Genomic DNA, 72,089 nt, shown 5'->3' on the forward strand with positions numbered 1-72,089 from the left:
ACAATATAGTAACGTTTAAGGAACTTTATCACTAATTAATACATACAATATAGTAACGTTTAAGGAACTTTATCACTAATTAATACATACAATATAGTAACGTTTAAGGAACTTTATCACTAATTAATACATACAGTATAGTAACGTTTAAGGAACTTTATCACTAATTAATACATACAGTATAGTAACGTTTAAGGAACTTTATCACTAATTAATACATACAGTATAGTAACGTTTAAGGAACTTTATCACTAATTAATACATACAGTATAGTAACGTTTAAGGAACTTTATCACTAATTAATACATACAGTATAGTAACGTTTAAGGAACTTTATCACTAATTAATACATACAGTATAGTAACGTTTAAGGAACTTTATCACTAATTAATACATACAGTATAGTAACGTTTAAGGAACTTTATCACTAATTAATACATACAGTATAGTAACGTTTAAGGAACTTTATCACTAATTAATACATACAGTATAGTAACGTTTAAGGAACTTTATCACTAATTAATACATACAGTATAGTAACGTTTAAGGAACTTTATCACTAATTAATACATACAGTATAGTAACGTTTAAGGAACTTTATCACTAATTAATACATACAGTATAGTAACGTTTAAGGAACTTTATCACTAATTAATACATACAATATAGTAACGTTTAAGGAACTTTATCACTAATTAATACATACAATATAGTAACGTTTAAGGAACTTTATCACTAATTAATACATACAATATAGTAACGTTTAAGGAACTTTATCACTAATTAATACATACAATATAGTAACGTTTAAGGAACTTTATCACTAATTAATACATACAATATAGTAACGTTTAAGGAACTTTATCACTAATTAATACATACAGTATAGTAACGTTTAAGGAACTTTATCACTAATTAATACATACAGTATAGTAACGTTTAAGGAACTTTATCACTAATTAATACATACAGTATAGTAACGTTTAAGGAACTTTATCACTAATTAATACATACAATATAGTAACGTTTAAGGAACTTTATCACTAATTAATACATACAGTATAGTAACGTTTAAGGAACTTTATCACTAATTAATACATACAGTATAGTAACGTTTAAGGAACTTTATCACTAATTAATACATACAGTATATAAGTAACGTTTAAGAACTTTATCACTAATTAATACATACAATATAGTAACGTTTAAGGAACTTTATCACTAATTAATACATACAGTATAGTAACGTTTAAGGAACTTTATCACTAATTAATACATACAGTATAGTAACGTTTAAGGAACTTTATCACTAATTAATACATACAGTATAGTAACGTTTAAGGAACTTTATCACTAATTAATACATACAGTATAGTAACGTTTAAGGAACTTTATCACTAATTAATACATACAGTATAGTAACGTTTAAGGAACTTTATCACTAATTAATACATACAGTATAGTAACGTTTAAGGAACTTTATCACTAATTAATACATACAATATAGTAACGTTTAAGGAACTTTATCACTAATTAATACATACAATATAGTAACGTTTAAGGAACTTTATCACTAATTAATACATACAATATAGTAACGTTTAAGGAACTTTATCACTAATTAATACATACAATATAGTAACGTTTAAGGAACTTTATCACTAATTAATACATACAATATAGTAACGTTTAAGGAACTTTATCACTAATTAATACATACAATATAGTAACGTTTAAGGAACTTTATCACTAATTAATACATACAATATAGTAACGTTTAAGGAACTTTATCACTAATTAATACATACAGTATAGTAACGTTTAAGGAACTTTATCACTAATTAATACATACAGTATAGTAACGTTTAAGGAACTTTATCACTAATTAATACATACAGTATAGTAACGTTTAAGGAACTTTATCACTAATTAATACATACAGTATAGTAACGTTTAAGGAACTTTATCACTAATTAATACATACAGTATAGTAACGTTTAAGGAACTTTATCACTAATTAATACATACAGTATAGTAACGTTTAAGGAACTTTATCACTAATTAATACATACAGTATAGTAACGTTTAAGGAACTTTATCACTAATTAATACATACAGTATAGTAACGTTTAAGGAACTTTATCACTAATTAATACATACAGTATAGTAACGTTTAAGGAACTTTATCACTAATTAATACATACAGTATAGTAACGTTTAAGGAACTTTATCACTAATTAATACATACAGTATAGTAACGTTTAAGGAACTTTATCACTAATTAATACATACAATATAGTAACGTTTAAGGAACTTTATCACTAATTAATACATACAATATAGTAACGTTTAAGGAACTTTATCACTAATTAATACATACAGTATAGTAACGTTTAAGGAACTTTATCACTAATTAATACATACAATATAGTAACGTTTAAGGAACTTTATCACTAATTAATACATACAGTATAGTAACGTTTAAGGAACTTTATCACTAATTAATACATACAGTATAGTAACGTTTAAGGAACTTTATCACTAATTAATACATACAATATAGTAACGTTTAAGGAACTTTATCACTAATTAATACATACAATATAGTAACGTTTAAGGAACTTTATCACTAATTAATACATACAATATAGTAACGTTTAAGGAACTTTATCACTAATTAATACATACAATATAGTAACGTTTAAGGAACTTTATCACTAATTAATACATACAATATAGTAACGTTTAAGGAACTTTATCACTAATTAATACATACAGTATAGTAACGTTTAAGGAACTTTATCACTAATTAATACATACAGTATAGTAACGTTTAAGGAACTTTATCACTAATTAATACATACAGTATAGTAACGTTTAAGGAACTTTATCACTAATTAATACATACAGTATAGTAACGTTTAAGGAACTTTATCACTAATTAATACATACAGTATAGTAACGTTTAAGGAACTTTATCACTAATTAATACATACAGTATAGTAACGTTTAAGGAACTTTATCACTAATTAATACATACAGTATAGTAACGTTTAAGGAACTTTATCACTAATTAATACATACAGTATAGTAACGTTTAAGGAACTTTATCACTAATTAATACATACAGTATAGTAACGTTTAAGGAACTTTATCACTAATTAATACATACAGTATAGTAACGTTTAAGGAACTTTATCACTAATTAATACATACAATATAGTAACGTTTAAGGAACTTTATCACTAATTAATACATACAATATAGTAACGTTTAAGGAACTTTATCACTAATTAATACATACAATATAGTAACGTTTAAGGAACTTTATCACTAATTAATACATACAATATAGTAACGTTTAAGGAACTTTATCACTAATTAATACATACAATATAGTAACGTTTAAGGAACTTTATCACTAATTAATACATACAGTATAGTAACGTTTAAGGAACTTTATCACTAATTAATACATACAGTATAGTAACGTTTAAGGAACTTTATCACTAATTAATACATACAGTATAGTAACGTTTAAGGAACTTTATCACTAATTAATACATACAGTATAGTAACGTTTAAGGAACTTTATCACTAATTAATACATACAGTATAGTAACGTTTAAGGAACTTTATCACTAATTAATACATACAGTATAGTAACGTTTAAGGAACTTTATCACTAATTAATACATACAGTATAGTAACGTTTAAGGAACTTTATCACTAATTAATACATACAGTATAGTAACGTTTAAGGAACTTTATCACTAATTAATACATACAGTATAGTAACGTTTAAGGAACTTTATCACTAATTAATACATACAGTATATAGTAACGTTTAAGGAACTTTATCACTAATTAATACATACAATATAGTAACGTTTAAGGAACTTTATCACTAATTAATACATACAATATAGTAACGTTTAAGGAACTTTATCACTAATTAATACATACAATATAGTAACGTTTAGAACTTTATCACTAATTAATACATACAATATAGTTAAGGAACTTTATCACTAATTAATACATACAATATAGTAACGTTTAAGGAACTTTATCACTAATTAATACATACAATATAATAACGTTTAAAGAACTTTATCACTAATTAATACATACAGTATAGTAACCTTAAAGAACTTTATCACTAATTAATATACGTATAGTAACGTTTAAGGAACTTTATCACTAATTAATACATACAGTATAGTAACGTTTAAGGAACTTTATCACTAATTAATACATACAATATAGTAACGTTTAAGGAACTTTATCACTAATTAATACATACAGTATAGTAACGTTTAAGGAACTTTATCACTAATTAATACATACAGTATAGTAACGTTTAAGGAACTTTATCACTAATTAATACATACAGTATAGTAACGTTTAAGGAACTTTATCACTAATTAATACATACAGTATAGTAACGTTTAAGGAACTTTATCACTAATTAATACATACAGTATAGTAACGTTTAAGGAACTTTATCACTAATTAATACATACAGTATAGTAACGTTTAAGGAACTTTATCACTAATTAATACATACAGTATAGTAACGTTTAAGGAACTTTATCACTAATTAATACATACAGTATAGTAACGTTTAAGGAACTTTATCACTAATTAATACATACAATATAGTAACGTTTAAGGAACTTTATCACTAATTAATACATACAATATAGTAACGTTTAAGGAACTTTATCACTAATTAATACATACAATATAGTAACGTTTAAGGAACTTTATCACTAATTAATACATACAATATAGTAACGTTTAAGGAACTTTATCACTAATTAATACATACAATATAGTAACGTTTAAGGAACTTTATCACTAATTAATACATACAGTATAGTAACGTTTAAGGAACTTTATCACTAATTAATACATACAATATAGTAACGTTTAAGGAACTTTATCACTAATTAATACATACAGTATAGTAACCTTAAAGAACTTTATCACTAATTAATACATACAGTATAGTAACGTTTAAGGAACTTTATCACTAATTAATACATACAGTATAGTAACGTTTAAGGAACTTTATCACTAATTAATACATACAGTATAGTAACGTTTAAGGAACTTTATCACTAATTAATACATACAGTATAGTAACGTTTAAGGAACTTTATCACTAATTAATACATACAGTATAGTAACGTTTAAGGAACTTTATCACTAATTAATACATACAGTATAGTAACGTTTAAGGAACTTTATCACTAATTAATACATACAGTATAGTAACGTTTAAGGAACTTTATCACTAATTAATACATACAATATAGTAACGTTTAAGGAACTTTATCACTAATTAATACATACAGTATAGTAACGTTTAAGGAACTTTATCACTAATTAATACATACAGTATAGTAACGTTTAAGGAACTTTATCACTAATTAATACATACAGTATAGTAACGTTTAAGGAACTTTATCACTAATTAATACATACAGTATAGTAACGTTTAAGGAACTTTATCACTAATTAATACATACAGTATAGTAACGTTTAAGGAACTTTATCACTAATTAATACATACAGTATAGTAACGTTTAAGGAACTTTATCACTAATTAATACATACAGTATAGTAACGTTTAAGGAACTTTATCACTAATTAATACATACAGTATAGTAACGTTTAAGGAACTTTATCACTAATTAATACATACAATATAGTAACGTTTAAGGAACTTTATCACTAATTAATACATACAATATAGTAACGTTTAAGGAACTTTATCACTAATTAATACATACAATATAGTAACGTTTAAGGAACTTTATCACTAATTAATACATACTATAGTAACGTTTAAGGAACTTTATCACTAATTAATACATACAATATAGTAACGTTTAAGGAACTTTATCACTAATTAATACATACAATATAGTAACGTTTAAGGAACTTTATCACTAATTAATACATACAGTATAGTAACGTTTAAGGAACTTTATCACTAATTAATACATACAGTATAGTAACGTTTAAGGAACTTTATCACTAATTAATACATACAGTATAGTAACGTTTAAGGAACTTTATCACTAATTAATACATACAGTATAGTAACGTTTAAGGAACTTTATCACTAATTAATACATACAGTATAGTAACGTTTAAGGAACTTTATCACTAATTAATACATACAGTATAGTAACGTTTAAGGAACTTTATCACTAATTAATACATACAGTATAGTAACGTTTAAGGAACTTTATCACTAATTAATACATACAGTATAGTAACGTTTAAGGAACTTTATCACTAATTAATACATACAGTATAGTAACGTTTAAGGAACTTTATCACTAATTAATACATACAGTATAGTAACGTTTAAGGAACTTTATCACTAATTAATACATACAGTATAGTAACGTTTAAGGAACTTTATCACTAATTAATACATACAGTATAGTAACGTTTAAGGAACTTTATCACTAATTAATACATACAATATAGTAACGTTTAAGGAACTTTATCACTAATTAATACATACAATATAGTAACGTTTAAGGAACTTTATCACTAATTAATACATACAATATAGTAACGTTTAAGGAACTTTATCACTAATTAATACATACAGTATAGTAACGTTTAAGGAACTTTATCACTAATTAATACATACAGTATAGTAACGTTTAAGGAACTTTATCACTAATTAATACATACAGTATAGTAACGTTTAAGGAACTTTATCACTAATTAATACATACAGTATAGTAACGTTTAAGGAACTTTATCACTAATTAATACATACATATATAGTAACGTTTAAGGAACTTTATCACTAATTAATACATACAGTATAGTAACGTTTAAGGAACTTTATCACTAATTAATACATACAGTATAGTAACGTTTAAGGAACTTTATCACTAATTAATACATACAATATAGTAACGTTTAAGGAACTTTATCACTAATTAATACATACAATATAGTAACGTTTAAGGAACTTTATCACTAATTAATACATACAATATAGTAACGTTTAAGGAACTTTATCACTAATTAATACATACAATATAGTAACGTTTAAGGAACTTTATCACTAATTAATACATACAATATAGTAACGTTTAAGGAACTTTATCACTAATTAATATATAGTAACGTTTAAGGAACTTTATCACTAATTAATACATACATATAGTAACGTTTAAGGAACTTTATCACTAATTAATTATAGTAACGTTTAAGGAACTTTATCACTAATTAATACATACAGTATAGTAACGTTTAAGGAACTTTATCACTAATTAATACATACAATATAGTAACGTTTAAGGAACTTTATCACTAATTAATACATACAGTATAGTAACGTTTAAGGAACTTTATCACTAATTAATACATACAGTATAGTAACGTTTAAGGAACTTTATCACTAATTAATACATACAGTATAGTAACGTTTAAGGAACTTTATCACTAATTAATACATACAATATAGTAACGTTTAAGGAACTTTATCACTAATTAATACATACAATATAGTAACGTTTAAGGAACTTTATCACTAATTAATACATACAATATAGTAACGTTTAAGGAACTTTATCACTAATTAATACATACAGTATAGTAACGTTTAAGGAACTTTATCACTAATTAATACATACAATATAGTAACGTTTAAGGAACTTTATCACTAATTAATACATACAATATAGTAACGTTTAAGGAACTTTATCACTAATTAATACATACAGTATAGTAACGTTTAAGGAACTTTATCACTAATTAATACATATATAGTAATACATACAATATAGTAACGTTTAAGGAACTTTATCACTAATTAATACATACAATATAGTAACGTTTAAGGAACTTTATCACTAATTAATACATACAATATATAACGTTTAGTAACGTTTAAGGAACTTTATCACTAATTAATACATACAATATAGTAACGTTTAAGGAACTTTATCACTAATTAATACATACAGTATAGTAACGTTTAAGGAACTTTATCACTAATTAATACATACATATAGTAACGTTTAAGGAACTTTATCACTAATTAATACATAATACAGGAACTTTATCACTAATTAATACATACAGTATAGTAACGTTTAAGGAACTTTATCACTAATTAATACATACAGTATAGTAACGTTTAAGGAACTTTATCACTAATTAATACATACAGTATAGTAACGTTTAAGGAACTTTATCACTAATTAATACATACAATATAGTAACGTTTAAGGAACTTTATCACTAATTAATACATACAATATAGTAACGTTTAAGGAACTTTATCACTAATTAATACATACAATATAGTAACGTTTAAGGAACTTTATCACTAATTAATACATACAGTAATAGTAACGTTAGTAACGGAACTTTATCACTAATTAATACATACAATATAGTAACGTTTAAGGAACTTTATCACTAATTAATACATACAGTATAGTAACGTTTAAGGAACTTTATCACTAATTAATACATACAGTATAGTAACGTTTAAGGAACTTTATCACTAATTAATACATACAGTATAGTAACGTTTAAGGAACTTTATCACTAATTAATACATACAGTATAGTAACGTTTAAGGAACTTTATCACTAATTAATACATACGTTTAAGAACTTTATCACTAATTAATATAGTACGTTTAAGGAACTTTATCACTAATTAATACATACAGTATAGTAACGTTTAAGGAACTTTATCACTAATTAATACATACAGTATAGTAACGTTTAAGGAACTTTATCACTAATTAATACATACAGTATAGTAACGTTTAAGGAACTTTATCACTAATTAATACATACAGTATAGTAACGTTTAAGGAACTTTATCACTAATTAATACATACAATATAGTAACGTTTAAGGAACTTTATCACTAATTAATACATACAATATAGTAACGTTTAAGGAACTTTATCACTAATTAATACATACAATATAGTAACGTTTAAGGAACTTTATCACTAATTAATACATACAATATAGTAACGTTTAAGGAACTTTATCACTAATTAATACATACAATATAGTAACGTTTAAGGAACTTTATCACTAATTAATACATACAGTATAGTAACGTTTAAGGAACTTTATCACTAATTAATACATACAGTATAGTAACGTTTAAGGAACTTTATCACTAATTAATACATACAGTATAGTAACGTTTAAGGAACTTTATCACTAATTAATACATACAGTATAGTAACGTTTAAGGAACTTTATCACTAATTAATACATACAGTATAGTAACGTTTAAGGAACTTTATCACTAATTAATACATACAGTATAGTAACGTTTAAGGAACTTTATCACTAATTAATACATACAGTATAGTAACGTTTAAGGAACTTTATCACTAATTAATACATACAGTATAGTAACGTTTAAGGAACTTTATCACTAATTAATACATACAGTATAGTAACGTTTAAGGAACTTTATCACTAATTAATACATACAGTATAGTAACGTTTAAGGAACTTTATCACTAATTAATACATACAATATAGTAACGTTTAAGGAACTTTATCACTAATTAATACATACAATATAGTAACGTTTAAGGAACTTTATACACAATATAGTAACGTTTAATACTTTATACTAATTAATACATATATAGTAACGTTTAAGGAACTTTATCACTAATTAATACATACAGTATAGTAACGTTTAAGGAACTTTATCACTAATTAATACATACTTAGTAACGTTTAAGGAACTTTATCACTAATTAATACATACAGTATAGTAACGTTTAAGGAACTTTATCACTAATTAATACATACAGTATAGTAACGTTTAAGGAACTTTATCACTAATTAATACATACAGTATAGTAACGTTTAAGGAACTTTATCACTAATTAATACATACAGTATAGTAACGTTTAAGGAACTTTATCACTAATTAATACATACAGTATAGTAACGTTTAAGGAACTTTATCACTAATTAATACATACAGTATAGTAACGTTTAAGGAACTTTATCACTAATTAATACATACAATAGTATAGTAACAATATAGTAACGTTTAAGGAACTTTATCACTAATTAATACATACAATATAGTAACGTTTAAGGAACTTTATCACTAATTAATACATACAGTATATAGTAACGTTTAAGGAACTTTATCACTAATTAATACATACAATATAGTAACGTTTAAGGAACTTTATCACTAATTAATACATACAATATAGTAACGTTTAAGGAACTTTATCACTAATTAATACATACAATATAGTAACGTTTAAGGAACTTTATCACTAATTAATACATACAGTATAGTAACGTTTAAGGAACTTTATCACTAATTAATACATACAGTATAGTAACGTTTAAGGAACTTTATCACTAATTAATACATACAGTATAGTAACGTTTAAGGAACTTTATCACTAATTAATACATACAATATAGTAACGTTTAAGGAACTTTATCACTAATTAATACATACAATATAGTAACGTTTAAGGAACTTTATCACTAATTAATACATACAATATAGTAACGTTTAAGGAACTTTATCACTAATTAATACATACAATATAGTAACGTTTAAGGAACTTTATCACTAATTAATACATACAATATAGTAACGTTTAAGGAACTTTATCACTAATTAATACATACAGTATAGTAACGTTTAAGGAACTTTATCACTAATTAATACATACAGTATAGTAACGTTTAAGGAACTTTATCACTAATTAATACATACAGTATAGTAACGTTTAAGGAACTTTATCACTAATTAATACATACAATATAGTAACCTTAAAGAACTTTATCACTAATTAATACATACAATATAGAACTTTATCACTAATTAATACATACAATATAGTAACGTTTAAGGAACTTTATCACTAATTAATACATACAAGTATAGTAACGTTTAAGGAACTTTATCACTAATTAATACATACAATATAGTAACGTTTAAGGAACTTTATCACTAATTAATACATACAGTATAGTAACGTTTAAGGAACTTTATCACTAATTAATACATACAGTATAGTAACGTTTAAGGAACTTTATCACTAATTAATACATACAGTATAGTAACGTTTAAGGAACTTTATCACTAATTAATACATACAGTATAGTAACGTTTAAGGAACTTTATCACTAATTAATACATACAGTATAGTAACGTTTAAGGAACTTTATCACTAATTAATACATACAGTATAGTAACGTTTAAGGAACTTTATCACTAATTAATACATACAATATAGTAACGTTTAAGGAACTTTATCACTAATTAATACATACAATATAGTAACGTTTAAGGAACTTTATCACTAATTAATACATACAATATAGTAACGTTTAAGGAACTTTATCACTAATTAATACATACAGTATAGTAACGTTTAAGGAACTTTATCACTAATTAATACATACAGTATAGTAACGTTTAAGGAACTTTATCACTAATTAATACATACAATATAGTAACGTTTAAGGAACTTTATCACTAATTAATACATACAATATAGTAACGTTTAAGGAACTTTATCACTAATTAATACATACAATATAGTAACGTTTAAGGAACTTTATCACTAATTAATACATACAATATAGTAACGTTTAAGGAACTTTATCACTAATTAATACATACAATATAGTAACGTTTAAGGAACTTTATCACTAATTAATACATACAATATAGTAACGTTTAAGGAACTTTATCACTAATTAATACATACAATATAGTAACGTTTAAGGAACTTTATCACTAATTAATACATACAATATAGTAACGTTTAAGGAACTTTATCACTAATTAATACATACAATATAGTAACGTTTAAGGAACTTTATCACTAATTAATACATACAATATAGTAACGTTTAAAGGAACTTTATCACTAATTAATACATACAGTATAGTAACGTTTAAGGAACTTTATCACTAATTAATACATACAGTATAGTAACGTTTAAGGAACTTTATCACTAATTAATACATACAGTATAGTAACGTTTAAGGAACTTTATCACTAATTAATACATACAGTATAGTAACGTTTAAGGAACTTTATCACATACAATATAGTAACGTTTAAGGAACTTTATACTAATTAATACATAATATAGTAACGTTTAAGGAACTTTATCACTAATTAATACATACAATATAGTAACGTTTAAGGAACTTTATCACTAATTAATACATACAATATAGTAACGTTTAAGGAACTTTATCACTAATTAATACATACAGTATAGTAACGTTTAAGGAACTTTATCACTAATTAATACATACAGTATAGTAACGTTTAAGGAACTTTATCACTAATTAATACATACAGTATAGTAACGTTTAAGGAACTTTATCACTAATTAATACATACAGTATAGTAACGTTTAAGGAACTTTATCACTAATTAATACATACAGTATAGTAACGTTTAAGGAACTTTATCACTAATTAATACATACAGTATAGTAACGTTTAAGGAACTTTATCACTAATTAATACATACAATATAGTAACGTTTAAGGAACTTTATCACTAATTAATACATACAATATAGTAACGTTTAAGGAACTTTATCACTAATTAATACATACAATATAGTAACGTTTAAGGAACTTTATCACTAATTAATACATACAATATAGTAACGTTTAAGGAACTTTATCACTAATTAATACATACAATATAGTAACGTTTAAGGAACTTTATCACTAATTAATACATACAATATAGTAACGTTTAAGGAACTTTATCACTAATTAATACATACAGTATAGTAACGTTTAAGGAACTTTATCACTAATTAATACATACAGTATAGTAACGTTTAAGGAACTTTATCACTAATTAATACATACAATATAGTAACGTTTAAGGAACTTTATCACTAATTAATACATACAGTATAGTAACGTTTAAGGAACTTTATCACTAATTAATACATACAGTATAGTAACGTTTAAGGAACTTTATCACTAATTAATACATACAGTATAGTAACGTTTAAGGAACTTTATCACTAATTAATACATACAGTATAGTAACGTTTAAGGAACTTTATCACTAATTAATACATACAGTATAGTAACGTTTAAGGAACTTTATCACTAATTAATACATACAGTATAGTAACGTTTAAGGAACTTTATCACTAATTAATACATACAGTATAGTAACGTTTAAGGAACTTTATCACTAATTAATACATACAATATAGTAACGTTTAAGGAACTTTATCACTAATTAATACATACAATATAGTAACGTTTAAAGAACTTTATCACTAATTAATACATACAATATAGTAACGTTTAAGGAACTTTATCACTAATTAATACATACAGTATAGTAACGTTTAAGGAACTTTATCACTAATTAATACATACAGTATAGTAACGTTTAAGGAACTTTATCACTAATTAATACATACAGTATAGTAACGTTTAAGGAACTTTATCACTAATTAATACATACAGTATAGTAACGTTTAAAGAACTTTATCACTAATTAATACATACAATATAGTAACGTTTAAGGAACTTTATCACTAATTAATACATACAGTATAGTAACGTTTAAGGAACTTTATCACTAATTAATACATACAGTATAGTAACGTTTAAGGAACTTTATCACTAATTAATACATACAATATAGTAACGTTTAAGGAACTTTATCACTAATTAATACATACAATATAGTAACGTTTAAGGAACTTTATCACTAATTAATACATACAATATAGTAACGTTTAAGGAACTTTATCACTAATTAATACATACAATATAGTAACCTTAAAGAACTTTATCACTAATTAATACATACAATATAGTAACGTTTAAGGAACTTTATCACTAATTAATACATACAATATAGTAACGTTTAAGGAACTTTATCACTAATTAATACATACAGTATAGTAACGTTTAAGGAACTTTATCACTAATTAATACATACAATATAGTAACGTTTAAGGAACTTTATCACTAATTAATACATACAGTATAGTAACGTTTAAGGAACTTTATCACTAATTAATACATACAGTATAGTAACGTTTAAGGAACTTTATCACTAATTAATACATACAATATAGTAACGTTTAAGGAACTTTATCACTAATTAATACATACAATATAGTAACGTTTAAGGAACTTTATCACTAATTAATACATACAATATAGTAACGTTTAAAGAACTTTATCACTAATTAATACATACAATATAGTAACGTTTAAGGAACTTTATCACTAATTAATACATACAATATAGTAACGTTTAAGGAACTTTATCACTAATTAATACATACAATATAGTAACGTTTAAGGAACTTTATCACTAATTAATACATACAGTATAGTAACGTTTAAGGAACTTTATCACTAATTAATACATACAATATAGTAACGTTTAAGGAACTTTATCACTAATTAATACATACAGTATAGTAACGTTTAAGGAACTTTATCACTAATTAATACATACAATATAGTAACCTTTAAGGAACTTTATCACTAATTAATATATACAGTATAGTAACGTTTAAGGAACTTTATCACTAATTAATACATACAGTATAGTAACGTTTAAGGAACTTTATCACTAATTAATACATACAATATAGTAACGTTTAAGGAACTTTATCACTAATTAATACATACAATATAGTAACGTTTAAAGAACTTTATCACTAATTAATACATACAATATAGTAACGTTTAAGGAACTTTATCACTAATTAATACATACAATATAGTAACGTTTAAGGAACTTTATCACTAATTAATACATACAATATAGTAACGTTTAAGGAACTTTATCACTAATTAATACATACAATACAGTAACGTTTAAGGAACTTTATCACTAATGATTACATGCAATATAGTAACGTTTAAGGAACTTTATCACTAATTAATACATACAGTATAGTAACGTTCAAGGAACTTTATCACTAATTAATACATACAATATAGTAACGTTTAAGGAACTTTATCACTAATTAATACATACAGTATAGTAACGTTTAAGGAACTTTATCACTAATTAATACATACAATATAGTAACGTTTAAGGAACTTTATCACTAATTAATACATACAATATAGTAACGTTTAAGGAACTTTATCACTAATTAATACATACAATATAGTAACGTTTAAGGAACTTTATCACTAATTAATATATACAATATAGTGATGTTTAAGGAACTTTATCACTAATTAATACATACAATATTATAACGTTTAAGGAACTTTATCACTAATTAATACATACAATATAGTAACGTTTTAAGAACTTTATCACTAATTAATATATTTAATATAGTAACGTTTAAGGAACTTTATCACTAATTAATATATACAATATAGTGATGTTTAAGGAACGTATAATTTTACAATTATACAAAGTTTCTTCTTTCTCCCTTAACTTGTTAATCCTAAGATTTTCTTTGCATCTTTTGTTTTATTAAAAGGTATTTTCACGTACGTTTACGTGTTTAATATGATATGACTTTACAACATTATTGTTTAATGGCGCCTGTTGTGCATTAGTTCACGTGAATGGTGGACAAAAGACAATCATTTGATGATAATTTAAAGTTAGACATTTTGTCATGCAAGCACCCCTACTTCATAAAGCAATATGTCGTCATATTTGTCAAAGTAAGCTCAGTATTTTAAATTTGTACGTGTCTTTTAATCGTAATATATGTTTAAATACAACATTTTTTTTGAGCGTATACCATATCACATTTGGCTTAGTATCTCACTATTTCTACAAAGTAGCTCGTAATATTCATTACCATTATTCCTTCATGGTGCCTGTCATCATAACATAAAGTTTATATACACATTTATATACACATTTATATCAATACTTTTTTTATTTACCGCAAAAAGCCAAAGGCCAGGTGTCTCTATCACCTGTTTTAACCACTCGTAGCAGCGTACGTTAGTATGTCGTCTGTAAGTAGATACCAAACTGAAGTCACATAAGGGACGCTTAATGTTGCAAGCTGTACTGTCAGTAAAATGTGTGTATGCTATAAATCACGAGAATAATTATGCATTCTGTGGTCTACAAAACAGCAGGACACGTGAACTTCAAAGGTGGGAAATAAAAATGTTTGTTGCTCTTCGTTTCAGTTTGATTTACTCTCGAAACGGAACACTTTCGGGTCCCCCTGCAGAAGCACACCTGATATATGTAGATATATAAATATGTGTGTGTATATCTATATCATATCTTCTACTGTTGCTATTGGTTCTTTAGATTATCTGTATGTAAGTTTTCTTGTTTTCTGTCCGAATGAAAGTTGGGCTAGGTCAGAATGATTGACGGGTTTACAACTTATCCATTATTGAAATATCCAAATTCCCCTCATGCGAGAGTATGCAGTATTAGTCTAATGTCCTAGACAAAACTGTTTCCATCTGGTATCGAGAATATATGTTTGATAAATACGTTTTTCTCTTTATTTACTTTTTCCTGTTTTAGTGCTGAATATCTCTGGAAGTGAATCGTTTTTATAAATAATGGAACTTTTCTGTTGGAAAACTATTGTTCAAAACTCTGCAGTCCTTACCTATCTATCTCTGCTCTTCAATCAATACCATTATAAGGATAAGAACTATAAAAGTTTTGGGTTTGCTTGTCTTCAGCGAAATGGAATTACATTTACATGAAATTCTTAATGAATCATTTAAATCTCAGTGTCCGACTGAGTTAACTTTACAGATGAAATCTTTGTTTAAGTTAGAAGAAAGGTATTGATTCTTCAAAGTAATTCGAAATACATTCCGAGACTTACAGTAAACTTCATTGATTTCTTAAACGTTATAAAGTGCATTTATTTCGTACATACGACTTTGTTATTTCGTGGATAAAATGTATTATTCCTTAGTCAATTGTTATCCAATCAAAAGTTCTAATGCTCATGCAAGTGTTTTCATACTGTCTTGCTTTCAGAATTCATACAGTTCTCAGAAACAAAATATCCAATAGCAGGCTCTGTTCTAAAGTGTATTTGTGTGTATAAAAATAAGTCTTTTGACTTATATTCATTTAAATACATATGTATATATACATCTGTTTGTGTTATTTATATTTCCAAAATGATGTAATGTTTGATTAATTGGATAAATGTGTATCAGAACACGTCATGATTAGAGCGAGCTACCTGATTAAAGAAAACTAAATATTACCATGGTAATAATTATAGCTAATTAAGTATAATTTCCTTACTTTCCTACTTATGAAAATTAGAATATACCATTTCGTCAATTTCGCTGTGAACGATTTATTCTCTAACATTCCCAATTACATGCGTCGAGGTTCATCCAGTTTCACAGAATTAGCCTAATCCTATTTACACTAACAATGTAAAAAAAACTTTCTATAATAAAATGAAAATTAAAAGTAAGAAACTTGGATAAAACCTAATTAATGTATTCTCAAGACGGCTGGTATTGGTATTAAAACTTTAATTAAAATAAAGTACAGAATAATGTTTCAACCTTCTGACATCATTTTAAGGTTAACAAAAAGAGTTTGCAAGAGAGGTTAAAACTTCCTTGGTTAACTTCAAGATAACCTAAGAAGGTCAAAATGTTGTTCTGTATTTTATTTTGGTTAAAGTTTCAACACCAGTCGTCTTGAGAATACATTTTTACTTCAAGTGGGTTTCTCTTCATCACAAAAACTGGATTAAGTAAATGTTGTATTAATATTGTTAATGAAATAAACGATCAAAAATAATAATACAGGAGTATCTCACTTAGGGAATAGGCAAACATTAGCTTCAAATATTGTAACAGATTCAATGTACGTTGAACATCAGTAGAATCGTTTATAACCAAAGTTTCACAAACTTATTAGGCCCGGTAGAGCCAGGTGAGTTAAGGCGTTCGATTCATAATCTGAGGGTCGCGGGTTCGAATCCCGGTCGCATCAAACATGCTCGCCCTTTCACCCGTGGGGGCGTTATAATGTGACGGTTAATCCCACTATTCTTTGGTAGAAGAGTAGCCCAAGAGTTGGCGGTGGGTGGTGATGACTAGCTGCCTTCCCTCTAGTCTTACACTGCTAAATTAGGGACGGCTAGCGCAGATAGCCCTCGAGTAGCTTTGTGCGAAATTAAAAAAAACAACAAAAAACAAACAAACCTTTAACACGGAGCCTAATATAATAGATAATAAAATACACGAAGCAGACAACAGAAGGTACTAACTAGTAAAAGACGAAAAATCAAAGTTGTAAGCCTCGAGAAACTCAAACAGTAATAAGTAGAAATAACTGTCAAAGTACTTCTTTTCAGGGGGGGGGGGCAAGGGGGTACATCTATACCCGGGCGCAGCATCGAAGAGGCGCCAAATTGATGTTACATAATTAGGAATTATGCCTTACATTTTGTCACGAGGGGGCGCGAAACCTTACTTTGTCCCCGGGCATTGAAAACCCCAGCTTCGCCACTGGTCCTTTTTAGCCCAAGCTCCACACTGGTTAATCAGCTCTCTTTTCCAAACCTGGAATTGAACACCGGATCTTAGTGTTGTAAGTGCGTATGCTTTCCGCTAAGCAACCTAGTGAACCTTGAAAGTTACAATAAATATAGCAAAGAAGGTAATTCGCAAAACATAATGTAATTTATTTTATTAATACCGTAATGTTGTGCTGTACCCAGAAGTTTTATGTAACTAATACTAAGTATACATAACAAGAGCTTAAATTTACGGGAAGTAAACCAGTGATGGTCAATACACTAAGCAGTTTATTATTACTGTTAACAGTTTCCACAATAAACAAAATCTACACTTGAAAGCCAGTAAATGATATTGTTACTTCATAACCCTTCTGAACGTGTAACCAGGAAAAATAATTTCAATTCCCCAGAGCACTGAAGAGTTTATATGTTTAAAATACAGCAGGCGAAATATTTTTTGTGAAAAATACGATAAGAATAAGTTTAATAACGCAATTCGTGAGGAGAGGAAATGTTCAATAAATTATGTTGTACCTAATGAACTGTGAGTAAAACATTGTAATATTATTAGAATATGGGCCTAATGAGCTGTGAGTAAAACATTGTAACATGATTAGAACATGGGCCTAATGAACTGTGAGTAAAACATTGTAACATGATTAGAATATGGGCCTAATGAACTGTGAGTAAAACATTGTAACATGATTAGAATATGGGCCTAATGAACTGTGAGTAAAACATTGTAATATGATTAGAATATGGACCCAATGAACTGTGAGTAAAACATTGTAACATGATTAGAATATGGGCCTAATGAACTGTGAGTAAAACATTGTAATATTATTAGAATATAGGCCTAATGAGCTGTGAGTAAAACATTGTAACATGACTAGAATATGGGCCTAATAAACTGTGACTAAAAAAATTGTAACATGATTAGAATATGGGTCTAATGAACTGTGAGTAAAATATTGTAACATGATTAGAATATGGGCCTAATGAACTGTGAGTAAAACATTGTTATGATTAGAATATGGACCTAATGAGCTGTGAGAAAAACATTGTAACATGATTAGAATATGGGCCTAAAGAACTGTGAGTAAAACATTGTAACATGATTAGAATATGGGTCTAATGAACTGTGAGTAAAACATTGTAACATGATTAGAATATGAGTCTAATGAACTGTGAGTAAAACATTGTAACATGATTAGAATATGGGTCTAATGAACTGTGAGTAAAACATTGTAACATGATTAGAATATGGGCCTAATGAACTGTGAGTAAAACATTGTAACATGATTAGAATATGGGCCTAATGAACTGTGAGTAAAACATTGTAACATGATTAGAATATGGGTCTAATGAGCTGTGAGTAAAACATTGTAACATGATTAAAATATGGGTCTAATGAACTGTGAGTAAAACATTGTAACATGATTAGAATATGGGCCTAATGAACTGTGAGTAAAACATTGTAACATAATTAGAACATGGGTATTTTGCGAATAACATTTAATATCTTAATTGTCAGCATTATTAAATTTTGAATGTTAGATTAATCAAGCCTTGTGTGAACCCAAATATTTTGTTTTACTTTTATTCAAAAATATTCTCTCTTGAATAAGTTAAACTGGACGACTTTATTATCAAGAAATCCCAAATAATTATGTGTAAGTACATCATTAATGTGTTACAAGCACGAGTGACTTAGAAAATTTTACTTTAGTCTTTCTAATTAAGATTTGTTGTTTACCAAAATTCCAGTTTGAATGCACCCAACTTTGCAACTTGCGGGTTGTAGTTACCATCCATTGGAATTCCTTGTATTTACTGTAGGGCTCGGCATGGCCAGGTGGGTTAAGGCGTTCGACTAGCAATCCGAGGGTTGCGGGTTCGAATCCCGGTTGCACCAAACATGATCGCCCTTTCAGCCGTGGGGGCGTTATTATGTGACGGTCAATCGAACTATTGGTTGATAAAAGAGTAGCCCAAGAGTTGGCGGAGGGTGGTGATGATTAGCTGCCTTCCCTCTGGTCTTACACTGCTAAATTAGGGATGGCTAGCACAGATAGCCCTCGAGTAGCTTTGTGCGAAATTCAATAACAAACTATTCACTGGAAGTTAGTTTGTACATATCCATACATCATGTTACGTGTGTATCATAAGTAGGTAATTTGAGCTAACTCATTCAAAAGGACTTTTTGTCATAAAACAATGACAATGGTTGCTTTATACAAACATGGATCTATTCTCACAATAAACTAAATGACTATTCACAATAAGGAGTGAATGAGTTCTGTCCGATCTTATAAATGTTATTTATAACTCAAATTTTATTTCAGAATGTTCGAGGCTTCTGTGTACAAAGTAAAATGTTTTGTGTTTTCACTGGTTTAAATACATTGTTGCTCTAAGAACCACAATTCTATCTCATCTATTTATCTAGAATTCTAGCGGTAGCAAGTGTGGCCTAGTAGTTAGCGTGCCCCGATTGTGAATCCTCGAGCTCCTGGTTCGCTTCATTTTTCTACAAAACCGAGCTTCGCGTTTTTTGAAAAGTGGATGCGTTAAAAGAGCGACAGTCAAATCCCACTATACGATGAGAAGTAACCTAAAAGTTCGCGGCGGGTGTTGTTGACTAGCTTTCTTCTATACCTCTTTGTATAGAAGTGAGCGAGATTCTTAGACAAATCAACAATAATTCTAGTTTTTTCTACCCTTTCTTAGCCTCACTAACATAACCGCTATAAAGTTTAAAAGACTGCTTTAGTCAAGCATATTTAAAGTCAAGTTATCTGTCTTTAGAGTTATGATTTCAATTCCACTTCATTTGAAACAAACACAGAAAACACTCTAAACATCTCTAAATTTATAATTTAAAAGGAAAACACGTCTTATGTATTTATTTTACTTAAAGTACAAAATAAAACTACTTGATTGTTGTGCAAGCACATTTTTATATATTCCGTGGAATTTACAAACATTTGTCAAAAAAAGCCACTTTTACTGGTATTTAGCATAATATAAAACGTCGGAAAATTTTAATAAAGAACAAAATTACTCATATTTACATAATTAATTGTTGTTGAAGAAGTTTAATGTTATTCGAAACATAGACCTATGCTAAAGAGCGCGATACTGTCATACTTTAAGATAACTGTTAAAAACACAAGTTACAAATGTTGATGTACCAATGTAAATTAGTTTGTATTCATACGTAAACCCATTAAAGTAACGTATAATAACACTCATTTAACGAATCTAAAAAAAGATCTCTTTATGAGAGTTCCTTGCACAGAACGACAATTAAAACTTGTGGAAAGTGCTTGTAGGTATCATGTGTTGACATATAGAGAAAAGGTAAATGAACAAAGCTTTATTAATACTTTACTTTCATACAATAGCGCGAGTCCCTTCCACAATAGAACTATATTGGTCTTTTTTTATACAGTAATTACGTGTCGTCATGACTAGATTGATGTCTTAGTATTGTTAAATTTTATCATTCTGCTATCAACATGAAGGACATAACAATGCTCTTTCCAAAGTTATAAATGGTGAAAAGATAATGACCATCCAAGAAATTCCTTTTTGTTCTTCTTGTCTTAAGAACAGTGCTAGAGATTTGAACGTGCTCACTATAGTCTAAATACACGTAATAATGCCAAACAGCTTTAAATAATACATTATTACCTCAAACATCTCAACAAAATTTGAAACAAAGTAGCTATTATAAAATGTTTGGAAAGTAGAAGAAAAAAAATATTAAAAATAATGTTTGTGCAAAGTTTAATAATATTTTTTACAGATTTTGAGAGCAAGGAAATGCAGAATTTAAACAAACCGATATGTCATGAACTATGTAGAGAATGTTGAAGTAAACAGCTTAATATACAATAAATTACAAAAGGAACGATCTATACGTTATGTTAAACTGACAGATTATTGTTAAACTGTAACTCTGTAAGCCAAAAATGACTTAAAACAGTCCGTATTGTATACAATTCCTGCTTTTTTCCCAAAGAAAATATTCAGTTCCATAACTCTCCATTCAAAATAAAGATGACTCTCTCGTGAATGTTCTAACAATACTTCACGTTCTATGGGAAGCGTATACAACAATGTTTTGATGCCATTAATTAAGACATATGTTGCCTAGCACGTGAAATGCTATTCGTAATGCTCTCGTGCAGGTAATTTCCTCTTACTCTACCGTTATCATTAAATTACTTCTACGTTTTTAAGGGATTTTATATGGCTTGTAGATTATAATAAATTAGAAAAAAAAACTCACTGTTAGAAAATTAATAAATCACTGTTAAAGAAAAACGAATATTTTCTCGATGCTTATTTCTTGCTACATGAAATTTATTTTCTACTTCTATCTATCAGTGGTTTCGAATAAACCTTTTTGTAAAGTAAAAAAATTATTATAAGTGTAATTTTAATCGCAACACAAGGAGTTTTATGTAGGTTTTTTTGTCATGTGAAAGCTCTTATGTATTTGAAATCATATAACAGCCATAGTAATCAATAGTCGTTTTATTTCTATAAAATTAAACTAGACAGTTTTGTTTCTCATTAAAAGTTAACTTTCAAGAACCTCGTTAACATAAACAATTATCTGCTAAAATTGATTAATTTCTTTCTGTTGAAATAAGTAAGTCTAAAACTGTACCCCCCCGTGACAAAGCGGTATGTCTGTGGACTTATAACGCTAGAAATAGGTTTCGATACCTGCGGTGGCCAGAACACAGCTCGATCCTTGTGTAGTTTTGTGTTTTACGTTGGACAAACAAATCCTCTGGAGGGATGTTAAATGTCTTGCGTGGTTATTGTTTTAAAATTATTGTACACTCTTCCTGAGAATTCTGATACAAGAACGTCTGTGAAGTATTTCAGACACTGAAATATTAGTTTGGTTTCATACTTTTATATCCTTATATATATGTTAATACTGAAATTAAACATTTTGACAGATATGTTATGTGCACAAGACTTTCTTTTACATACAGTTTTTGTCCCAGTAACACAGCATTAAGCCTTTGTATGTACACACTGGAAACCTGGTTTCCATACCCGTAATGAGTTGATAGTAAATACGCATTAAATTGTTCAACAATATTTACATTCATGATGACGAAAACTAAAACAATGTTATACGAATAACAATACACAGCAGTGACCATACTCGATATGTTGTCCTATAGTACTGAAATACGGTAGTGGTGAAAATACATGCCTGTAAAGATATTTAATAAACTGTAGAATACTTAAAACACACGTCTATGACAAAACTTTATATCAATTTGCAACGTATCAGGCAAAAATCCTTCGAAAGACAGTTTTAAACCGTGATTCGAAGACAAAAAAAGACTTTAACAGATTCGTTGGAAGATTATAATATATAGATATTTTTAATTACGTGCGTTCTGTGTGGAACACGTTAACACAAAAAATACAGTTACAAGAAACATGGTTGAAGTGTTGTAGAATAGTAATGTAGTGTATTCTTGTATCATTACAAACATTGTAATAGCAACAATACATGAGTGATACAGCCATGTTAATAATGATTGTTAACTGTAGTTTTCGGTTACTCGTTTTACAACGTAATTTTGCAATAATACTATTGTACTAGACTGTAACATTGTACACACCAATAGAAATGGTAATATGCGTCAGTAACAATACACAATAAACTGTGCAAAGTAATAATACGCTTTGCAGTAGAATGGAATAGCAGTGACAACAATACAATATTTTACGTATGTTTTCGTGATTTAAAACTTATGTTTTTCGTTTAACATATTTTATTCAAGTATTCGCTACAATAAATATTCAGTTTGTATAATTATTGTTACCTACCCTGTGGTATGTTTTGTGATGATTTATTGTCGTATCATACGCTATCACATGCATCAATTTGTAAGACTTATTCTGTTCCATTTCCCATTATCTCATGAGATATTTTCATCCATTTCACGATCTGTGAAACTCCACCTATGTTTTTCATATAGTAAGTTCTTGATCTCTTTGTGTTATAAGGTAGGATTTATTAGCAACGCAATTGTGCATTTTGGTTGGAAAAAAGAGTCATTGGACTAAGCCTAGCCTTTGATTTAGCAGTAGTCACTGCATTAAGCTAATTTTTACTGCATTCACTACCCTATAGGAATCCAGAATAAAGCTCAGACCACATATCACGATCACTTCACAGAGTGACGAAACACACACAGAAACATAAAAAAATATCTACGTTTGTTTTCAAACTTCTTTATCTAACACCCATATTGCTGTATCTTTTGAGGTCTATAATTCATTTTTTTTCATTCTATTATTTATACACTAGCTGGAGCGCCTCTCTCCTGGACGAAACGTATGTTAATCTATTACTAATGAAAGGTTGCGTTAAGACTTGAAAAGTTGCTTCCCTTATGTGTAATTACAAAAAAAACCAAATAATGCCAATAAACAGAACAAAACACAAAACTTAAAACTGAAAATCTGTTTGTATATTCCTTAGGAATCAATAAACCTTCTTAACAAATTTGGTGAACACCCATTAACATGAGGTAAGATAGAGGCAAAGTAGTGATAAACAACGCAGAAATGTCCATGAAACCGCAAAACACAAAACCGAAAATCCTGCATGGACCTAATTAACTCCCATAGTAATTTGGGTGAAGATCCGTCCACACCCTGCTAAGTAGTTACGACGTGAACAGATAAGAAACAGAACTATTATGTTAATATAAATATAGGTTGGCTTTCTTTACGGATCCATATTGTAAAGTAAAGCAGTAAAAAAAAATAAAGAGCGCACATAGCCCTCGTGTAGCTTTGCGCAAAATTCAAAACAAACTAAAAAGACTGTTTTTTTTTTATTTCGCGCAAAGCTACTCGAGGGCTATCTGCGCTAGCCATCCCTAATTTAGCAGTGTAAGATTAGAGGAGAGGCAGCTAGTCATTACCACCCACCGCCAACTCTTGGGCTACTCTTTTATCAACGAATAGTGGGATTGACCGTCACGTTATAACGCCCCCACAGCTGAAAGGGCGAGCATGTTTGTTGCGACCGGGATTCGAGCCCGCAACCCTCGGATTACAAGTCGAACACCTTAACACGCTTGGCCATGCCGGGCCAACAAAACAGATAGAGTTGATGTAAAGTCAAAGAGAATATGAGAAATTAGAAACCAGATTTCATCCAATGAGCGCTTAAGAAAAGGTTCGAAGTTGATAATTTGAAAAGGATAAAATTATAAAGAATTTGTTTTTCCTTATAGTAAAGCCACATAGGACTATCTGTTCAGCCCATCGAGGGGAATCGAACCCCTGATTTTAGCGTTGTAAATCCGGAGACATACCACTGTACTAGCGGGAGGAGATAAAATTATACACTTTAAATATAATACAGAATACAATTCTAATGTCGAAAGGAGAACAGTACAAAATGCACACAATATTGGTACTATAAGGTGAAATAGAATGTGCTAGGTTTCAAAGAATCATAATGTTCTACTTACACGTATTACAACGTAGTGTTTCATTGGCTATGTACTTTCGCTGTTAACGATATTATAAGTTGTATCGCATTGTATGATATTGGGAATTTTGTTGAAGTCTTTACCCTGTATCAGAACCTAACAGTGAAACCTCAACCCTACATAGCACTTGCAAACTTACTGTCAGACCAGTAAAAACATAGTACAGAAGAAACAAAATCGATAGTTATATAATCCATGAAATCAGAATAAGTAACGATTTTGACTTTTGGTCCATGTCAGTCATTGAGACTGGATGCTCTTATGAATTATTCTGGTCTTCATTTGGGTTTCAAGTCAGAAATAAATACCATCTATGACATTAAATTACCATCCTTATGAATAAAAACTATATCATTATATTATGTTTCAAAATGATGCCACGTATCTAAAATATTTCATGAAATATGAATACATCTGTTTCTGGAACGAATCATTTTATTTTCAAAGAGATAAAGCAGAAAAAGCCATACTGTAATTCTTTGCTGTATAAGAACGAATTTCATAATTCATCAATGACCACACACAGATGTAAGGAATACCTGTATTTATAACAAAGCTTCTAAACCTAACCGGTTTCGTCTCTCATTTTGAACTACTGGCCGAAGGAAAAACAGCCATAATCCAACAGCATCCTACCATTTACAGTCCAAATTAAGAATTTAACGGTCATTTTTTATAACACACCACATCTTAATTTACGGGACATATTTGGTGGTTTTCAAACTCGGATCGCCAGCTTTGAGATCCAATTCTCTACCATAGAGCCAACCCGTGAACCCACTAGTATTTGATCTAAATGAAAACTCTGTTAAACTGAAAAACATATAAACAGTAAATTTAAACTATCCCAGCTGTATATTATACATTGTGTATTATTAAACCTAAGTTTGGTTTCACACTGTAATTGGATCTGGTGTGACTTGGCCGTCGGCCACCTGACCGTGAATCTGAGGGTTTCAAGCACATCGCGTCACTTAACTTGCACCACGTACTTTAGAACCCTGTATGCGTTAGAGGAGTGACTGTGAGTAACTCAAGAACTGGCGGTGAGCGGTGTAGACTAACTATTTTCTCGCCTGTGAGTCAATAGGAAATTAAAGAACGACTAGGCCTAGGTCCGGCATGGCCAAGTGGTTAAGGCGTTTGAGAGTCATGGGTTCGAATCCCAATCAAACCAAGCATGCTCGCTCTTTCAGCCTTGAGTGTGTTATAAAGTTACGGTCAATTCCACCATCTGTTGCTAACAGAGTAGCCCAAGAGTTGGCGGTGGGTGATGATGACTAACTGCCTTCCCTGCTGTCTTACACTGCTAAATTATGGAGGGCTAGCGCAGATAGCCCTATTCTATCTTTGCGCGAAATTAAAAAAACAAACAAACATAAATAAACCATGTTCGAGTTTTCAAAACAAACTTTAATTTCTTTAGATTTAAAGGGCCCGGCATGACCAAGCGTGTTAAGGCGTTCGACTCGTAATCCGAGGGTCGCGGGTTTGAATCTCGGTCGCACGAAACATGCCCGCCCTTTCAGCCGTGGGGGCGTTGTAATATGACGGTCAATCCCACTGTTCATTAGTAAAAGAGTAGCCCAAGAGTTGGCGGGGGGTGGTGATGACTAGTTGCCTTCTCTCTAGTCTTACACTGCTAAATCAGGGACGGCTAGCGCAGATAGCCCTCGAGTAGCTTTGCGCGAAATTTAAAACAAACAAGTTTAGATTTAAAATGTAATTCATCTTTGCAGGGAAATTATATTAATTTCATCACTCTTAAGTTGGTTTGATTATCGTTCACAAGAAATAAATGTATCTTCCCTTACCAAAACAATTTATCTTGGAGATTACGAACAAAATACATAATTTTCGTTTTTGTTACGTTGCTTTTTCTCCAAGAGAGTAAAGCAACGTTACAAAACGCAAATAAATATTTAGAAGACGCACATTCGTCAGTTAAGACTAAAAACCTCATTATAGTCGATATCTTCAGCTATTTCCAAGATCATTACATGAAATCAAAGAGAAAAAAAAAGTACAAACTGAAAATTACATTTTCTTTCTTAATGGGATTGAAAATGGTGTATCATAAGTCTAAAAGAATCAATCAAACCTATGTCCGTCTCTACCAAATAAGGCAAAGATCTCACGTGTTTATTCAATCTTTCCTCAACGGAATAAATAAGAAGTAAGTGGTCGAAGTTTTCATCCACTTTCAATAATAGAAAGCTCGTGACGCACGCTTTTTTGCCTCATAGAACGTGGTTAATCTAATTACAGTAGAAAGCTGTTCTATTCCGTTTTCAGAATCCGTCACTCTGACGTTATTATTGAAGTCTCGATTCAAAAGCACCTCAGTATGAAGAGCTACAAAAATGTTATCTTTCACGTGCTATTTGAATTATTTTTTTAAACATGTAGATTATCAAAGAATCATTTAATATATGTTTAACCATCATACCATCGTCTACAAAGATTAAGATGGCGTTCATTTGCGCTTCTTTAGTCAAAAGGTTAAATCTAGTTTCTGAGCTTTTGAAACTAAGTTATTTTATGACCTTTTTAAAGACTTCTTTTCGAGTTGTAAGATTGCACGTATATATTAAACTATTCTGTTTCTCCGATAGGGGGAGTCAAAGGCTGCCTGCATGGATCATCTGTTGTAGGCACTCGCACCACTGTACAGTAGTATGCTGTCTCTTATTCAGTCAGTAGACACTAAGGCATTAAAATAACGTCACATAAGGGACGCTTAACGTTGCAATTTGTACCGACGTGACACAAATAAAACGCCTTCATGCCATGAATGACAGAGAGAATTATGCACTCTGTAGGCTACAATATAACATAACAAAAGCAAGAATTACAAATATTTGTAGCTCTTAATTTTAGTTTGATTTACACGTGAAACGAAACACTTTCGAAAAAAAACATCTACTGTCAGTTCATTTCTGGTTATTGAATAGAGTTAACATTACTGTTATAATGGACTCTAGCGGGACTTCATCTTTAAAATAAAATGCACAAATTAGTGTTAACTGTCGTCTCTCATGTGTTTATTTTTGAAAACAATCGTGATATCACTCATGCTAAAGAACAGAAATATATATTTTTTGACTTGCTTATATCTTTACGTATTCCCTGCTGAATTTTTTTTTTTTTTTCACAGATAGATCCCAGTGGATGAGCGGAATTTGTTTTTTTGAATTTATAAAGCAAGCATTCATGATTCGGTTCCCCGTGTATCGGACAGAGGGCTGAAAGCAAATTTTGTAGAAAGCAACACCTGTTTGTTTGTTTGTTTGTTTGTTTTTGAATTTAGCCCAAAGCTACACAAGGGCTATCTGCGCTAGCCATCCCTAATTTAGCAGTGTAAGAGTAGAGGGAAGACAGCTAGTCATCATTACCAACCGCCAAATCTTTGGCTACTCTTTTACCAACGAATAGTTGATTTGACCGTCACATTATAACGCCCTACTGCTGTAAAAGCGAGCATGTTTGGTGCGACGGGGATGCAAACCCGCGACCCACAGATTACACGCCTTAACCCGCCTGGCCATGCCGGGCCAAGCAACATCTCACAAAATACTTGAAATTCAGAAAAAAATGAAAAGTTTGTTCGTTATTTTTCACGTCGAAAAATTAGGTTAACATTTAGCAATAGAATATTTTATTGCGAAAAACAATATAATTTTAGCGTTATTTTGCAAATATTGTGGTAAATGATGTAATATATTTAGATAAAGAAATTAACTGTTTTTGCTACCGTGAAACCAATTAACGAAAGTAAATCTGTGTAATTAATGTTTACATTTCTCAACCAGTAAATTTGTTTTTTTTCATATTGCAGTGTTTCCTATTACAAATTGTTAACCCTAACAAAAACGAAACTATTTGATACAAAATTTACAATTACAAATACAAAAAATAAACATTATTAATATATATATATATAGATATATTTATATAATGGAAGGCTAGTCAATATATATTTATTTAAGGGACGATTCATTAATCTAGCAGCGCCAGCTAGCGTTACTTTTACTTCTGAAATAATACGTTTCTTTGTTATTTAATAAATTTTAACCTGATTATTATTCTCCTGAATTTCATAAAGTCCGTGGTGTATCAAATTTATTCATGATATGTCATTCTATATGATATTGATAAACAAACAAATAAGGAGTAAAAGCTGATATCAATTCATACCCTCTTGTTAATCCATTAATTAACGTCAGGACTATACATAGAAAAGTCCAAGATTTGCGTAACAGTCAACATTATTGTTCAATTACAGGTGGACGTGTAAGTGGTACGTGCTTTGAGATGCACATGCCTTAACATAATTGTGTCTTCAACATAAGTGTTATGTATCGGCTGTTGGTTGGAGACAGAGCTACTAATCTGTGCTCTGCCTGCAAGGGGTACAGAAACAGGTCTACTGTTTAGCCATCTGGCGACTCATGCGGTGTTGATCATGTTTTATCTTATATTTTTCATATTAATTTCGTAGCTAAAACAAATTAAAAGTTTAAATCTCCCGGGCTTCAATCAAAGTCCCATATTGTCTTCCTTCGTAAAATGGCTTATGTCGAATATGTCATGGAATAAAGTCTTTAGAAAATTAATTATAGTATTAAGGCCTTGACTTGCTTCTTAAGTTTGCATCGAAAGCTTTTCAGAGAAAAGATAGAGCTTGAAACTGAATATGAAATTTGTCTTTAGGCGGGAAGCAGACGGTAACTTGGAAAAAGATAATAACATGCATAACATAAGAAAGACATTTTATGACTCGCTACAGTGTTTCAATTCTTACAAGATGGAACCGATGTTCATTAAAACATCATGGGTTTATCATCACAAGTAATCCGATATCTTGAATGTATAAACATAGAAGTAATAAAGAAAGTAGCTTTCAAACGTTACAACTGTGTTAGAATTCATACGCTACCTGTTGGTTGTTGCACGAATTGAATAATTGTTCAAAGTACCCACAGCCCAATTTCCATATACATATGAGTCGAATATATTAGCTAGAAAACTTAATATAGAGAAGCTTAGCAAACCTTAGAAAGAGATGCGCTTTAAAGCACACTGAATTATACGTTCTCGAGACGGAAAAGAAATAGTTAAATTACATGAAGTTAATGTTCTAAAATTCCGAAATTCAATGTTTCTCTTGTGAGATTTTTTGAAGCATGTCTGCCTATAGTTAAAACAAGGAAGTACAAATAAGACAACTAGATATTAAAAGATGAAAATATTCAGAGCACATACAATGGATATCCTCATTATCAACGCTTAGGACTTGTGTTTTTTTGTTGTTGTTTTTTTCATTCCAGTGGTATATCTATTTCATTCAAATGGTCCAACATAATTAGGTTGTTAGGGGCCCTCGACTCGTAATCTGAGGATCGCAGGTTCGTGTCCCCTTTACACCACTCACTGTCAAATCTTTGTGTACTCTTTCGCCAACGAATAATTGGATTGACCGTCACTTTATAATGCCCCCACGGCGGAAAGAGCGAGTATGTTAGTGTATATTTGAATAAGTTTAAAAACAAAGTGAATACGATTCTGTTTTGCAACTTTCTTGATATAAAAACAACACGTTATCATTACAGTATCTCATATTTCAAATATTTAATTAACACGTAACCATTTTTATCTTTCTACACAAAAAAACGACACTTTTATTAATTTTGATTGAAAGTAAAGTGACAAATATATATATATATATAATGTACGTAGTTTAAGAATATTACTGTTCAATATTTAATTTAATCTGAGTTACTAACTATATCATATTTTGCAACTAAAACGGCCCGGCATGGCCAAGCGTGTTAAGGCGTTCGACTCGTAATCCGAGAGTCGCGGGTTCGAATCCCGGTTGTGCCAAACATGCTCGCCCTCCCAGCCTTGGGGGCTTTATAATGTGACGGTCAATCCCACTATTCGTTGGTAAAAGAGTAGCCCAAGAGTTGGCACTGGGTGGTGATGACTAGCTGCCTTCCCTCCAGTCATACACTGGGACGGCTAGCGCAGATAGTCTTCCAGTAGCTTTGCGCGAAATTCAAAAACAAACAAACAAACAAACAAGCAACTAAAATATATTACTTCGCACTTTTACTCGGTATATTTCAATCACACTTGTCCTAAATCACATTTTATTTTCAAGCATTTCAGGATGACATTCTAGTTTAACAATTAAATACTTCTATATATCTTGTAAAATATGAGTTTTCCACAGCACATTGCACAATCAAGCACATGCCACTGGATACCGAAAATACTATACATTTTCTTGCCGGTATGTCAGAAAAAAGAACGCAAACCACCGATCAAATATCTTCGTACTGAACTAAATTATGTAAAACGCATTACTGAACGCATCACAATAATAAAACATGAAATTAACCAGATTTCCGTGGATACTTAAATCGTTAATGTAGCGTTGAATATTAGTTATATACATATATAAAAACGAGTCATAACTTATACACACATATATTGAAGCACTTCGACAGATAAATAGATAGCTTTACGTCACAATGTGTCTGGTTTTATACAATATGATATTAATGAATGTAATGAATTACTTTTTTAGGAAAAGTATTTTGATATTTTTAAAATTTATTGTGAAGTAATGCTTTAAGATTCTCTGTTATAATCTGTTACGAAGCATTTTTCTTATAAGGCTATATCATTAAATCTCTTTGTTTGTTTTTTTGTTTTTGAATTTCGCGCAAAGCTACTCGAGGGCTATCTGTGCTAATCGTCCCTAATTTAGCAGTGTAAGACTAAAGGGAAGGCAGCTAGTCATCACCGCCCACCGCCAACTCTTGCGATACTCTTTTACCAACGAATAATGGGATTGACCGTCACATTATAACGCCCCCACGGTTGAAAGAGCAAGCATGTTTGGTGCGACCGGGATTCGAACCTGCGACCCTCAGATTACGAGTCGAACGCCTTAACACGCTTGGCCATGCCGGGCCCACATCAAAATGAAGTAAACTCACTCATCGGCGTGCACACAACAGACTAGAAATTTGCTTTTCTAGAGTCATCACTGTGACTTGTGTGCTACCACGAACTTTTATTTTGTAGGTAGGGAGCTCTGCAGGTAACATCGGCACAAACAATTTCTAGAATATTTCATATGGAAAATTTTTGTTTTTCTATATCATTTCTAACACAGCGTGCAATTCCAGTACGTGTTCTGATACAGGATACAATACCCATAACGAAATAACATATATCCTTTTAGTTTAAACACAATCACTGTATTGAAACATCAAACGACGTTCTTGTATCTTATTTTACACGATGAAACCGAAGTTTCATAGGGCATAAATTCCTTCAAACAAAGCATCTATTTGTTTTTTTTTTAAAAAAGGCTTTACAATCGAAAGAGTCATTCTCGGCTCTGTTAAGAAAGTTGTGTAAAAACGAATTTTTTAGGCTTACCAACTTTATACAAAGTGAATGTCATTTCACGAGTCACTCATTTGTAAGAAGTAAAAAGATAAATTATTTCTGTTAGAAACGTACGATTGAATATTCTATTAGGTTTAAAATATATAACTTCGCAAATGTAGAGGCAGAGATTGTTGGTTTGTTGAGTTTTTTCGTCCAAAGCTACACGAGGGCTATCTGCGCTAGCCATCCCTTATTTAGCAGTGTAAGATTAGAGGAGAGGCAGCTACTCATTACCACCCATCGCCAACTCTTGGGCTACTCTTTTACCAACGAATAGTGGGATTGACCGCAAATTATAACGCGCCCACAGCTGAAAGGACGAGAATGTTTGGTGCGACAGGGAGTCGAACCTGCGACCCTCAGATTACGAGTCGAACACCTTAACCTACCTGGCCATATTTTAACTAAAATACTTTAATTGTTTTCTCTTCAATTTGTTTTTTTAACTCATCAAAATATTTAAATCTCGAACAAATATTTTATGTTTTAGATTCAATAATTTCCAAGTTGTTATCCATTTCTCATCCGTATTAATAGTGATTTCCGCCTATGACTATTGGCAGTCATGATCATGGGTAAATTCTATGGATTTGAAGTACATTAACTCAGTATTGGTAGTTTGTAAATTTTTGTTCGATAACATCCAAAGGGACATAAGATTATAATTTTGCTTGTTAATTTTACGTTAAGCACAAAACTACTCAGGGATGTAAGGCCGCAGACGCACCGTTGTGCCACCAGGGGCAGGTAGCGATAAAAAGTATAATATGATTCCTCGTGCCAAACTGGGTGAGTTGAAAATAGTTTAAAAGATACTAGTTATTCACGTCTGAAATCCAACAGAGTGACGTGGGTGTGAACATGTTTTCAGATAACATGCGGAGTGACTTTTGGGAAGAATCGAATCTATTCAACATGATAACATGCCTAAGTTGTTTTTTTCATGTATGTTTGTTTGTTTTCATTTTCGCGCAAAGCCATACGAGAGCTATCTGCGCAAACCGTTCCTAATTTTCTCAGTGTAAGACTGGAGGGAAGACAGCTAGTCATTACCACCCACCGACAATTCTTAGGTTACTATTTTACCAACGAATAGTGGGATTGACGGCTGAAATGTCGAGCATGTTTGGTGTGACAGGGGCTCAGACGTTGACCCTCAGATTACGAGTCGAGCGTCCTAACCACCTGGCCGTGCAAAGCCTTTTATACAGGTGAAATCGAGTGAGCTAACCACTTAGTATGCAAAGCTTGTTTAAATGACAGAGTAGCTTGAAGACGTTATCTCAAACGTAGTTTCCACATTGACGGAAATAGCCTCTAGATTATACGCATAATGTTGTCTCAAACGTATTCGGGCTGTAAAATCCTCAATAGTCTTACATTTCTTTTGTATATCTTACAACGTCTTCGTACGTATTGTACATAATAAATAATGTTACTTCACTGATAACGTAAGTGGTTCTAGCTTAGACTGTGTTCTGACTTTGTACGTCTTTGGTTATACCAAAATGCATTGTATAGACTAGTAAGAAGTGTAATTAGATTACGACTCTTTTAACTAGATTAATTCTTCGATTTCTCAGGGTATTTACTCTTCCCTTGTCAGCGCAAATTAAGAAACAAACATTGACGTGGTTATATGTTTGCTTGAACATCAGGCTGAGCTCACCACATAAAATGAAAATTAAGCCTACATTTTGTTACCTAACGTTTATTCATTTTTAAATCCTCTACCAGTCTTTTATATGGGGACAGTAAATCTTTATTCTTATGGCAGACTGTGAATTGTTGTTTAGCAAAGGAACCTCACATTTATGCCATGTGCAAACGGCAAGTGTTGATCCATAATACACACATGTTGGTAAACAAAGAGTTAATGAGTGCAGACTGTAAAGTTATCAGATAAAAGTAACCTAAATCAAGGCTTAGCTTTGTTACTAATACTTAATTAGCAGGCTCAAATTATGTAACAAACGCCTGTATTATGGTGATTTAAGGGTAATTATTATATAAAAGTTTTCTGAGAGACAAAACATTACACAGGTCGATTTCGAATTTAATGCGTATTTTGCATGCGTATATCATGTTATATATGTAGAGATTTGATTACTGAACGAGTCACTTATGTAAACCAGTGTTAACTAACTACAAATGTGATTATGAAACATGAGTCACTCATATAAAACAGTGTTAAAATGCTAGAAATGTGAATAGTAAACATAAGTCATTTATGTAGACAAGTTTTAAGAAGCTGAAAATGGTATCATGAAATACAGGTCATCTGCGTAAAGCCATATTAATAGAATACAAGTATGATTAAGTCACATGAAACTAGGTGATAATCAAGAAACACTCCCTGATTCACCTCCTACAACAGTGTGTTTAAAGTTATGTTATGATTCATTCTCCTACAACAGTGTTTAAAGTTATGTTATAATTCACCCTCCTACAACAGTGTTTAAAGTTATGTTATGATTCATCCTCCTACAACAGTGTTTAAAGTTATGTTATGCTTCACCCTCCTACAACAGTGTTTAAAGTTATGTTATGATTCACCCTCCTTCAACAGTGTTTAAAGTTATGTTATGCTTCACCCTCCTTCAACAGTGTTTAAAGTTATGTTATGATTCACCCTCCTACAACAGTGTTTAAAGTTATGTTATGATTCACCCTCCAACAACAGTGTTTAAAGTTATGTTATGATTCACCCTTCTACAACAGTGTTTAAAGTTATGTTATGATTCATCCTCCAACAACAGTGTTTAAAGTTATGTTATGATTCACCCTTCTACAACAGTGTTTAAAGTTATGTTATGATTCACCCTCCTACAACAGTGTTTAAAGTTATGTTATGATTCACCCTCCTACAACAGTGTTTAAAGTTATGTTATGATTCACCCTCCTTCAACAGTGTTTAAAGTTATGTTATGATTCATCCTCCTACAACAGTGTTTAAAGTTATGTTATGATTCATCCTCCAACAACAGTGTTTAAAGTTATGTTATGCTTCACCCTCCTTAAACAGTGTTTAAAGTTATGTTATGATTCACCCTCCTTCAACAGTGTTTAAAGTTATGTTATGCTTCACCCTTTTACAACAGTGTTTAAAGTTATGTTATGCTTCACCCTCCTTCAAATATGTGTTTAAGTGTGTTTAAAGTTATGTTATGATTCATACTCCTTCAACAGTGTTTAAAGTTATGTTATGATTCATTCTCCTACAACAGTGTTTAAAGTTATGTTATAATTCACCCTCCTACAACAGTGTTTAAAGTTATGTTATGATTCATCCTCCTACAACAGTGTTTAAAGTTATGTTATGCTTCACCCTCCTACAACAGTGTTTAAAGTTATGTTATGATTCACCCTCCTACAACAGTGTTTAAAGTTATGTTATGATTCACCCTTCTACAACAGTGTTTAAAGTTATGTTATGATTCACCCTTCTACAACAGTGTTTAAAGTTATGTTATGACTCATCCTCCAACAACAGTGTTTAAAGTTATGTTATGATTCACCCTTCTACAACAGTGTTTAAAGTTATGTTATGATTCATCCTCCAACAACAGTGTTTAAAGTTATGTTATGATTCACCCTTCTACAACAGTGTTTAAAGTTATGTTATGATTCACCCTCCTACAACAGTGTTTAAAGTTATGTTATGATTCACCCTCCTACAACAGTGTTTAAAGTTATGTTATGATTCACCCTCCTTCAACAGTGTTTAAAGTTATGTTATGATTCATCCTCCTACAACAGTGTTTAAAGTTATGTTATGATTCATCCTCCAACAACAGTGTTTAAAGTTATGTTATGCTTCACCCTCCTTCAATAGTGTTTAAAGTTATGTTATGATTCACCCTCCTTCAACAGTGTTTAAAGTTATGTTATGCTTCACCCTTTTACAACAGTGTTTAAAGTTATGTTATGCTTCACCCTCCTTCAAATATGTGTTTAAGTGTGTTTAAAGTTATGTTATGATTCATACTCCTTCAACAGTGTTTAAAGTTATGTTATGCTTCACCCTTTTACAACAGTGTTTAAAGTTATGTTATGCTTCACCCTCCTTCAACAGTGTTTAAAGTTATGTTAATTAGAGAATAATTCAGAAACCTAAAATATAAAGTCGTGATTAGAGGGTATTAATCGTTTATCAAAGAAACTTAGATTCTTGTATATTTTGTTGTTTTTTCAGGGGTACATCATACGAGTAATATGCGAGTTGCTAAAATAACCGGTCGTCTCTATAAAATCGTATTTAATATTAGAACCGTACACGTTTTCTAAACCATTATGTCGTTATCAAGAAAACAAAAATAAATCACACGTCTTGACTCAAGTTTGTTTTTTTCTTTCAGTGTTATGAAAGAAACATAACACTGATGGAATTTATTTATTGAATTTTATCGTCACATAATTGTTAATTTACGCTTACCTCAAAATAACTACTACATTAAAAATTAAATATGCCCTTCAAGCAGAGTAATAGATCTCTATTAAAGTGGCTCCAAAAACAGATGAATGGTAGTTAGATGTAACTAACAAAACATAATTTCCAGAGATTTATCAAGTTATATCAATTTCATCAACGTTTTAAATTGGTTTTGATATTTGATAACACCATGAACATTTCGTACAAATGTTTACCAGGTTTTTCACATGTTCTGGTAAGAATTATTAGCGTTTAATACTTACCTATACCCGAACTGATTATTAAAAATATGTGTTCCAAGTCTAATACTTACAGACGTGTGGCGTGTAATTTAAGTTACGTCACGTCGAGATGAAATTTTCTTCCCGATTGCGAGAGATTAACATTGTTCATTCGATTAGAGAAAAGTAGTGGAATATATATATATATATATTGCTTTGTATGGAGCACTATTGGTTTCGTTTTTATACTATGCTATCACACTGTAATCTAACAAATGTATGGAGTTTCCGATACCGTCAGCTCATTTTATGATCCGACGGAAATTGTATTAAGTTTTGGTTTCTGTTTTATCCGACTTAAAGTACGGTCTTTATTTTTTAATATCATTTATTGTATTGTGTATTTAGAATATTTAACGTGCATAGTATTTTATGCAAAATAAAATAATGTAAAACGAAAAATGGAGTTAATTTCACAATTTACCAATCAATATCAATATTTGAACAAATCAATAGATTTTCTTTGATGAAAATATCTTGTTAAAAATTTTAATCATAATAAAATTTTAACATCACGAGTTTCCTCCTTTGGATCATTACGTAAGAAGATTAGTATTCTTTACCTTGCTATAAGAGAAAGGCTAGCCTTCGTATGACTTACACTAGTATGGTGATTAGCCTTCAGTATGACTTACACTAATATGGTGACTAGCCTTCAGTATGACTTACACTAGTATGGTGACTAGTCTTCAGTATGACTTACACTAGTATGGTGATTAGTCTTCAGTATAACTTACACTAGTATGGTGATTAGCCTTCAGTATGACTTACACTAGTATGGTGATTAGCCTTCAGTATGACTTACACTAGTATGGTGACTAGCCTTCAGTATGACTTACACTAGTATGGTGATTAGCCTTCAGTATGACGTACATTAATATGGTGACTAGCCTTCAGTATGACTTACACTAGTATGGTGACTAGCCTTCAGTATGACTTACACTAATCTGGTGACTAGCCTTCAGTATGACTTACACTAGTATGGTGATTAGCCTTCAGTATGACTTACACTAGTATGGTGATTAGCCTTCAGTATGACTTACACTAGTATGATGATTAGCCTTCAGTATGACGTACATTAATATGGTGACTAGCCTTCAGTATGACTTACACTAGTATGGTGACTAGCCTTCAGTATGACTTACACTAATCTGGTGACTAGCCTTCAGTATGACTTACACTAGTATGGTGATTAGCCTTCAGTATGACTTACACTAGTATGGTGATTAGCCTTCAGTATGACGTATACTAGTATGGTGATTAGCCTTCAGTATGACTTACACTAGTATGGTGATTAGCCTTCAGTATGACTTACACTAGTATGGTGATTAGCCTTCAGTATGACTTACACTAGTATGGTGATCAGTCTTCAGTAAGACTTACACTAGTATGGTAATTAGCCTTCAGTACGACTTACACTAGTACGATGACTAGCCTTCAGTATGATTTGCACTAATATGTTATGTAGCCTTCAGTATGAGTTGCACTAATATGTTAAGTAGCCTTCAGTATGATTTACATCCAAATTGTGACAAGCCTAACAATCCGTATATCTACGATATAATATTCATAAATGAACATTCTCTAATAAATGAAACACATATATTAACAAACAACAAAATTAAACACATTTCAACTAACACCGTTCAACCTCTGATCATTAGGCTCAAACACAGCTGAGGTTTATACTCTCACACCCAGGTGGATGGCATTTTGAAGTCGAAATGTATAGATTGTATGTTTTCATTTTTAATATTGTATTGTAGTTTATTTTGTAAATTTATTTACAATCACATTATCGTAGCGAACTAAATGTTTATCACAATTATCACAACGCTTTCATTACCAAATATTACGATTACACCAGTCTTATAAAAATCAAGGTTAGTGAGAAGAAAAGAATAATTGGGTTAGATAAAAGTCATTACGAAACTCAATGTTGTGAACACCCTACATGAAACATTTCATAATTGTTATAATTACACCAAGTGCATTGATGTCACTGAAATACTTTGTAATTCAAGAAGTAAGTCTCACATGGGAGAATCATGTATAAGTTACGTTAAATCTAGTTAACAGATCACCCCGTGGTTACAGTCAGCGTTGCTATATCCAGCCCTGCTTTAACTGTTGACCGTGCATTTGACAATAATCCTTCAGCTTATTTTCCACTAAAAAGGCTGCATTGTAAAGCACTAATCCTCAAAACATAATAGTCCCTTCCGCTTGTTTAACATGGTCTATATTGAAATGTTTCTTTTTTGGCTGGTGCTGACGTCTCAAGTTGATTCATGTTTCATTGTTTTCCAATGTCATTGAGTACACGCGGTGTCCCTGGTTGAGGGATTTTGAATTTCTCAACATTCATACACTGAAGTCATAAAAATGTGTTATGTCAGATGAGATGTTACAAATTTTAAATATCGAGGAATTTTCCGTTACATCACAAAACGTATAAAACGCGAGACATTATCGGAATATAGTTCTTATATATCCCATTTCACAGCTGTTTTTAAATGGTCTCTTGTTTGCTTATCTCTATAAAGATTTGGTTTGAATTTCGCGCAAAGCTACACGAAAAGCTATCTTCGCTAGTTGTCCCTAATATAGTAGTGTAAGACAAGATGGAAGGCAGCTAGCCACTACCACCCAACGAAAAAATATTGGGCTTCTCTTGTACCAACACATAGTGGGATTGACCGTCACAGTTAACGCCCCCACGGTTGAAAAGGCGAGAATGTTTGGGGTGACAGAGATTCGAACCCGCGAATCCTCTAATAATACGAGTCGAGTTCCTTAACCACTTGGCTATGCCGGGCCCTTCCACGGACCATGATTCTTAATAAGAATTCTATTTGCCTTCAAGTCCTCGAGACGTTTGCGCTGGGTATATTTTTTCATTACGCCAACGTAAAAGAACTATTATGAAGCTAAACAAAACGAATACAGTTTTTGGGTCATTTTTTTTTTATAATACAAGTTTATACCTTCAGGCATTGAAGACGAGTCAAGGTTTCAAACGATGTAGAAATGGTTCTTTCAAATTTTGATAATTTCTCTCACCCGAACGAAGAAAATGGACATTTTGTTCTCTTATATTGTTTAGTGGCAACAAATCAAATTTTCAACGCCAAAAACAATCCATTCGCTTATCCAAGTTTTCTACGGATAGATCACGAGGCTAAAATCAATGTGGAAAAAATTAAAGGAAAACTTCTGCACGTTCGTAGCACAAAACAAAACCAATGTGTATGAACCAATGAAACAAATATAACCTAAATATGTTTCTCAAATGCAAGCAAATCTATTACAGAGGTTTAAACAAATATTGCATCGTAACTCATTGTTTCTCAGGAATTTTACCAAGTTATAAATTACTTGTTCAAAGACTTTACATTTTACTTACTCGAACGAAAGGACAGGAGACGATGATTTTGTTTAGTTTAAGAACTGAACATCCATTAAACGTTTCTAAAGATATTATTTACCAACAAGTGGAGAAAAAAAACATTTTAATGCAAGAAAAGTACATTAATAACTGCATAATAAATGAAGTCTTGTTTCTGCTGAACCTTTCACCCCACCCCAGTGGCCCAGAGTTCTCTGTGGGGACTCACATCGCTAGAAACCGGGTTTCGATACCCGTGGTGGGCGAAACACTGATAGCTGATTTGGTAGTTTTACGTTTAGTTCTAAATAGTAAATCAGTCAATTTGACCTCCAGTGGCACATCGGTATGATTGCAAACATACAACGCTAAAATCTGGGTTTCGATACCCGTGATGGTGAGAACATAGATATCCCACTGTGTAGCTTTGTGCAAAACTTCAAACTAACATACTAAATCTTTTATTAACTTAGTCAATAAGTTGTATGCAACTGCTATAGAAATTTGGAAAAAATTAGTTTCCTCAAAACTGTCCCGACCTATTGAGTAAGTTTGCGAGAAACGTTGTATATAAATTCAGCATATGCTGTGTTTTAGGTTGAAATACACATTTTCGTTGAAAATGAATAATTCTAAAGCATGATTTAATTCAGTAATGATTATATTAGACTTTCTAATAGATCCAAAGCATTAGAAGACATTTATCCGTTCTTTAGTTCACATAAATGCAGGTATACAACACAAAAACAACACTATAGTGGCACAACACTATACTTCCAGACCGCTATAAACTGGGTTTCGATACATATCGTGGACAGATCACAGTTAGCTCATTGTGTAGCTTTGTGCTTAATTCCAAATATATCCGGCATAGGTCCAAATAGGTCGTTATTGAAAGATAGCTGGTTCAAATCCACGTCACACCGAACATGCTCGACCTTTCAACTGTGAAGTTATTATAACGTGACAGTCAATTCCACTATTCGTTGGTAAAACCGTAGCCCAAGAGTTGGCGGTGAATGGTGATGACCAACTGCCTTTCCTCTTGTCTTACACTACTAAATTATGGACGGCTAGTGCAGATAGCCATCGTATAGCTTTGCGCAAAATTCAAATTAAACCAAACTATTATAACTTCCAGACTGTCGAACCTTCCAAGTCATTAACAACAAAGGAAACTAGACCCGGCAAGGCCTAACGATAGGGCGCTCAGCTAATAATCTAGAAGTCTGAATTCCATCACTGAAAGTATACATTCTAGTCTATCATTTCTAGATTAGCCTTGTGCGAAATTCGAAAACAAAATAACAATTCTAAATAATCAAATAAAGTGTACTGTATAACACAGAAGATGGGTCATAAATGAATATATTGTAAAGTGTACTGGATAACACAGAAGATGGGTCATAAATGAATATATTGTAAAGTGTACTGGATAACACAGAATATGGGTCATAAGTGAATATATTGTTTTTATTCCACATAACCAGAATCACGCCTTTTTCTCCTTCTTTGTTTCGGATCAAAAAATAGAGTTTGTGGAGAACATTTACAATAGCAGATATAACGAAAATAAAGCTAAATTTTGCGCGTTCTTTTTGAAAGCTAAGTAACATGAAAAGGAACAATTCATCCATCATACTTATACAAATCTGGCTGATCATCGTTCTAGATATTATCTGTAGCGTCTCTTGAGATACCCAACGTCAAAGTACTTATGTTCTTACCACAGGCCTAGTATCCTCTTCGAATACAGTAACAGATGGTCAGTTCAACTGTCGATCGTCTTCTTATATGAAATAAACTTCAAATATATCACTTCCTCTGCTAATAAATCTCGACATTTCGTATCTTCAATATTTGCAATGCTTTTATGGAACATTCATAAAGTCTCTTGCTATAAATAATGTTTTCTTAAGTACGGCTTACATGCTGAATCAATCTTACGTGTATATCAGCACATTATTTCAACAATGTGTTCAACGCATTTGTTCTATATTGCATACAAGTTGAATGCTTTGTCCAGTAACATTAAAAGTCAGTATCATTAGGCAGAGATCTGCTCTTACTATTAACGTTATAATATTAAATTTATGTCAGAAGGAGTAACAGTCAGTTTCCAGTAGAATTATATGGCCAGTCACTGATCAGTAGCAACCATCTGTAGTTATAAAAGGTAACATTGAACAACTACAAGATAAATTATTAGATATAGTTGCCACTAATGGTGCTCACTTAATTAGGATAAAACAAATAAAAGTTGATTGATATAAGAACCTATACTGGTCATCCACAACCAATAGTAGTAATTTTATTTTACAATATTATTAGTTTTTATTGTAAAACTAGAAATATTGGCTACAATTAATAATAGTAACTTTATGTTACAACGAAAACTAGTTAAACTGACTATAATTAATAATACTAATTTTATGTATATCGGCTAAAATTAATAAAATCAGTTTTTTATAAATAAAACGTAGCACTGAGATGTTACAGTGACACTCAACAAGTCATTATAATGACGCAGCATTATTCACAACATTAACGGTCACTAATAAACAAACATTATACACTTTTAATACAATATACTGATTGGAGTTATATGTTTATTATTTTTGAAATAATTATTCAAGTGTATGTGTAACATGAGTCAAATCCAACAAAAATACGAACGTGAAAATAACTTTATCTTTAGACGTATTCTCGAATAATGTTACATTCTTTTAGTTGTAACAAAAGTATAACACTGTTAAAGAAATTCTCTCGGTCTCTGCTGTATTTTTCCTTTATGGTTTTGTTGCATTTGTGCTCTACGTGAAAACTGCTGAAAAGTTGTACTTCTTTTAACCTTCAAGACACCATCACTTAAATTATTGAAATGTCAGACTCATACAATACTTGTGACCACTTCTTAGAGGTAAATATGGAAACCAAAATCAAAGAACCTTCAAAATTTGTAAGATTTAAAAATAAAACAGAAGGGATCTTAAATTACGCTTGTAGCGAGTTGTTTGTAGAAAGTATCGCTTACCATGTTACTTGTTATATCGTATACTTCGTCAAATACAAAGTTTCTATTACCACTTACCATAAGGCCTTTCCTTGTTTGCTGGGCTCTGTTCAAATTTTGTTTTAGCTACTGAAAACCAAAGTAAAGACAGTATCAAATAAACTTGTCCAGTTACAGCATATTTCACAAACAACAACATGAGGTTTTCAAATTATGTTTCAGTGGACGTTACAAACATGAGAACACTCCATTATGCTAAAGAGGCTTGAACACTCTGTAACGAAGACTAAAGATTTCAGTAAGGACTTGATTGTTCAAAAGGACTGGTTACTGAGAGTGGTGTTTAAAAGCTGGCTGCAACTCTCTAAGGTCTGGAAAGCGAATGATCAGTTCCTGAACTAGTTCTGTTACGAAGAGTACCTCTCGATCGATAACGTCAAATTTTTCTCCATAAATCCCGGAGGAGGGCGCTCAAAGACACAGGGTGTTTTTTTTTTTTATTATTATTATTTTGAAAAGACAAGTGCCTTAAATTGTGATCGCCCTGAATTCATTTTCTAGGCGCTCTCAAAAATATTCGTTTGTGGCCTATGGTATTTTCTTTCGAACACGCTTACAGTTCCGTCCAGAAATATAATGGAATATTAAGTTTATTTATTATATCTGATATTGTGTGGCTATATGATATAACATTAATATCTAAACTATTGCTAATGGCACCTTACGTATCCGGTGCACAGGTTATTTCTCATAGCGACTACAAAAGACGTTCGCACTAACAATGTGTTTGATAGCTGGTTCAAAAACATGGAAAACGAAAATACAAATCATTTCTGTTAAATAACAAAATGTGCATAAAATAAAATTTATGTAATATTAGGTTGTTATAGCTTAAAAATAAGCCGAAACAGAAAAGGCTTATTAAAAATATCCCAGGGTGCAAACTATAATGATCCTATGTTTTGGAGGTGGCTAAAAGTGGGACCAACATCGCGGTGGGGATACACCGCCTGTCAGTCTATGTTGGACTTTTCCATTACATTGTTCAATCTTTATAACGTTAAGTGAAATAGTCTTAACTAAAGAGACTGATAAACGGTGTATCCCCACCTACAATGTAGGTCCTACTCCAAGTCACCTCCAAAATCTAAGATACATTTAACAATCCCACATTATAGTTTGTACTCTGGCATCTTTTCAATTAGTGCAGCGTTCTTTGTTCTTTGGGCTTGATTTTAAAGTTATAACAAACTAATATAATTAGTCAGAGGTTTAGATTTGCTGTTTTTAACACAGTCCTTCCTTGTGAGTTTATTTACTTAACTTCATCAAAATGCATTAATTTTCACTAATATATATATATATATAATACAAAAATACATCGTAACTGAGATTATCTTTACTATTATTTTTGTCTATATAGTTTTATTTCTTCATATTCCTTTTCATATTGTCAAGCGAAAACAATTATTTCTTATCCCTGAATAAAATAATGGTTAATCCGACCAATTAGACAGGTAAACGTTTCGTTTTTATTACACAAACGTTTTCAATGAAAGATTATATCGACTAGTGTTTTAACTTCCGCTAATAACCAGAGGCACGTTGTACTATAAAAAGAATGGTTCTGAAAGCAAAATATAAACACTACACGGCTGTGTACGGTCAAAACGCTGAATGAATAAACCCAGGTTTGTTTAAAATTATTTACTTTAAATACGTTTCGTGATATAAACGTAAATATATTATTGATAAAAATAAAAATAATAATTAATAACCAAAATATTATAAAAGTGGCAGACAGAGATTTATCAGTGACTGTAATTAATCAGATCTTTATGTACTCTGTGTTTTCTTGTAGCAAAACCACATCAGTCTATCTACTGAGTTCAGTGAGGGTAATGGAAGCGTTGATTTCTGCTTTGTTAATCCGTAGATTTACCACTGTACCAGCGGGGAGACTTCGTGTCTCTTGCTCTCTATATGTGTTTGCGTGTGTATCCAGATTTCGATAATGGTATTTCCTTGAAGGCCAGGCGTAGCCAGTTGGTTAAGGCACTCGACTCGCAATCCGAGGATCGTGGGTTCAAATAATCCCCATCTCACCAAACGTGTTCGACCTTTCAGCTATTGGTTGTTCTTGGGTTCAACATAGACACCTATCGAAAAGGTTTAAAGTGGAACGTCGAGAAAATATACAAAATTGGTGATTACTAACTACTTCTCTGTGTATTGAACACCGGAGAAAGTACATCTAGTAGCAAGTAAATTAATATCTATTCTCAGATTATACGTCGAATGATAATCAGACACAAATTGTCACTCACGTCTGCTAGTGGCGAATCGATCTACTAGAAACTCAAACTAACCAAGGCTATCTGAGACCTAGGCTGACAAAAAACCGTGTAGGCCCGGCATGGCCAGGTGCTTAAGGCGCTCGACTCCGAATCTGAAGCTCACGGGCTCACATCTCCGTGGTGAGCAGAGCACATTCAGCCCTTTGAGTAGCCTTGTGCTTAATTCAAAACAACAACAAGTAATAAAAATACTACTTAATAATATATGGTGTTAAAAGAAATAAATATTACGGTATTACAAATCTTAACCCCAATTATTATTTCTAGTGTATCAAGAAAACTTGGCACAAAAATCAGACTTAATTTACTCAATAGTATTATATCCGACCTAAAGTGCCCTATCATTCGACAAAAGGCGTCACCTTCGCTACATATAGCGGGTGTAGTATGGTTGACACATATTTACGGATGTTCTTTTATATCTACTCATTAATTCTACAGTGTTTGGCACACAAAGTGTTGTAACAACCTTACCATTTTCTACTTCTGACCTTTTCCTTTGTTATTTTTCTGAGACCAAAATTAGTTTGAACGAAATGTCAGAAAGTGTAATTTATGTTACGTGTAAAACATGTTACATTACTCTGGAACTCATGCTGTTAAGAATATAATTATTTGATAAATTATCCTGATAAATGATTCTAACTTGTAGCTCGTTTTAAGCCTAAAGCTATATTATAGGCGACTTTAAAATATCTGCCCTCCTATCCTTCTTCACACAGATGTACATATTTGATAAAATATTTATCCCCCAGGACTCTCCCCCCCTGTGGCTGTGAACTTAAAACGGTAGGAACCGAGTACCAGTGGTAGACACTGTCGGATAGACCATTGTGTAGTTTTGCACTTAACTACAAATAAAATTGTCCCTCGGTGGATCAGTGGTAAGTTTAGTGAACGTATAACGTTAAAATCCGGTGTTCGATTCCCCACGTTGAAAAGAGCCCAGATAGGGTAGTTTGTGCTAAAAACAACAGTAAGTAGTTATTTATTTTAACTCATTTAAACTGTATGCAATTATTGTTTATTCCGTTTTTAGATTCGTGCAAAGCTACACAATGATTATTTGTACTAGCAGTCCCTAATTTAGCAGCATAAGAAGGTGGCTATCAAACAGTACTCACTGCAAACAATTGGACTACTCTTTTAAGAACGAATAATAGGCTTGACCATCATATTATAACGCCCCCACGACTGAAAAAGCTAGCGTGTTTGGTGAGTCGTGGATTCGAACCCTCGACCCTTAGGTTGCTAGTGAAACACCTTGCTACTGATTACTGTGATTAAGTACACATTTATTCATATATTTCCTATTTTTGGATATATGCATTTATTTCAAAATAGAAGCTACTTGACAATTTACATCAATGTTTTAGGCTCTACACTTTATTAATTTACACAAAACTTGCGTGGAATACATATGTAATATTGTTTATTTACGGTGAGCAGCCAGTGACAAACTGACTAAATAAAACACAATACTTTTCATGTCTTTGCTTAATAAGCCTTAGGAAAAAAGTAAATTAATACTAATATCATAAAATAAAAGCAAATGTTTTCGTTTCTGGTAACGAATATTGTTCAGATATTTTTGTCTTCGTCATTAACGTCATTACTTTAAAGGTCAAACATTTAATTACGGCCGGAACTGAATTCAATTTCAGGTATACTTATGTCATATTCCTGTTTGTGTTCCACGTGTCCTCTTGTTGTAAGTCACAGATTTTGGGGCGCATTTTACAAGCATTTAAATCTGGTAAAACAGCATCTCATCATTTGTTGATAAGTGTTAGGTATAAACTTTAATTTTGCTTCGTTTTTTTCCTTATAGACCTGTTTGTTTGGTTTAATTACAGAGTGTCAGAACTCTTACAATACTGCAAACTGGACTCACACACTGGACAGTCTTGAAGACAGATCGAAGAAATACCACTAAACGATCACGATATATAGAAAATCTCTATATCTGAAAATCCTGGCTTAAGGTTGACGTTGTCTATCTCTGAAAATCCTGGCTTAAGGTTGACGTTGTCTTTCTCTGAAAATCCTGGCTTAAGGTTGACGTTGTTTATCTCTGAAAATCCTGGCTTAAGGTTGACGTTGTCTATATCTGAAAATCCTAGCTTAAGGTTGACGTTGTCTATCTCTGAAAATCCTGGCTTAAGGTTGACGTTGTCTACTTCAGTCCCACAACTGTTCTCACTTATAGTTTGCTCTTTATCGGGGTCACAGGACTGATATGAAAACATAAAATATTTTGGAGAAGACTCAGTTGTGGTCATGATCAAATTTGGCGAGGTTAAAGATCTTATCTGAAGAACACAGTTTTCTTTTACTATACATGAATGAGGTAGGTACTGAACATAGCTATATTATCTTTCACATGTTAAAGTAGATGAGATTTTATCTTAATATCATTATGTTCAGAGTGTAATGGTTTATCTTGAACAAGAAACCAGAGAAGTCAAGGTAATGATTTTTCAATTTTATCAATTATTTTAGTCACTTGGTGACATCAGATATCTCGGCATCACGTAACATCTGCCATGACGTTGTCTACAGATGCTTGGTGACATCAGATATCTCGGCATCACGTAACATCTGCTATGACGTTGTCTACAGATGCAGAGACGGTAACAACACGAAGATTGTGTCAATATGAATCTTACTAATCACTGTCTGTTTCTTTTAACGCATAGTCACACACTAGGTTTTCTGCGCTCTGTTTACCAAGCAGAATCGAGCCTTGAATTTTAGAATTGTAAATCCGGGAACCTGCTATTGATCTTCTGAAATATCCTTTTTTGACCTCGTGCGACTTTCGTGATTCAAATAACTGATTCACTTAGGCTTTATTCTGTTAGGTTTTAGTCAGAAAGGGGTCACCTGGGTCTACCTAACAATATATTTCCAACTAAATAGGTTCATTAGCTGTATTCATTTGATAAGTGGTTTTCCTAAATACATGAAGTTTGTTATTAGCTCTATGGAAAGATTTGAATAGTTGATACGTTAAAGTAGTTTATTTCTTGTATTCAGAATTTTAATACAGTTGTATGAGGTAGTATGGGCAGCAGTTACGTATCCAAAGGATGCCTGCATCTGATGACGTCAGGAATAGCAATTGTGACGTAATAGACGGATAGTACCATGAAAAGATCTCGGGGGAGGACAGTGTATATTGACAAACAGTTGTATGAAATACTACGAGATAGAAAAAAATCATTTCTCTCGAGAGTATACAGATATTTTAATAAAAGAACATTCCTCTCGAGAGTATACAGATATTTGAATAAAAGAACAGTCTGGAAATAGGTTATATGTGAGTTAAAATGGAGACATTTCTGACATGATTATAATTTTGATAACAGTGTTTACTTTACAGTTTTGATGTTCTTATATTTAAAAAAAACAATAGAAATTGTTAATTTTAAAAGAGGAAATAACAACTTTCCAAAAAATAGAAACAAAATAGCCAAAAAAACCGGAATAAACAAACTTAAGGGTGTTTTGTTACAATTTTAGTAAGATTTGTTACCCCACTCCAGTGGTTAGTACAACTAGAAAACGGGTTTCGATACCTGTGGTGGGCAGAGCAGGTATGACGTACCATTCACTAGTGAAATTATTCTGAAGTACAACAGGTATAAATTATAACTTCATACACTTAATAAATAAAGGAGCACAAAATAAACTATTAAACAAGCTTACGGTTTGGGATATAGTGTTGATACTATTTTCTTAACTACAAATTGCTACTTCGACTCTCCTAAATATCACACTTTTTATACAAGGAGACAAAATGGAGATTTATAGCTTCATCATCTTTGTTTGTTTACTTTTTTCTTACAATTGACTTTTAACTTTGTGGTGCTTATCTTGTTTCTGAATAATTCGAAGATCCATTATTCCCTTTCTAAATTAATAACCTTTGTTCACTCCCCCACACAGTGCTTTCTTTACCCATACCAGCCATTTTTACATATATAGTACCACATGTTATGTATATCCTTGTAATATATAGAATTTTGTAACTATATGAGTTTTATAAGGCCGTGCTGATTCAATGAATGTTGACTAGAATTTATATTTATAAACTGGCAGACTTTATGGATATTTCTATAATAAAGCCGCATACTTAATTATCCATACGAATATTTCAAATTGTATAGATGCATGCACATATATATCCAATTTAAAGTAACATTATGCATATATTGCAGGTGCGAAAACGTGTTAATTATGAATTATTAATTAATTATATCAATATACCTTTCTTGTCTCCATTTCTGATGGAGATTGGGTCATGACACTTTTACGACCCTATTCATTGTGACGACCCTATATTCGTAGCTGGTGCATAATTTATACATATTTATTAATACTTCCTAAACAATATACATAGATGCATGGTTTCTGCCTCACTTTCGCCTAGAATCGCCATCATTTCGACATCACCTGCTTATCTTGCCACTCCTTATAGTCTGCTTTAAAGGATGGCTACTCCATCTGCAGTACTTCACTCAGTGTTGGCTACAATTCTACACTTACCGCCAGCCATTACCGTGATTGCTGATCCGATGTTCGAAATGAGCTTGGTGCTATCTTTTAAACTATAGCTAGATGGTTATGTAACATGGCTGCAATCGATCATGATTTAATAGACAAAAAAAAAACGAACTGATACTATCAACAGTGTCGTGTTTAGAAGGGCAGGAACCCTATATATAAACCTATTGTCCACGACATCAATAGAGCTGCAAAAATAAGTTAATAATCGCTACAGCGCATAATCATGACTGTCATATAAGCCGAACTTTCATCCACACCTTGGATGTAGCTATACTTATGTACATGTATATTACATTACGAGGCTCCATATAAACTACAAAATATATTAAGATAATTGGGTTTTATTTACTAGGTAAACAAATGAACTTGAAAAGCACCCTACACAATGCGCAAGGATGTGTTTAGTAATATTGCTCATGTTTTACCACAATACTCACAGCCATTGTTTGCTGCAGGCAATATTAAATAATAATAAGTGAAGAACAAATGGGCGATCCCTATTATGAACCACTACAGTGTTTCATGGTAATAAACAAAGCGTTTGAATATGTTAAGTTAACAATTTCTCCATTGGGATCTCATTACACGTATAGCATAATCATAACTTACTATTGTTCTTTTTCTTAACTCACAATTTATGTAGCCCTCAAAAGAGCTGTTTGTGTTTTGAATTTTGCGCTAAGCTATTCGAGGGCTATCTGCGCTAGCCGTCCCTAATTTAGCAGTGTAAGACTAGAGGGAAGGCAGCTAGTTATCACCACCCACCGCCAACTCTTGGGCTATTCTTTTACCAACGAATAGTGGGATTGACCGTCACATTACAACGCCTCAACGACTGAAAAGACGAGCATGTCTGGTGCGAGGGGGATTCGAACCCACGACCCTCGGATTACGAGTCTAACGCCTCAACACACTTGGCCATGCTGGGCCAGGTTATTTTTGGAAAATATAAACTATTGAAACTAATGATAAAACATCACAGTTCACAGTTTAAATACATATTTATTTATTCAGTAGTTTATGTTGTTTTACTTTTATCCAGTGTAACCCTTTAACTAATTATAGTGTAATATTTCCAAATAAAAAGTTATTTTTATAGACAGTATTTGAACTTGTATTTTTAATTTGTTATTACCTTACATACCGCATTCTTATGATTTTTATTAGTTAGTTCTTAAAAACTGGTTGGAAATTACTTGTTCAGACTAAATATTCCCATATTCCCACAATGTAAAGTTGTTGTTTTTTTTAACTTATAAATCACAAGTAAGTGAGTACAAAGTATTTAAAGACGTCCGTATGTTATTTCAGAGTTCTATTTTAATACGTACAAAATTACAAATCTTAAACAAGCAGACGAGATTATTTATTCAACGTGGCAAAGAAAACAAAAACAAATCTGCTATTCCATTATAATGTAAATACAGAAATATTAGTTTTCAAAACGTTCTCTTAACGCATGAAATCACAAGTGTATAATACTTAACACTAATGTTCTAATCGTATATGAATTGCAGTCACAAATGTAAAATTTTGAAGATAGTGTTTTTTTTTTATGATAAGTAAAATTGTCTGTTGTATTATGTTTAAAGTTGTTACTTGTTCTTGAAATAGCAAACCTTTCGATACGTAGATATATTCTGAGCATTTACCATTAACCAAAGGCTGTAAAATAACCCTACAATTTAATGCGTGTCAGTATATTTACCGCTTAAATTAGTGGTCAAATTCGTGATGACGAGACACTCACTTCAAGTAAAAATTTATCTCCGGCAGCTGTTATGGGTTTTAACACTTTTACTAATAAAGCAGAGAACAACGTTCCGACCTTCTTAGGTCATCTTCAGGTTAACAAAAAAAAAAAGTCCTTCTTAATTTGAATATGACCTCAGAAGGTTGAAACGTTGTTCTCTGCTTTATCAGTAAAAAGTGTCAATTCCCATACCAGCCGTTCTGAGGAATATTAGTGGCCAAATACTGATTTTTGTCCATTACCAACAAGATTGTCAACTGGTTTGTTTTGGATCAGTTCATAATTTGAAAGTGGACACGTTTTACTCTAAAAATTTAGATTCGTTTTTCTACTCGACTAAAAAAAATTAGAATCCAGAAACTAAGACCACCAGGATTAAGTAAAGAATTGCTCTTAACTTACAAACTTTAATTATTAATTAAAAGCTATATTTATCTCATGCAGTGTATATTTATAAGAAAGGCAGAACTTTTCAAGTTTTTCGACAGCTCAAGTGTGTTACAAATCCTTATATAAATAATCCTTCATTTGTTATTTTAAGTTTTCATTATTTATGTAACAACGTTTCACTGGATACATAACACTATGTAACAACATTTTTACTTTTTCTTGTTCCTGGACAGAAAGTGTTTTTCCCAATTTAATATGCCTAAAATAAATGGAAAAAATCTATTTTTCTCTTTAAACTTTGCTTTTGTGACCTGGGAGCGTATAACGAAAACATGATGGAAAACTGCATTTGGAGGCTGATACGTGAAAGTGATTTACATTACAGTCGCAAATCTAAACATTTTTGTTCATTTTTATATAACTTTGGTATAAATACATGTAAATCTTGATTCATATGTTGTTTTATTCAGAACTTATGTAAATGAAAATGTACAAATTTGCCTGTTTTTACATAGAAAACAGGTTAATATCTAAATTTCATTATCCAGGTCACAAAAGCAAAGTTTGAAGGGAATAATGGTCATTTTCTGTACTTTTACAACATAAATTATTAAGAAATAACACATACTATCCAGGAACATAATTTGTGTAACGTAATGTAATCAATGTTAATAACACTGTGGTCATGTTAGGAACTGGAAATATATTATATGAAGCATGTCGTGTTGTTCAAGATACCATTGTCGATTTATTATGTTTCAGATATAACTCGATGACAGCATAAATTGTTGACCTGCTATGTTCAACATATCTCTTGGGAAATTGGAATCATCGAATGAACGCTGAGAGAAAACCTTACGAAAGTCTACACGAAAGGTTAAAAAACAAAGAAATCAACATCCGGGGACCCAATGTTTTCATGTTACATTTTGTAATTAAGGAAATATCTTCAAGCTAATGAACAATAATATTGGTAAGAAAGTGAATCACATCTAATTGTATGCACAATTTGGTATAAACAGATAGTGTGTAGATAATTTATATTAATAAGGAAAACTAATTTATTTACTCATCGTTGTCCGTAAAACATTAATAGCTTTTCTTCGCATTACCTAAAGCAACACATAAGTAAATACATTAAGGATTAGCTTCCGGAGCAAAAAAAAAGAAGTTATTCTATTCTATCATATGTCATTTAAATATTTAAAACGTAGCATTCGAATGACGAACAAACGAAAACAGAAACTTTGTCAACACGGAACATTATTGAAGTAACAACGAAGTGAGCTCGAGATAAGTTACTAATACAGAAAGAAGGGTTTCCACCATTGCTTGCAGCTTCTATTCTTCTATTACTTGATTGTTTGGCTTGGTTTGTAGAATACAGAAATATGGAGCAAGAATTCCTAAAAAGCTGAATGAGCGTCGTACCTGAAGGTTATTTGTTTTAGATTTCGCACTAAGCTACTTGAGGGCTATCTGCGTTTGCTGTCCCTAATTTAGCAGCGTAAGACTAAAGAGAAGGCAGCTAGTCATCACCACCCACCGCCAACTCTTGGGCTGCTCTTTTTAACAACGAACAATGGGATTGACTATCACATTATAACGCCCCACGGCTGAAAGGGCGAGCATGTTTGGGGGACGAGGATTCGAACCCGCGACCTTCGGATTAAGAATCAGGTGCCTTAAACACCTGTCCATGCTGCGCCTAGTACATGAAGAACTGGCACTTTCATTTTATGAAGTCAAGATTTATAAAAGGTCAGATATATACTTACTATTGGAAAATGATCCTTTATTACCCCCACCCGATAAAACAGCATCAGGTGGGTAATTAGACTGAATAGTGAAGGACGGAAACTTGTATTTATTGTTGAAAACTGCTGTGGTATGGTATGTACTTGTAATGTTCATGTCTCTTTTATAAGAAATTAGTCACATTGCTAAAGTTTGTGTCCACTTGTTCTGTTTAATACTGTGTAGTGAAATAATCACATTAATAAAGGGCGTGTCCTCCTGCCCTGTTTAACATTCTATAGAATCTGAGGGTCGCGGCTTTGCATCCCCGTCGCCCCAAACATGCTCGCCCTTTCATCCGTGGGGGCATTATAATGTGACGATCAATCCCACTATTCGTTGGTAAAAGAGTAGCCCAAGAGTTGGCGGTGGGTGGTGATGACTAGTTGCCTTTCCTCTAGTCTTACACTGCTAAATTAGGGACGGCTAGCACAGATAGCCCTCGTGTAGCTTTATGCGAAATTCAAAAAACAAACAAACAAAACAAAAATATTCTATAGTGGAGTAATCGCATTACTAAAGGGTGTGTCCTCCTGTCCTGTTTAATATTGTGTGGTGAAATAATCATATTGCTAAAGGGTATGTCCTACTGTCCTGTTTAATATTGTATAATGTAATAATCACATTACTAAAGGGTGTGTCTTCCTGTCCTATTTAATATTGTATAATGTAATAATCACATTACTAAAGGGTGTGTCCTTCTGTCCTATTTAATATTGTATAATGTAATAATCACATTACTAAAGGGTGTGTCCTCCTGTCCTATTTAATATTGTATAATGTAATAATCACATTACTAAAGGGTGTCCCCTCCTGTCCTGTTTATAATTGTGTAATGTAATAATCACATTACTAAAGGGTGTGTCTTCCTGTACTATTTAATATTGTATAATGTAATAATCACATCACTAAAGGGTGTGTCTTCCTGTCCTATTTAATATTGTATAATGTAATAATCACATTACTAAAGGGTGTGTCCTCCTGTCCTGTTTAATATTGTGTAGTGAAATAACCACATTACTAAAGGGTGTGTCCTCCTGTCCTGTTTAATATTGTGTAATGTAATAACCACATTACTAAAGGGTGTGTCCTCCTGTCCTGTTTAATATTGTGTAGTGAAATAACCACATTACTAAAGGGTGTGTCCTCCTGTCCTGTTTAATATTGTGTAGTGAAATAACCACATTACTAAAGGGTGTGTCCTCCTGTCCTGTTTAATATTGTATAATGTAATAATCACATTACTAAAGGGTGTGTCCTCCTGTCCTGTTTAATATTGTGTAGTGAAATAACCACATTACTAAATGGTGTGTCCTCCTGTCCTGTTTAATATTGTATAATGTAATAATCACATTACTAAAGGATGTGTCCTCCTGTCCTGTTTAATATTGTGTAATGAAATAACCACATTACTAAAGGGTGTGTCCTCCTGTCCTGTTTAATATTGTATAATGTAATAATCACATTACTAAAGGGTGTGTCCTCCTGTCCTATTTAATATTGTATAATGTAATAATCACATTACTAAAGGGCGTGTCTTCCTGTCCTATTCAATATTGTATAATGTAATAATCACATTACTAAAGGGTGTGTCTTTCTGTCCTATTTAATATTGTTTAATGTAATAATCACATTACTAAAGGGTGTGCCCTCCTGTCCTGTTTAATATTGTGTAGTGAAATAACCACATTACTGTCCTGTTTAATATTGTATAATGTAATAATCACATTACTAAAGGGTGTGTCCTCCTGTCCTGTTTAATATTGTGTAGTGAAATAACCACATTACTAAAGGGTGTGTCCTCCTGTCCTGTTTAATATTGTATAATGTAATAATCACATTACTAAAGGGTGTGCCCTCCTGTCCTGTTTAATATTGTGTAATGTAATAATCACATTACTAAAGGGTGTGTCCTCCTGTCCTGTTTAATATTGTGTAGTGAAATAAGCACATTACTAAAGGGTGTGTTCTCCTGTCCTGTTTAATATTGTATAATGTAATAATCACATTACTAAAGGGTGTGTCCTCCTGTCCTGTTTAATATTGTGTAGTGAAATAACCACATTACTAAAGGGTGTGTCCTCCTGTCCTGTTTAATATTGTGTAATGTAATAATCACATTACTAAAGGGTGTGTCCTCCTGTCCTGTTTAATATTGTGTAGTGAAATAACCACATTACTAAAGGGTGTGTTCTCCTGTCCTGTTTAATATTGTATAATGTAATAATCACATTACTAAAGGGTGTGTCCTCCTGTCCTGTTTAATATTGTGTAGTGAAATAACCACATTACTAAAGGGTGTGTCCTCCTGTCCTGTTTAATATTGTATAATGTAATAATCACATTACTAAAGGGTGTGTCCTCCTGTCCTGTTTAATATTGTGTAGTGAAATAACCACATTACTAAAGGGTGTGTCCTCCTGTCCTGTTTAATATTGTATAATGTAATAATCACATTACTAAAGGGTGTGTCCTCCTGTCCTGTTTAATATTGTGTAGTGAAATAACCACATTACTAAAGGGTGTGTCCTCCTGTCCTGTTTAATATTGTATAATGTAATAATCACATTACTAAAGGGTGTGTCCTCCTGTCCTGTTTCATATTGTGTTGTGAAATAACCACATTACTAAAGGGTGTGTCCTCCTGTCCTGTTTAATATTGTATAATGTAATAATCACATTACTAAAGGATGTGTCCTCCTGTCCTGTTTAATATTGTGTAGTGAAATAACCACATTACTAAAGGGTGTGTCCTCCTGTCCTGTTTAATATTGTATAATGTAATAATCACATTACTAAAGGGTGTGTCCTCCTGTCCTATTTAATATTGTATAATGTAATAATCACATTACTAAAGGGTGTGCCCTCCTGTCCTGTTTAATATTGTGTAATGTAATAATCACATTACTAAAGGGTGTGTCCTCCTGTCCTGTTTAATATTGTGTAGTGAAATAACCACATTACTAAAGGGTGTGTCCTCCTGTCCTGTTTAATATTGTATAATGTAATAATCACATTACTAAAGGGTGTGTCCTTCTGTCCTGTTTAATATTGTGTAGTGAAATAACCACATTACTAAAGGGTGTGTCCTCCTGTCCTGTTTAATATTGTGTAGTGAAATAACCACATTACTAAAGGGTGTGTCCTCCTGTCCTGTTTAATATTGTATAATGTAATAATCACATTACTAAAGGGTGTGTCCTCCTGTCCTGTTTAATATTGTGTAGTGAAATAACCACCTTACTAAAGGGTGTGTCCTCCGCTCTTACTTAATCTTGTCTTGTGAAACAGACACACTGCTGAAGGTTGTGTCTTTCTGTCCTATTAATTAAAGAACCATTTATATATATGTTTTATCAAATAGCAAAGTTTTTGCTGCAAACGTTTTATTTACTGTTGTGTTAGGAGTCAAGAAATGTATCTCATATAAATGTATATTTGATAACAAGACAATCACCATATTTACACCAGTTTCATCTTTATTAAGTAGACTAAAGCTGCAATACCAAAGTTTCCGTTCTCGTAAATGTATGCATCAAATAATGTAAAAAAATAACAACAAAAAACCAAGGTACGTGTGGTAACCAAAACGAACGCAGGTGTTTTTCAAATAGACTTGATCTCTAAAGATTAATTATTGAAAATAGTCTTACATAATCTATCCGCCTAAAAGAGCGGGTATCTAAATATTAACTCTAATTTACGTAGAAAAATTTATCATTGTTACTTTTAAAATGTTACAGCTGTGTCTTGAGATAGAGGTTGATAAAGTGACTCAAACACATGACAAACGCAGACATGTCTTCGATCTCAACAACTAAAGAAGAAATTTTTTTGCCATCGAATAGGAGAAAACGTTTACATTCGCCACCTGTCATATGAATGGATTTCACATTAAACTTGTAAAAAAGAAACTTTATATATATGAATGTGGATAAAAGTCGGATATGAAAAGGAACAATACTAAACTATTAATTGTTCCAAGTTTTACCTGAATAAAAATAGAGTGGAATTCTAAAAAATACAGTGGAATTCTAAAAAAGACAACGGAATTCTAAAAAAGACAGCGGAATTCTAAAAAAAGACAGTAGACTTCTAATAAAGACAACGGAATTCTAAAAAATACAGTAGAATTCTGAAAAGACAGTGTAATTCTAAAAAATACAGTAAAATTCTAAAAAAGACAGTGAAATTCTAAAAAGACAGTGGAATTCTAAAAAATACAGTGGAATTCTAAAAAAGACAGTGGAATTCTAAAAAAAAAAACAGTGTAATTGTAAAAAGACAGTGGAATTGTAAAAAAAATACAGTATAATTGTAAAAAGACAGTGAAATTCTAAAAAAGACAGTGGAATCCTACTTCTCCGACAAAGTCACTATTTTCAATCTCCCCCTTTCCTACAAACTTTCAAAAGCAACTATCAACAATATAAGATTAACTTAACAACAACAAGCTGCATCATTTGGGTATTCCATAAGTCGTCCAACAACTTTGAAATCAAATGCTTGTATTATAATTAATTAATCAACTTGTATATTTCAATTCTGAGAAACGATATAATATTTATTATTTAAAGCTAGCATTATGTTTACTGTGGTTTAAATCTTTATTTTCTGGGAGAATATTATCTGTTTTTCATCAGTTTATTTGTTGTTCCTTGATTAGAATTTGTAATAAAATATAAAAATTATAAATATTATAATTATAAACTAATGCGGAAAATAGTTTACAAAACTCATATACTTTTGTGTTACAGAGGTAAAGATAAGACTTGGAACGTTAAAATCTGAGGTTCCAGTGATCGTGATTGATACAGCAGAAAGCCCAATGCTGCTTGCTACACACCAAAAACAAACACTTGAGCTCAAACAATATGCATGTTGTGTAAGAAAACCAACATTACAATCACAGAACCTCGGCCCTTTCAGTCACTTGCCACAGAGAGAGGTCGCAATAGTGTAGGTATTTCCAGAAAAATAGCTTTCATTCTTAAGGCGAATGTGTTGACTTTACGGCTGATACTCGGAAATTGGTCCAATAAATAGACAGTGGAATATATCCTATAGAATAGGATATATATGAAACTGTGGGTTGTAAAACACTATAGCAGAAGGAAAAAGCCATCAATCCATGCGAATTACACGATGCAGTGTAAACAAATACTGGGAACTAGGAATAACAAATACAAAGTAACCAAGGCTGTTTCCTTCCTTTTTTCCTAAAGTAATAGCTACAGATCAATGTTCTTTGAATATTCCGTTTTGGAAAATAAATATTTCCATAAAGTCTTAAAATCTAGTTATAAACAATGGAACGTTATCTAAGGCAATTATCACAACCGACAGGTAGCAAGATTTATTGTTGTTGTTTTTTTCCACATTGTTTGTTTTGAATTTCGCACAAAGCTACACGACGGCTGTCTGTGCAAGCCGTACCTAATTTAGCAGTGTAAGACTAGAGGGAATGCAGCTAGTCATCACCACCCACCGCCAACTCTTGGGCTACTCTTTTACCAACGAATAGTGGGATTGACCGTCACATTATAATGCCCCAACGGCTGAAAGTGTGAGCATGTTTGGCGCGACCGGGATACGAACCCGCGACCCTCAAATTACGAGTCGCACGCCTTAACACGCTTGGCCATGCCGGGCCCTTAACCTAAAGGGCCAGATTGTAGATTCCAAGGTTCAGCTGTGTTAATGTGCTGATAAGAGAGAGTGTAAACAGTCAGCAGTACCTTTAGTATCTTGTCCTCAGATAAAGTGCAATGTATCATAAGTTCAAACTTCTCTCGACACAACGGAACCACGCCCAGCGCAGATCAGCGAAGAACAAGCTTTGAGGTGGCATTGTTTAACAAAAAAAAAAGTGTACATCTTAAAGAGACCTGTCTGTGTTAGTTTTAATATCACGCAAACTTAAGCAGAATAAGTTAATAAGTAACTTAGAGAACAAAAATTAGATTTATAATCCAGAAGGTGCAACAAGAAGCTATTGGAGAATCTATTTTAATAACAAACATTATTTCCTCATTCTAATTATTATAAATAATCCTAGAATGAAAAGGACCTACTTATGTAAGCTGACAGAGAGACTGTCCACACCTGGTTCTATTCCAAACACATTAAAGATGAAAAACAGTTTTCTTAAGAACATTATATCAAACTAATTCACCAATAGGTAAACCATTTTAACTGAGCTCTGATAAAATATTTCTAAAAGTGAAAGAAAAAATTCTTTACAATTAAACAATATTCAATATTAATAAATGTTGAATTTAATAAGAAATAAATAAAATAAACATCGACAGCATAGATAAATATTCTCAAACGCCCACAGTAACGTGTTCAGATATTTAGTTAATCTGAACACAAAAATATGTTTATTTTTCTTTTAAACAACTGCTGTGTTATTACTTGCTATTTTCTTGTATTGGAACTCCTTTCAATTCTCTTAAGCTGTCGTAGCACTATAAATGAATAAATGCACATTTAGGACTAATTTTTAAGATTTACCAAAACAATTCACGATTCTGTTCAGAACTTAAGCAAAACTATTATCGAGAGGGAGACAAGCAGTTGCTTCAATCAATCATTGAGTCCACCCTGAACAAATCCCCAGCTGACCACTTTGTTTGTTCGACAACCTCTTCTTACACGAGAGCATATCAACCAAAACCATTACAGGCAGAGGCCAATCGTTTATCATTAACCTCAACTGTTATCTTGTCGAAACACTCCGTTCGCGGCTCACGCTCAAGATAAAGAAACAAACTATTGTCAACACCTTGTGTGCATCACAGAACCAGTTATATGTATCGATACATTCTAGAACAAAATATATATATAGAGACTATCTAGAACCAGTTATATGTATCGATACATTCTAGAACAAAATATATATATAAAAACTATCTAGAACCAGTTATATGTATCGATACATTCTAGAACAAAATATATATAGAGAAACTATCTAGAACCAGTTATATGTATCGATACATCCTAGAACAAAATATATATATAGAGAGAAACTATCTAGAACCAGTTATATGTATCGATACATTCTAGAACAAAATATATATATAGAGAGAAACTATCTAGAACCAGTTATATGTATATGGATACATTCTAGAACAAAATATATATATATAGAAACTATCTAGAACCAGTTATATGTATCGATACATTCTAGAACAAAATATATATAGAGAGAGAAACTATCTAGAACCAGTTATATGTATCGATACATTCTAGAACAAAATATATATATAGAGAGAAACTATCTAGAACCAGTTATATGTATCGATACATTCTAGAACAAAATATATATATAGAGAGAAACTATCTAGAACCAGTTATATGTATATGGATACATTCTAGAACAAAATATATACATAGAAACTATCTAGAACCAGTTATATGTATCAATACATCCTAGAACAAAATATATATATAGGGAGAAACTATCTAGAACCAGTTATATGTATATGGATACATTCTAGAATCAGTTATATATATATATATATATATATATAAATTACATAACCAGTTATATATATATAGAGAGATACATTCTAGAATAAGTTGTATATATATATATGCATTATAGAACCAGTTATATATATATGTATATATAGATGCATACTGGGACCAGTTAGTTATACATTTAGTTATACATATATATATGCATTATGGAAACAGTTATATATATATATATGTATAGATACATTTTAGAACCAATTATATATATATATATATAAATACATTCCAGAACCAATTATATACAGAGATACATTCTACGACGAGTTATATATATATAGCTACATTCTACGACGAGTTATATATATATAGCTACATTCTAAAATCAGTTATATATATATGTGGAGAGAGAAAGATAAAATTATTAAAATACACTGTAATAAATACATTAATGTATTAAATAAATACAATGAAAATAAAATCATAGAAGTTTTACTAATAATTCTTTTTGATTCAAATTAAGATCGTTTAAGAACTTAGCGTTACTTTATATGGATGTACATCTTGAACCGCATATAAGAACACAACAGTTACAGTGAACTATCACTTTACTGACGTCATGCTAATTTTGCCCCTACAATAATATGGGCAGTAATGTTAACTTGAAGAGATAAGTTTTATCTTACTTACCCCCAAATAGTAGTACCTAATTTTCCTTATTTTAGTTTTGTTTTATTTTTCATCTTTTTATGTGTTTTTTTATCTTTTTTTATTCTTATTTTAACTTGGGAGAGCAATCACCTTCCCCAAACTGTCTGCAGGCAGTGAAGGGTGATATATGTGGGACGTTGTGGGCTTGAGCACCCACATCTCTCTCTCCTAATTTATCCTTTTTTTATGTGAGGCTAGCAAATTGAAGGGCAAGATTGATAGACGATGTATCCCCACCGCAATGTGGGTCTTATTCGTCGTCACCTCCACAACCTAAGATACATTATATAATCCCACGTTGTAGTTTGTACCCTAGGATCCTTTTTTTTAATGTGCAGCATATTTTTTTAATATATTTTTTCACATTTCATATTAATGTGTTTTGGTTTAGAGCCTGAATATTTTATGATTATAATATAATTAATCAGAGGTTGGGATTTGTTATTTTTAATACAGTTATTCCTGATGACTTTGTTTATTCATTTAACTTCATTTAAATATAAATTATTTAATTTAACTAAACTTTATTCAATGTATGAATGGTCCCTAACTATGTCGCACATTCCACTGCATCGTTTAAACTTTACGAAGTTAAACTTAATAGCCTCAATTAGACATATTAAATTAAACTATATTTAGCCTAGCAAGCTGGTTAGAGTAATTATATTTCTACTAATGTAATAAAATATAACAGCGAAAAATGTCTCACATGTCCTGTTCTAAATAATTTTCATCCTACTACTTAAAGTAATTCATTTTATCAAAGAAAAAATAAAATTCATTTATTAACATGCACTAAATGTAATATGGAATATGTGGGTCAAACTTCAAACCCATTACAAATATGTGTAAACTTACATAGACCTTAAGTTAAAAACAATTTAATGAACTCAAAACAATTGAAACATTTCAGAATACATGTATATTCCTTTACCTTAGTTAAGATAACTATATTAGAAATAGTTAATGAAGACATCAATGGACTTCAAAGAGAAAACGTTTACACTTTAAAACTGAAAACATTATATTGAAACCAAGGTTTCAATAGTTCTACTGCTTTGAATTATAGCAATGATTATTGTATTGCTATTTTTTATATAGATAACTTTATTCAGAAAAATACAAAACTAGAGGTAAATGAAATAACAAAGTAAAATGGGTTAATTTTGAGAACTGTGCAGTTATTTATGTAATAGTTTCAATACTAGCATTAGTATAAGTACACTATTTTTTAAAACATTTGTGTTTGTTTTGAATTTCGCGCAAAACTACTCGAGGGCTATCTGCGCTAGCCGACACAGATTTATAAACTTAATCTCCCGAAATTAAAGCATTAATTAATGTAAAACTTAAATATCATTTTCAAAATGATCATGTAAAACACCTACTTATAGACGTAAATAAGACGCCCTCTATATGGCAGAACCTGCGTAACGCGGACGGCCAACAATCTTTCACCTACTTCGTTCTAAAAAAAATTAATATCAGATTCTTCGGAAATTGAGGAAAATTCAGAAACTGAAAATAAAGTTTATGAAGATTCGGTTTATGAACCTTCCAGTAACGAAACTTCCACTCAGAAGATGAAAATCTCACATCTCAAGATATTGAAAATGTAGAGTCTGAAGCTGAAACCAATGATAAGGCCTAGCAGCACACTCCATCTAATAGATGGCGCTCAGTGAACAGTTCCATCCATAAAACGTTTTCATGTATTGCTCCAATTTCCGGATCATCTAGAAATGCTATAGTAACGCCTTTCGACGTGTTTCAGCTTAAGGTCAATGATGAAATGTACTATCTTGTAGTTCAACAAAAAGATCTCAAACTAAGACAGCTGATAACTCAAAGGTGAGTGTTTGTGGACTAACTGTGAGGAAATAAAACAGTGTTTTATAATTATTATGTACACATAAGATACCCAAGAATCACCTACTACTTGCAGACAAATCTCTTCTACCGGAATTCTCACACACCACGAATAATGTCAAGAAATAGGTTTCAAGCACTCCTACGTTTTGTGGATGATCAAACGATTGGAAGAAATGGTTTAGGAAAAATTAGGTTACATGATATTCTTGAAAAAGGTTTACAAGAACTAATACTCCAGATGAATGCATTGCAGTAGATGAAACGATGGTGCCATGGCGAAGTCGCCTCGTGTTTCGTCAACATAATCCTGTGAAGGCACATAAGTATGGTTTGAAAGTGTATGAACTATGGGTACACTTATATCAATACTGAGATTGCTGGGAGAGATTATACACAGCAACAGAAAGGCATCTCTTAGATGGATTCACCAATGCAACTAGATGGATCCACCAATGCAACTAGATGGATTCACCAATGCAACTAGATGGATCCACCAATGCAACTAGATGGGTTCACCAATGCAACTCACATTGTCATTGGTCTCGCTAAATACTATACAGATGCAGGGATGCCAATCCTTACAGATAGTTTCTATACATCAATAGATGTAACAAAGGGACTGCTTTAGCATCAAATCCTCCTGTGGGAACATTACCAGCGAACAAAAATGGTAACTAACCCCAAAAAAATTATAAGCGCAAAATTAAAGAAGGGAGAAATAGGTCCCCAACAAGATGATTTAATTGTGATTGCAAAGTGAAAGGACAAACGTGATGTTCTTATACTGTCAATGAAGCATGACCTGAACTTCGAGAAAATGGACGAAGAATAAATGATGTGGATGTAATAAAAACAAACAGAAATGGTTCTTAATAAAACAAGAAATAGATGAAGTGTCCAGTTATTTCTCGCCACTTAGGAGGACTATTAGATGGTATCATAAGATTGCCTTTGAGTTTTTGCTAAACACAGCAGTAGTAAATGCTTTGGCATTATACAATAAAGCACACAGAAAACTACAAACGCAAGAATTTCAAAAATCAATCATTGAAACACTGTGTCAAGCGAATGGTCAACACCAAGGACAACAATAGGAAAAGCCAACACACAGCACATTATGAAGACTTGCACTGAAAGGGACAAGTCTAACAGAATAATTTGTAAAAGATTTTTTTTTAAATTTGGCGCAAAGTTGCACGAGGGCTATATGTGCTAGCCGTCCCTAATTTAGCAGTGTAAGACTAGAAGGAAGGCAGCTAGTCATCACCACCCACCGCCAACTCTTGGGCTACTCTTTTACCAACGAATAGTGGGATTGACCGTCACATTATAATGCCCGCACAACTGATAGGGCGAGCATGTTTGGTGCGACGAGGATTCGAACCAGCGACCCTCGGATTACGAGTTGAACATCTTAACCCACCTGGCCATGCAGGGCCACTTGTAAATGATACATTCACTAGTACAGTGAAATAAGAAAAACAATAACTGCAAAAGAAGCGGACAGAAAGGCCAAAAACGTTCGTACGTACTTCGATTAATGTGAAGATAGCCCTGCTCTACGCATTACATGTTTCAAAAAAAAAAGGCATTAGGTCATAACTTATACCTATAAAAACGACTGTCACTTTGTACTGGTTTCTTACCATTCATTATTTATATTTTCACAGTTAAGTGGTTTATTTCTTTTCTAATATATTTGCTTGTTTTTGAATTTCGCACAAAGCTACTCGTGGGCTACCTGCGCCAGCCGTCCCTAATTTTGCAGTGTAAGACTAGAGGGAGGGCAGCTAGTCATCACAACCCACCTCCAACTCTTGGGCTTCTCTTTTACTAACGAATAGTGGGATTGACCGTCACATTATAACGCCCCCAGGGCTGAAAGGGCGAGCGTGTTTGGCGCGACGGGGATTCGAACCAGCGACCCTCGGATTACGAGTTGCACGCCTTAACACGCTTGGCCATGCCAGGCCATTCTAATATGTTACAAACAGTATGATGAAGAACTTACATAACATATTGCTCGATTTTTTTTGCTTTTTTACATTCACCGTATCAAAATAATTTTGTTGCAAAAGTAATTGTTTTCGTTAATCCATTCATATCTAAAAGTTACTTGCTTAGTTTATTTTTATATACTATATACATCTATCAAGTTAATAAAACATAAATTAAGACAAAAAATAGGTGAACACGGAAAAGAAATGTTGTCCTGATATACCACTCTCATCTGTATATGTTCTCGTTGTGTCTCACCCAATAAGTGGCCATTGATAAGAAAATAAGCCACGAATCACCGATGAACCGTGTGGGAGCCAACGTGTTAAAATTCTAAGTGAAAAATCTCTCTCGCGAAAAAAAAAGAGAAGAAAAACAGATAAATCTAGTGCAATTTTCTTAAAATACCTTTCCGTTTCGCTTCTAACCATCTGAGCGTGGCCCGGTGGTTAACGTTCCGGAATGTGGATCGGTGCATCTATCGTTCATCTCCCGTTATGGCAAAAGAAAAAAAATCGTGTTCCTCAATTTGAAAATTTGAATGCTTTTATAAGTGGTCAAGAGTGGCCTGAGTTCTTGTGGTTGGAGTTGTTTACTAACTGCCTTCCCTCTGATCTGTCACTTCTAAATTTAGGACAAGTACAGATAGCCTTGATCAATAGTGACAATGAAATCATTTGTTCCCGTTGTTTTATGTGTTAGTAGCTTAACTTAGGCTTCATTTGAAAAACTCGGCTCTTATAGGATATTGACCCCCCAGTGGCTCAGCGGTATGTCTGCGGACTTACAACGGTAAAAAACGGGTTTCGATACCCGTGGTGGGCAGAGCACAGATAGCCCATTGTGCTTAATTCAAAAAACAAACAAGCAAATATAGGATATTGGTTTGATTACAGTGTAGTTTTCATTCCAGTATCTTTAATCAATTAATGTTTATCCTGATATGTACTTTTTAATAAAATTAAAATTTGTATATCGCGCATATACAGAAAAGTTTAACGTTTATATTTAAAGTAACATTTAATTTATAAATATATAAGTGTTGTCTGTTAATGTAACTACTTGTATAAATAAATATAACAGTATTGTCTGTATGTTCATTTAAGTACTGTCTACTGTATATTCATGTTATTATTTTGTTTGTTTGTTGTTTTTTAATTTCGCGCAAAGCTACTCGAGGGCTATCTGCAAGGGAAGGCAGCTAGTCATCATCACCCACCGCCAACTCTTGGACTACTCTTTTACCAACGAATAGTGGGATTGACCGTACCTTTATAACGCCCCCACGGCTAAAAGGGCGAGCATGTTTGATGCAACGGGGATTCGAACCCGCAACCCTAGGATTACGAGTCGAACGCCTTAACCCACCTGGCCATGCCGGGCCTCATGTTATTAATTCGCAAGATGTGAATAGATCGTCATTACAATTGGTGATGTGGGGGTACATAAAAACCTTCAGTTTTTCATTTCCAATTCAGCGGTGTTTATTGGTGTATTTTCTTTTTTTTAACAATTAGATATTAGGAAAGCAACTTTTATGTCCTGTGATAACCTTCTATTTATCACGAAGTACATAACTTCCGTCCATGGGACAGTTTCAAACTAGTAATATAATATCGTAAAAACAATCAGATTGCACGTGAACACACCTTTCAGAAAAACAGGAAAAAAAAACACACAAAAACGAACACTCAATGTACAATGTGATTAACCAATGCTTAGAACAGAATGTGATGACACAAAAACAGAACAGTAGCATCTACTTCAAACCTTGAATATTTGTTTTTCAAAGCATATTTTTTCATGCAGTCTATCTTAATGATAGTTTAATATTGAACTAACACTTGTTTTCTTTCTTCCAAAAATAGAAGGAAGAACCTTGAGTTATAAGAAAGTGAACAACAAAGTTCTATTTTGATGTTAACTTAAGTTAACAAGCACTCATTACAACTTAAAGTACATACAAAATAGCTATTTTAACAAGAAATATAACGAAACATCCTTACCGGGTATTTGTAATGTACGTACAATAAATACATCACTACCTCTGTAATGTACGTACAATACATACATCACTGCCTCTGTAATGTACGTACAATAAATACATCACTACCTCTGTAATGTACGTACAATACATACATCACTACCTCTGTAATGTACGTACAATAAATATATCACTACCTCATTTCGAACGCTACCAGTAAGTGTCTCCATTTTGTGTCAAACTAGAGAAAATCTTCGAAGGGCAACTTTAGAAATTTGTATTTAGTTAAACTTTAACTCCCACTCAGAATTTAACTTGTTAATCGAAACTGTAGTAAAGCTTGGAATAGTAATCGAACACTTCAAAAACTGAATATGTTGTTTTATTGAGTGTTCGAGATTTCTTTGCCGATTTCTAAAAGTATACAAAAGTTTTTCCAGTAAAAACAATGTACATAACACGAGCCTTCCAACAAGTACCCAACTTTCAGAACGTGTAAGAAAACAAATATTTTCAATTTCTCCAGACATTATGAATTCCTGTTTTCTGATAGAAGTGTTAAACCTAAATTATACTACAGAGAAATTTAACACAATGAATACAGCAGATAGCCCAATGTGGCTTTGCTACAAGAAATAACAAACACACACGCACAATGAACAAATTCACTCTTGTGTTTGAAAATGAATTTTTTTCTATATTATATCGAATATCAAAGTTAATTTATATTTTATATGGAACACTTCCTTTTTGCTAAAGTTAATGAAATCAACAGCATCTAGAAAATCTCGTGCGTTCAGAACGGACATTATTACTTCTTTACCTTTAATTATTTATTTGTATACAACACTTAATAATAAAAATAAAAAAAATTGTTAATATGTAATAGTTGTGTTACTATTATTATTTACATTTGTACTAAACTATATAACTTATTGTAATTACCAACATTGTAGCACTGGTCATTGTATTTATCTATATTATTACACTTGTAGCATTACCAAAGATACGGAACTTGTGATGGTGATGGAACTTGTAATGGTGTTCATATCTGTTATTGTACTAGTAGCATTAGTTGTAACTACCAAAGTTATAGAACTTATGATAGTATTTCTATATGTTATAATACTAGTAGCATCAGTTGCCATTTTACCATGTAAAGAAATTTTTACTTCTTATTGTTCCTGGACAGAAAAAGTTATTTCTCAATTGTTTATGACTAAAGTAAATGGAAAAGACTTATTTTTCTCTTCAAACTTTACTTTTGTGACCTGGGTTATGAAATTTTCAAATTTACTTATTTTCCAAAACTTTTCAGGTACAATCAGTGCTGAGTAGCTGATAGAGAATTTTCTCGAACTTACATGAATTTTTAAGAACTTTCTACAATGTTGTAGAATTTAATAAAATTTTCAAGAACCTTTTAGAATTTTCTAGAAGTTTCCATAGTAATATATTTACAGGGGCTCACCACTCACCACTTTAATTTAGTTATAGCTTCCTAAGTGGAGACATAGACCCATTTTGCTATGTATTTGGCCAATTTATCAAGACAAGAGAGAAAAAGTACTCTGTGACAGCATCTGTTAAAATATGTGAAACCTACAAGTCATATTTCGGCATGTCTATCAGGGATCAATATAAACCCTGGGCACCTCATTTTACCTGCGAGCATTGCAAAAAAAACTATAGAAGGTGAGACGGTCAGTTTTTGCTTCCTTGAATAATAAGATTTTATATTATATAAATTTTAGACCCTTTAAAATTTAAATTTAAATATATTTAATTTATATTTTTTAAAATTTCTAATAGTATGGAAAAAAATATCACATATAAAATATTTTGCATGAACCTCTTACACATTAGTTGTGGATAAAATAAATTTTATTTTATTTTGTTCTTTTGCAGGATGGTACAGATGGGAAAAGAGAGCCGAGAAGTTCGCTATCCCAAGAATTTGACGTGAGCCCACTGACCACTCAAGCAATTGCTACTTCTGCATGGTGGACTCTTCCAAACGTCGGGCTGGCAAGAATGCATCTGCTATCATGTATCCGGACCTTCCATCATCCATCGCCTCAGTGCTACACTGCTTTTAGATCTCTGTACCCACTTCGCCAGAGAGAAAGCAGCCATTCTCAGAAGAGAGCAGCAAATCAGAAGAGTAGGTAGACGTTGAAGATCCAGGTTACAAATTCAGAGGTGCAGCTGATGAGAGAAACCCACACTACCCCAACCAAAGAGACCTCAATGACTTGATCAGAGATCTTGGTTTAACAAAGTTGAATTCCTTAACTATATTTGGAGGCTGATACTTGAAAGTTATTTACATTACAGTCGCAAATCTCGAAAACTGCTCACTTCTAAACATTTTTGTATAACTTGAGTATAAATACATGTAAATCTTGATTCATATGTTGTTTTATTCAGACCTTATGTGAATGAAAATGTGCAAATTTGCTCGGTTTTTACATAGAAAATAGGTTAATTTCTAA

The sequence above is a fragment of the Tachypleus tridentatus genome, chromosome 11, assembly GCF_004210375.1.
Source record: "Tachypleus tridentatus isolate NWPU-2018 chromosome 11, ASM421037v1, whole genome shotgun sequence".
NCBI lineage: Eukaryota > Metazoa > Arthropoda > Merostomata > Xiphosura > Limulidae > Tachypleus > Tachypleus tridentatus.